General features: G+C 36.2%; 1 pseudogene; it reads right to left on the reverse strand.

Annotated features, from left to right (window-relative positions):
• Positions 1–31,823: 31,823 nt before the first annotated feature.
• Positions 31,824–31,942, reverse strand: LOC135270437 (5S ribosomal RNA; annotated as a pseudogene).
• Between the last annotated feature and the right edge of the window lie 40,147 nt (positions 31,943–72,089).

Genomic DNA, 72,089 nt, shown 5'->3' on the forward strand with positions numbered 1-72,089 from the left:
TACAAACTAATCACTACCCTGTTGCTTGCCTCCTGGGGAAGACTACTCTGTTCCGTATTATTTTTTCTCTTATAACTTCCAACATACTCTGCTATATTTTAATAAAATGTGTTGTTCTTATATTTTAACAAAATTAATTCCAATTTCTAAAGTTACATTTACCAATGAATTAAGATAATAAATAAGGTTAATGACATCACATTTTGAGTATACATTTGTGAAAAACTATGTTTTATATTGTTAATTTGCTTTACTTAATATTGAGTTGACTTAGGCCAGAAAAATGTGCTACTTTATGGTGGAATTGAGTGTGCTGATATTCTGTAGTACGGCTATGCCCTAATTTCTTAAACACCCAGTTAATTCGTCAATATGGATCAATAAGACATATGAGTGACCTCTCTTTCTGAGAGTAAAAATCTGGTGCTTGATTCCTACTCACAAATGCAGTTCTAAGGCTTTACATAGGATAAAGAATTTCTAGTAGAAAATCATTTGGAAAAAATTAAGTGATGGAATAATTATCTTTCCTTCAATATTACCTGTGAGAAGTTAGAAAGCCTCTCACATTTTACAAAAGTTCCATAAAAATTTCTGGACACCTCTTTTCTCCATATATATTTTATATCCAGGTATTTCCTGAGTTCTAGGACACATAGATATCCAAAGTAAATAGTTAGACGCAGGCACAAGCTTCTCATTTCTGCATTTTTCCCCAGCAAAGGAAGATGGAGTATCCCCCTTCAGACTGTGAAATCATGATTCAGGATCTGTTGAGTCCTAACCCTTTGCTTCCCAAAATGAGCTTCTGCACACAGTAAAACATGCTTAAACCAAACCTCCTGAAAGGAAATCAATCTCTCTCTCTCTCTCCCCTGTAAGCCCCTGCAATGCTTCTCTTCCTTTCTCTCTTCTTCCTTCTTCCTCCCACTTTCTCCTTCCTGCCTTCCCTTCTGTCTTCCTCTCCCCTCATTGTCTATTCTTCCTCCCCATCTCTCCCACCTTCCATTGCTCTTTTCCCTTATACACACACTCACACATACTCATTGCTTCTGCTAAAAATAAATTTCTCTAGCAAACATCCAAGTTTAACACCTAAAATGTGAGAAGATTTCTCTGAAGTAACTTGTGGATAGCTGTGCTTTGCTTTACATTTTTTTAACGCGTGTTTTCCTGACATATCTATTGTTTTGGAAATCTATAATTAGCAAAACATAAAGCTACTATTTTTATTTTCTGTCTGCCTTTAGAGTCTCTCAAAGAACAGAAGCCAACATGGCTCTTTTCATTTGCATTCTTGTTTACCAGAGTGGGTGACAATCACAGTTGAAATAAATAGCTGCAGCTTAAAGAAAATGATTCTGTTTCTTAATTGTTACTGGGCTGTGATCAGGAAAAGCCCAGGAATAAAACAGAAGCCAGCTTCAAAAAAATGATGGTTCATTTCCATTTCTTTTAATTTTTCTGAATCTACTCCTTTTAATTTTTCAGAATCAACTATGATGAATTTTGACAGCATTATCTTTAATTACTGAAGCAAATTCAACTGAACCTAAGCTATTCTTAGGCTACAACTGAGATCACTCTGAAATTGAATATATTCTTTCAAAACTTAGCATTATTTTCAGTAAAGAAGGTATTCCAAAAGGATAATTTGAAAAAATAGGTTCTTTGTAAGAGTTATTAATGGGACAAGGATGTTAATTTGAAGTACATAGAGAGGTGATAGAAATTTAGGAAAGAAATGGCCCCAGTTTTGAATTTGGTGATCCTATAGTACAGTGAGTCAGCTAACCACTGAATTTCTCTATCTACCCCACCTACCTGGAATGTTCTTGTACTCGCCACTTAGGACAAGAATATTATGAAGAAAAATAAATTATTTTAAAAAGCAATAAATCGTTCTACTATAAGGACACATGCACACGAATGTTCATAGCAGCACAGTTTACAATAGCAAAGACCTGGAACCAACCCAAATGCCCATCGATGATAGACTGGACAGGAAAAATGTGGCACATATACACCATGGAATATTATGCAGCCATTAAAAACGAGGAGTTCGCATCCTTTGTAGGGACATGGATGAACCTGGAAACCATCATTCTCAGCAAACTGACACAAGAACACAAAATCAAACACCACATGTTCTCACTCATAGGCGGGTGTTGAACAAGGAGAACATATGGACACAGGGAGGGGAGCACTATACATGGGGGTCTGTTGTGGGGGAGTGGGGGGGACAGCGGGGGGGTGGGGAATTGGGGAGGGATAGCATGGGGAGAAATGCCAGATATGGGTGAAGGGGAGGAAGGCAGCAAATCACACTGCCACATATGCACCTATGCAACAACCTTGCATGTTTTTCACATGTACCCCCAAAACCTAAAATGCAATAAATAAATAAAAAATAAAAAAAATAAAAAAATAAAAAAAAAAAAAGCAATTTCCATCTGTCAAAGGTAATATTAATAAATGATTCCTAATCTAATGTGTTCTCTGATTAAAATAATTCTACCTTCTACCTGTCCTAATCCTTTTGGATGGGCTGCTGGGTGGCAGCAAGGAGTAAGAAAATAATCAAGACAAGTCATCACAAATAAAATAAGCCTCCACAAAAGCCACCACCATCCTGTACTGGTTTCTTCGGAAGCCTCCAGGTATGCAACACCCAAGAAATTAACAAACTCATACATTCAATACAATGTATTTTATTTATAACGTATTTTTTAATTTATATACCAATCTTCTTTTATTATTCATGTATAGCCCTTGGACCTCATTCTTTTCTCACAATACAAGGTCCTTTCAAACTCCCCCGCTTTATCCTCCAATGTGTGAGCCAGTTGGAACATTAGTTACTCCACCCTTAATTACAACTTAGATGATTTGGTTGTAAATTGTCTCATAATATCATTCGCATGAGAAGGAAATTCCACATCTGGGGTAAATAGCAAAGTTCCCCAAGTCAAACTCAGGTGAAGTCAATCTCAAATGTCCCTTCCATTTGGTTAAGCGCCCACCATGCTCTTGGATTTCAGTATTATAATGGCAAGTTTACAAGCACTACACAGTCAACAAGTATTTATTGAACGTGCACTAGGATCCGGCACTGTTGCAGATTCTTTGGATACTGTATTGATCAAGAGAGTAAAAAATATGACATCCCGCAAGAAGCTTACATTCTTTTGGAAGGAGACAGATAACAAATGTCAAAAATAATAAATTAGGAAATTATTTAATATAATGAAGTAATAAATGCTCTGAAAGATAAAAAGTACAGATTGGGAAGGTGGATTAAAAAAGGGATAGGAGTGGCAGAGCATTTGCATTTCACAACAAGGTTCTGATCAGGCTTCACTCAAAAAATGCCTTTGGAAGGAAGGTATCCCCTTAGTCTTTACTATTGTTCATAATGCTACACCTCAAAAATTGCCAAATAAACATGTACAGATGCTCTTTGACTTATAATGGAGTTATGTCCCAATAAGTCCATTGTAAATTGGAAATATTGTAAATCAAAAATGCATTTAATATACCAACCTATCAAACAGCAGAGTTTAGCCTAGTCTACCTTAAATGTGCTTAAAACACTTACATTAGCCCACAGTCAGGCAAAATCATCTGGCAACCCAGTACGCTGTAGAGTATAATTTGTTTGCCCTCCTGATCAATCACTGGCAAACTGGGACCTGCAATTCGGCTTGCTACCCGGCATTGCAAAACAGTGCCCTACCGCACATTGTTGGTCCAGAAAAAGATCAAGATTCAAAGCATGGTTTCTACTGAATATGTATCACTCTTGCACAATCATAAAGTTGAAAACTTTAAATCAAACTGTTGTAAGCCATAAGTGAGGATTGTCTGTATATTCTCTATTGGCTAAAAATAATAAATTTCTCGAGAAAATAGATGCTGGAGAGGATGTGGAGAAATAGGAACACTTTTACACTGTTGGTGGGAGTGTAAATTAGTTCAACCACTGTGGAAAACAGTGTGGCGATTCCTCAAGGACCTAGAAATAGAAATTCCATTTGACCCAGCAATCCCATTACTGGGCATATATCCAAAGGATTATAAATCGTTCTACTATAAGGACACATGCACACGAATGTTCATTGCAGCACAGTTTACAATAGCAAAGACCTGGAACCAACCCAAATGCCCATCGATGATAGACTGGACAGGAAAAATGTGGCACATATACACCATGGAATATTATGCAGCCATTAAAAATGAGGAGTTCACGTCCTTTGTAGGGACATGGATGAACCTGGAAACCATCATTCTCAGCAAACTGACACAAGAACACAAAACCAAACACCACATGTTCTCACTCATAGGAGGGTGTTGAACAAGGAGAACACATGGACACAGGGAGGGGAGCACTATACACGGGGGTCTGTTGCGGGGGAGTGGGGGCGACAGCGGGGGGGGGGAGTTGGGGAGGGATAGCATGGGGAGAAATGCCAGATATGGGTGAGGGGGAGGGAGGCAGCAAATCACACTGCCATGAATGCACCTATGCAACAACTTTGCATGTTTTTCACATGTACCCCAAAACCTAAAATGCAATTAAAAAAAAAAAAAAAAAAATTTCTCATTTTAATACAATAGATTGCATTAGTTCTGATCTACTGTGTTAATTCGTTTTCACACTGCTATGAAAAAACTGCCTGAGACTGGGTAATTTATAAAGGAAAGAGTTTTAACTGACTCACAGTTCTGCACAGCTGCATAGAGCTCAGGAAACTTACAATCATGGCAGAAGGGGAAGGGGAGAAATGCACTTTCCTCACAAGGCAGCAGGAAGGAGAATGAATACGGGAGGAGCTACCAAACACTTGTAAAACCATCAGATCTCATGAGAACTCACTCATCACAAGAACAGCATGGAGGAACTGCCCCCATGATTCAATTACCTTCACCTGGTCTCTCCCTTGACGTGTGGGGATTATATGGGAATTATGGAAATTACAACTCAAGATGATATTTGGATGGGGACACAGCCAAACCATATCATTTACCCTTCTACAAAAGCAGACAATTTTAGCACTTAGGTGGTCTACCTCTCAAACAGAAATTACTTACAGAATTATCTGCATGCGTCCTTAAAATACACAAACCATTACCATGTCATATGTGAAACAGAATAACACCTTCTTTGTTTCTTCTAAGAATAAGTTAAATGCAAGAGCTTTAAAGCAGACCTATGCAATAGACCAATAATTCCCAAACTTTAGCCTGCATTAGAATTACCAGGAAGACTTATTAAAATACAGATGGCTGGGTATTTACCCAAGAGTTTCTGATTCAATAGATTCCAGGTAGAGTCTGAGAATTTGCATTTCTATTAAGTTTCCAGGAGATGCTGATCAGAACATGATGAGAACCACTGCTTTGCATTAATATTTGTAAACTTACGACTTTCCAGCTCAATTTTAAAATGCCAAATGAAACTAACATTCTAAGTTCTAATTCCATGTAAATGAAGGTAAAGGATATTATTTAGTGTTTACTAGTTTAGTATTATTTTAATCTTTTCTTTCTACCAAACTATATTTATACTAACTCTACTATATGTCAGATATAATACAATCTACCAAACCAAATGAAACAAAATTTTTCTTTCAGAACCCCATTAAAGACTCTTTTTGCCTGAAGATTGTACCACATTCCTAAACTTTCAGTATATATTTCAAAGATCCTTATGGACACTCAAGAAGGTTAGCTATAAACCCAACAAAAATTCACTCTCCTCCTCACTGTCATCAACCGTAGAAAATCATTTCTTTGTTTCATAAGAAGTTAAAACACCCTAAATAAGTATAAATTGTGAGTTTATGGATAGGAAAGGCATCAATAATTCCTTCTCAAGCATGAACGACCCTAATTTCAAATGTTATCTAAAGAATCCGGTGTTCCATAAAAAAAATCATACCCCTAATTGGTGGACGAATTCAAATGACTAGAAGCAACAAGCTGTTTAGTGTTGCTTTCAGAAACCCAGTGAAATGAAGCAAAGACAGCGAGTTTTGTTTTCAACAAGCTATGAGATTGTCTCAGCTCATTTTTGTGGAACTGAAGCCTTGCCTATAAAGGTGTCTTAGGGAGAAGCGAAGCACCATGCCTATCACCACAGAAATAAGCTTTATGTGCTGTACTTGTCAAGGTCTGCTGGATATATGAGGAATACAGCAACAGTGACAGAGAAAATGTTTTTGCCTCTTTCTAAATGAATATGGCAGATGTTGACTGGGGGTAAATGAAGATTCTTCTTTCTTGGTAAAATGAGCATGTGTACTTTATAAAGCCATGTTCTCCAAGATATGTTTATTAAAATACGTAATTAATCATCCTCTTTAAATCTCACAAAGAGAAAATATTGGGGCCAAGTCCAAAAATCTGTGTCAAAAAACATAGCAATTCTATCTGTTGGTTTAATAAAACTATAAAGTATTCTCCACATTCTAATGTTGTGTAATCTGGATTTACCTAACCACATTCAGATGTTTACGAAGTGATCATATTAAGAGTCATGACTGGATTTCACTGCTATCTGACTGCTTGAATTTTTGAATTCAAGATGCAAAAAATCTTCCCTGGGAATGCTCTTACTTGTGTTTCTATACTGGTCCTACTCTTATCACTTGAATCTGCCATTTTTCTCCTCTTCCACTTTGTCTGCTTCAATGACAGCTTACTTTTTGGCACTTCAACTAAACCCTCTGCTGCTGTTAAGCTGCATGAAATCACTTTAACTCTGTCCATAGTGTCCATGCCAGTAAAGTTTAGGCTTAAATTAAGTCCCTTAGTATACGCAAAATTACTTTTGTAAGTGTAAAGTTTGTTTGTATACAGCTGACACCACAAATGAGGGTTTGCCTGATGCATTTTGCCATTTCATTTAAAAGGCACAAAATGAGAGTTATTATATGCTAGGGAAGAAGAAGCTAACCAGATGCCAATTTAGCACAAGGATTCTGGGAAATTACTGCCCTAACTGTAAGAATTTGCCCTCTTCCCTTTTCATTGGATTCTAATTACCAGTGAATTTTCCTGAGTTTTGCATTTTGTAGCTGTTAGATTTAGCCAGCAGAAAGAGACTAGAGGGCGAAGCAAAGACTGAGGTGAACAAGAGAGAGAGAGAAGAGCCTGTAGCTGACTCCCTTGTGTATTGTATTTGATAATACCCTGAGGATCCAAGTAGAGGATCTGGGAAATCTGCTCCTGAAAAGATGAACTAGCTTTTTCCCACCCTTCCTACATCAGAGGCTGTAACTCTGGACTCTATAGCTAAGAAGACTGGCAAACTAAGGGCTTGTAGAGGGACTGATAACCTGCCACCTCCTACTCCTAATCTCCAAAGGGGCAAAGACTATTAGGTCTGCCTCCCGAGACTCAAATATTCAGCCAAGACATTCCTCACTTAGCAGAGAGAATCAAACATACTTACAAATTTGCAACATTGTACAAATATGCCAGGAACCATTTTAGAGAACATTCAAAAAAGGATTCCAACCAAACAACAAATGAATGTAATTAGAGGCCTAAAAAAACGGGCAGGTAGAGACTTCCAGTTACAGCTTCCACATGGAAAGAGCTGCTCACGCTCATATTTACATTAAGAAAAAAAAACTACACAGACTGGAAGCCAATTACTTTTTTTGGAGCCACAGGAGAAAAATGAAGCGACAGGACAAAATAGCACACTGAAAATTTGAAAGACAAGTGAATACAGAGAATCATTCAAAGTCAGCTTACCAAAAGCAGAAGTTGCTGTAAACTGCTAGGAACACTTAAAAGGGAACATTGATGAAACACTGGAGACAATGTGCACACTAATGTGAGGATAAGAAACTTATAGGGGTTACGCTCTTGCGGGATATTCACTTTCATGGGATTTTCCTCCAGGAACTCCACCAGATTCTCAATGGTGAAGAGACAAGAAAAACACTCCTCCTGTTCCTGACAGGAGGGTAGAAAAATTTACTATTTGTTAATACCCACAGAGTATTTTCCATAAAATACTAAAAAAGAAAAAAGATTTTACCAGACCCTTTTCTGATGTAAGAGAAGAGAAATTACCCAACTCAAATTCTCCAAAATCTCTTTTAGAAAATAGAATCAGAGGAAACACCTCCTAATTCATTCTACAAAGCCAGAACTATCCTATTACCAAAATTAGACAATAGAAGAAAGCCAATCTCTCATGAACATAGACACAAGAACCCTCCACAGTATATTAACAAACTAAATTCAGCAATGTATAATAAGGATTATGTTCCACAACCAAATGGTGATTTATTATGGGTATGGAAGGTTGATTGTACAGTTGAAGATCAGTTAACGTAATCTACCACATTAACAGAGTAAAGAAGAAAAAACATTCGCCAAAACGTAACACCCATTCATGATGAAAATTGTTAAACCAGGAATAGAGAGCACATTCCTCACCTTGATAAGCACATCTACAAAATACGTATAGCTGACATCATACTTAATGGTGAGAAACTGGGTACTTTCCCTTTAAGATACGAAACAAGAAAAGCACGTCTCCTCTTATCACTCCTAGTTGGCATCTTACTAGAAGTCTTAGTATAATAAGAAATGTTCTACATATGGGGAAGAAAGAAATAAAATGATTTCGTTTACAGATGGTATGACTGCCCATACAGAAAATTTCAAAAAAATAGCAAAAGAACTCCTGAAATGAATAAGTGATTATAGAAAGGTAGCAGCATAGAAGGTTAAAAGCAAGTCAGTTGATTCCTGTATGGCAGTAATAAGCAATTGGAACTCAAAATTATAAATACAATGTCATTTATGTTATCACCAAAAAAATAAAACTGGTATAAATCTAACAAACTATGTACCAAATCAATATGAGGGAAACTACGTAACTCTGATTAAATAAATATTAAAAGATAGAAATAAATGGGATCTACAGGAAGACTTAATAGTGTTAAGATGTCACTTCTTCTCAACTTGACCTATATATTCAATACAATCCCACCAAATTCCAGCAAAGTATTTTCTGGTTATCAGCAATCTGATGCTACAGTTTATATAAAAAAGCAAAAGACCCAGAAAAGACCACACAACACTGAAGAAAACTAAAGTTGGGGTATGAATTTTACCCTGACTTTAAGACTCACTATATCAAGAGTGTGGTATTGACAGAAGAATACACGAATAGATCAATGGAACAGAAGGGAAAACCCAGAAACAGACCCACACAAATTAAGTCAACTGATCTTTAACAAAGAAACAAAGGCAATACAACGGAGAAAGGATAATCTTTTCAACAAAGAGTGCTGGAACAACTAAATGTCCATATGCAATAAATGAACCTAGACATGCATCTTACACCTTTCACAAAAATTAACTCAAAATAGTTTATAGAATTAAATGTAAAACACAACACTACAAACCATCTAGAAGAAAACATAGGAGTGAATCTATGGGACCGTGGGTTTGTGATAAGATTATAGATACGACACAAAAAGCATCATTGATGAAAAAAAGAATCAATAATTTGACTTTATTAAACTTAAAAACTTTCACTCTCCAAAATACACTGTTCAGATTATCAAAAGACAAGCCACAAACTTGGAGAAAATATTTTCAAAATATGTATCCAATATAAAACTGGTATCCAAACTATTTTACAAGCACTTAAAATTGAAACATGAGAAAACAAATAACCAAAATGATCTGAACATATACCTTGCCAATTGAGACATACAGCTCATGAAAAGATGCTATATTCATCTGTCATAATTATAAACTAAAACAAGATAGCACTACATACCCATAGCCATGGGAGAAGCCCATGGTGCTTGACCCAGTGGAAATATTTTTAAAAGCAGAAATGACTGTGGAAAAGCTTGAGGACATTTGTTTAGGCAAATATTTTTTGAGTAAGACCTAAAAAGCATGGGCAACAAAAGCAAAAATAGACAAATACGATTACATCATGCTAAAAAGTTTCTGCACAACAATAAACAAAGTGAAAAGACAACACACATAATTGGAGAAGATATTTGCAAACTATCCTACTGACAAGAGATTAACAACCAGAATATATAAGGAGCTCAGACAACTTAAAACCAAGAGAACAAATAATCTGATTATTAAATGGACAAAAAATTCGGCAGACTTTTTTTTAAAAGAAGACATACGTATGGCCAACAGGTACATGGAAAAATGCTCAACATCACTAGTCATCATAGAAATACAAATTAAAACCACAATGAGATGTCAACTCACTCAAGTTAAAATGGCTTTTATCGAAAAGATAGGAAATAACACATGCTGGTGAATATGTAGAGAAAAGAGAACCTTTGTATATCATTAGTGGAAATGTAAAATAGTACAGCCATTATGGAAAGCAGTATGGAAGTTTCTCAAAAAGCTAATAATAGAACTACCTATGATCTAGCAATTCTACTACTGGGCATATGTCAGAAAGAAAAGAAAAGTAATATATCCAAGAGATATCTGCACACCCACGTTTGTTGCAGCACTATTCACAATACCCAATACGTGGAATCAACCTAAGTCCTCATTGACAAATGAATAGATTTTTTAAATGTATTATAAATACACAATGGAATTTTACTTGACCACAGATAGAATGAAATTTCATCATCTGCAGCAACACAGATCAATAGAAGGCCATTATGTTAAGTGAAACAAGCCAAGCACGAAAGATAAATATTGCTTGTTCTCATTCACATGTGGGAGCTAAAAGCAGTGAATCTCATGAAGATAGAGAGTAGATTGGTGGTTACTGGAGGCTGGAAAAGGTGGGATGGGGGAAATAAAGAAAGGTTGACTAACAGGTACAAATATATACTTAGATAAAAGGAGTAAGACCTAGTGTTCAACAGACAGTAGAGTGGCTATAATTTTAATTAACTGTACATTTCAAAACAGGTAGAAGAGAATAATTCAAATGTTCCTAGAGTAAAGAAAAGATGGCCAGGTGCAGTGGCTCATGCCTGTAATCCCAGCACTTCGGGAGGCCGAGGCAGGTAGATCACCTGAGGTCACGTGTTTGAGACCAGCCTGACCAACATGGAGACACCCTGTCTCTACTAAAAATACAAAATTAGCCAGGCATGGTGGCACATGCCTGTAATCCTAGCTACTAGGGAGGCTGAAGCAGGAGAATCTCTTGAACCTGGAGGCGGAGGTTGCAGTGAGTGGAGATCTCACCACTGCACTCCAGCCTGGTCAACAAGATTGAAACTTTGTCTCAAAGAAAAAAGAAAAGAAAAGAGAAATATTTAAGGTGATAGATATCCCAATTGCCCTGATTTGATTATGTGAATGTATCAAATTATCACATGTACTGAAAATATGTACATCTAATATGTATCAACAAAATGAGTATAAAAAAATACAATGGTAAAAGCAGAGAACAAATTTAACCAAGGGACAGCAGATGGCTCCTCTGATAGCAACAGCATGACCCCTGGCTAAATTGTAAAGATCAGTGATATGATGGTTGCAGGAACTCTGCCACAGATCCAGGGAGACCCAAAGACTGTAGACCCCTGTGAGTGAATAACTAACCTAGACAACATTACTCCTAACTTGACCCCTGGTGTTTCCTTATTAGGCACGAGTCTTTTTAGGTCCCACAGAGAAAAGAGGATGGTATAAGGTGAGGAAATGCATGAAAACAGGAAGGATTCCTTAAAGGCCTCCAGGGTGGTAGGGAGTTTTATTACCTTGGAGATGACTGTGATAGAGCAGCCCCCAGTATTTCTATTGCAGTCACTGAGGCAGTCAACCACTTTTAATTTAAAACCCATTGTTTGCAGCATTTTACACAATGGGCTGAGATCCAGCAGTGCCTAAACAAGAACTAGGCCCCCTCTGAGATTACTGACATCAGCAACTCAGAAAATAACTGAGACATAGATTTTTTGTTTGCATGATGAAGGAATAATGTTTGTATCATTGAAAGCAAGTACTTTTAGTACAGCATAGCTCCCATATTAGAGTTACTGTTCTTCAAATAAAAATTTAAAATGTTTTATAGGTTGACTTATAATGCTGGGCAGTCATTTCTCTTCTATTCTTAAGCTGGCTGCCTGGTGGAATTTGGTATACATTCTACCATCCAGGAGATTTTCTCCAAGAACATAAATACAAACTGAAATATCACCACTGTGGCTGCAGTTACTTGAGACAGCTTGCTGTGTTAGCATAATTTTACGAGTACCTGGGTGTCATGGGAAAACTTCAAACAATGTTTTTGTCTAGTAGAAAACAAACATGTGCAAACAATTCTGCTATAACTCACTAGATCCTTGTTTGAAAGCTCCACTTGTAACGGAACCACTATAAAGAACAGGGATGCCCAAAGAAGAAATTTTTTAACACACAGAGGAGTCACTGATAACCCACAAAACTTGTACTATTTTCCAATTTTCCAGTCTCTTCAGCCCAAACCTCTACAGGGCCGGTTGGTCTGTCTGATTTTGATAATTTACAAAGGGCACACTGTTGTATTTTTTTCTGCCTTGATTAATCTACAAGACCTCTATCAGGTAAGTGGAACATGAGTGATTCAAGGACTTTTAAATGATACAAATATTACGTAGAACAGTAAAATATTATCTTGTATGCCAATTTTCATTTGACCATAGTAGATGGAAAAACCAGCTGCATTGCTTAGATCAGTAATACTTGGATGGATACAAACTTGAATGCTCACTTGGCCTCAACTAGTTCTACAGCCATCTTCTATCCGCAGAGATCACTAGAATGACAAAGCAGCAATTCCTAATGCCTTCCTAAAAAAAGGACAGACAGTCTGGCTAATCCCTAAGGGGTAATGAAAGACACTGATTGGTTGGGTGGCAACCCATCCAACCTCATAAAATATGTTAGGGGTTGAGGTATACTTTATAACTGTCTCCTTTTGTATTTCAAACACAGGCAAACCATTCTAGCCTTTCTTAGACTCTTTAGAGTGGTGACTCACAGTACAACTCATTTTTATGTAAGATTTGTCATTCATAAACTCTCCCAGCTTTTCCATAGCAACCTCACCAGTCCACCAAAAAAATGCAGATTTTTTTGTTATTGATTTGTTCATATTCCTTGGCTATTAACCCCAACCACTGTATATTAATCACTTTCAATTTAAAGGATGGCATTTATGTCTGCATTAGGAAATCCTATCACTATACCAAGTGGTAGGTAGATTTTAAAAACAGCTCTGCTGACACAGGTTCTGCCACTGCATGACAAGTTATCTTCAATTATTTTATTTTGTGAAGTACTTTTATTACAGCATAGCTCCCATATTAGAATTATTATTCTTCAAATAAAAATTTTAAATCTTAAAGATAATAGCACTATTCAAAATCATTTTATTCATTCCTTCAGTAAATTTTTGTTGAGAATTTGATATGTATCAATGTTCTCGTTGTTAAAGCAGTGAAAAAAAAACAAAGTCCCTACTCTCCCGGGACTTACATGAGGGAGGAGATGGACAATAAACAAATACGCGTGTAACATGTCAGGTGGTGATGAATAATATGCACAAGGTCAAGGTAAATGAGAGCAGAGGACTGGAAAAGATTTGGGAAGAATGAAAACATCTAGGCTTTTATTTTAGACAAGGTACTGTCTTAGTCATTTTGGACCACTATAACAAAGTAGGGCAGACAGGGAGGCTTGTACATAAAAGAAATTTCTGACAGTTCTGGAGACGGAAAGTTCTAGATTAGGGTGCCAGCATGGTTGTGTTCTGGTTAGGCCCCTCATCCCGGCTGCATGCTACTGACTTCTCGTTGTATCCTAATATGTTGGGATAAAGTCCACAGAGCTCTCTAGGGATTCTTTCATAAGGGCACTACTTCCATTCATGAGAGCTCTACGCTTATATATCACCACCTCCCAAAGACTCCACCTCCTAATACCATTATATGGAGATAAACATCTCAACAAATGAATTCTGGAGGGATATAAACACTTAGTCTATTCTGAGTAATAAAGATCCCAATGATTAGATGACCTTTGAGCAAATATGGGAAGAAGGCAAGAGAACAGGCCATGTGGACAGAGAGAGAGAAAGAAGATGGATCAGAGGTTGCCAGCAGGAGACAACATCTGTAGGTCCTATAGGCAATGGTAACAGTATTGGATTTAATTTTGAGCTAATAAGAAAGTCATTAGAAATTCTGAGCAGAGGAGTAACTTGACTTACAAGATTTTTCAAGAATCACCATGGCTATGGAAGGAGCTTTACTGTATTTGGGGCTGAGATGGAAAGGGAGAAACCAGATGGGAAACTTTAGAAACAATAATCATTCAAATGGAACAGAACTAGTATTTAGGAGGCAATTAATGAGAATGTATTATTTATCTTAACAAAATTTAATTTACAAAGTTTGCAGTGCACAAATATTCTGTGAAGTACATTTGTGATTCACAGAAAAAAAGTCACATAATTGAGTAGTTCCACTAAGTTGCTCTAAATTGAAAAGAAAATAAATTATTTCCAATTTTTCTTAAAATGCTACTATGTCAAGGCCGGGCGCGGTGGCTCAAGCCTGTAATCCCAGCACTTTGGGAGGCCGAGGCGGGTGGATCACGAGGTCAAGAGATCGAGACCATCCTGGTCGACATGGTGAAACCCCATCTCTACTAATACAAAAAATTAGCTGGGCATGGTGGCGCGTGTCTGTAATCCCAGCTACTCAGGAGGCTGAGGCAGGAGAATTGCCTGGACCCAGGAGGCGGAGGTTGCGGTGAGCCGAGATCGCGCCATTGCACTCCAGCCTGGGTATCAAGAGCGAAACTCCGTCTCAAAAAAAAAAAAAAAAAAAAATGCTACTATGTCAAAAGGGCAGATAAGTAACAAAAGCTATAAATCAAATCAAATCACTATTAGAAAGGCCATGCTTATGCAACCTCTCATCTCACAATGCACAAACAGCAGCCAGCTCTAATAGAATTACCTCCTTATCATTTGCCAGATTTAAAAAAAAAAAAAAAAAAAACATTCCTATGATTGTGATTTGACTTATGTTATTCCTTCTGCAATGTCTAACTGTTTCGCTAATTATTGCCCACAACTTCATTCAAATCCCTCTGTAAGACTCATTTTCATCAGTACACTTTCTGTGATTAATGTCACCACATGCTGAGCATACCCCCTACTTTGCAAGTATAAGTACTAACGAAAATGCAATTTATACAACATTATGCATTAGATGAGAGAGAGCAGAGTTGAGCCAAAAAGAAAAAAATTGTAGGCTATGAAATCAGAATTCAGAATCTTTACCTCAATTGTGAGGACTTATGCCAGGTATCCAACTCTTCTAACTTCCTTTTCCTTGTTTATACAGTGGACAATGGGAATAATGCTGCTTACCCCATGTGTCTGTTGTGAAAATCATTTAGATGAGAGTAATTTCTATCATGTATGAGGCATTTATTATGGAATCTGGCTCCAGAGACCATACTTGTAATCATTACCCAATACTGCCTGTTTGATATCATTTATAAAACACCTAGTCCAGTGTTTAATACACAGTTAGACCTTAACACAAATAATAGTTGTCTTTTCAGTTTTGTTCTTCCCTGATATCATTTTCTTCCCAAAAAATGGACATCTTTCTTCTGCAAAAAAGGGAGTCTCAGGCCCACAAAGGGAAGATGAACTTCCTCTGGCCATTTGTTTCTGGTGGGGCTCCCAGGTCATTCCCTGATAGGTGATATCAAGCTTATCTGATGTCAGAGATGCTCTCATTTGATCTGAGGGCTGGCAGGGAGGAGGAGCAAACCAGGGTTGCCTTCTGTTGCCAGTTAGGTGATCTGGAAACACCAGATCTGGACTCCATTTTCCACTGGGTGGGTGGAGGTAGGACACAAGATATCCTGTCTCTCTCTATGCTAGTTCTCAAATCCAGAAGTCTCAAACCAGCTCACCGCCTTCTCAACACCTTTCAGAGTTATCTTTGCATTGACCCTTGCACCATTTCAAGGTTTACAGTTGTGCCTAGGAGGGGAGCAGCAGGGAAAAAAACAGGTCTAATGTCATTCTATCAGGACTGGAAGTTCCACCATTGCTTTAACTACTTAACTACTTTCATATGTTAAGGAAGAATGCAATAATATGATTTCAGAATAAATAAATAATGCAAGAATTTCAAAACAGAGTGAAGCTTTGCTTTGAACTATCAATCTTTTTGAGATTGCAAATTATGCAGAAATAGAGGAGTCTTTCTCATGAGTTTTCTTCCAATCACAAGAAAAATATAACATGAGACTTTCTTGTGGATTTCAACATATCCAATCATATACCTGTTGGCAATCTAGAAGAGAAGAAATAGATGAAAAATTCATAAAGAACTTATGTATATAATATGCTCAGCTCAATTCTAATTTTATACAAAATATTTAAAATATTTACTTTCATGTACAAATTCACATTATATTTTAGTTTATATATGCAGCTAACATAAATCATTGTCTAAATTACACTTTCATGTTATTTGACTTAAATGTTTCAATATAGTAAAATTCTTCAATTTTTTTTCACAAAAAGAGAGAATAGATATCAAATACTGAGCATCCCAATACTCTCAGGGACATACTGTACATGTCTAGTCAGTGGCCCTGGCATTCTCCAGTAATTATTATTGAACATAGATGTCCAAGATATGTTCTAAAATGCACTATTTGGTCAGATACTCACTGTTCTGAATTAATCAGGGCCTAAATGTTAGGTGCTTGGTTGTTGCAGCTTTTGAAGCAGACTTCACACCAACCTTAACTGAAATATACAAACTTAATGGTGACCATCTACTGTTTCAGGCTGAATGAGATTCTATGTCTCTAATACAGTTTACTGAGTGTCAAGCACTTTTTTTATAGACCCCAGTGATAAAGCAATAAAGAAAACAAAGACCTGTCTCTCAATGAGTTTACATTTTATTAAGGGAGAGGCAAATAGTGAACAGATAAACATATCAGTTGTTAGTTATTGAAAAGGATAATACGGTGAGGGGACAGAGTGTGACTAGAGAATGTAATATTTCATAGTTTATATGCTCAGGAAAGACCTGTTTGAGAATTTCTGTGTGAACCAAACAATTATGAGACAGGATAATTCCAAAGAAAATAAATTCAAAGTCATGAAGGGAGAAGGTACAAGGAGGACAGTGTGGCCGGAACAGAGTAGTTTAGGAGGAGACTGCTAGGAGGTGAGGTTGGAGAGTAAGCATTACCCATAATTTCACTTCCTTCTAAAGACACATTATCTGTGTCTAGGCATTTGAATTTTTGGTTATTTGCAGTGGTCCTCAAACTTTTCTGTGGATTATATAACAGCATAACACCCCGTAGATTCAGAGACAGGAGGCCTAAGGTAGAACCCAATGATCTACATTTTTTAAACAATCCATGGATAATGCACAGACTACTTTGATAATAAAGCCCTATACCTGAGCTGTCTACTGCAGTAATGATTAGCCACAGATAGTTAATGCTACAAAGGAACTGAATTTTAATTTTAACTTAACTTAAATTTTTTAAATACTTAGAGTTCAGTTATTGAAAAACTTGTATATTTTGAGTGATTTTGAGTATGTAAATCTATTTGTTCAACTGTAAATTTTATGTAATTGAAATATAGATCAAGTCTTTCCATAAAAATTTATATCCAAATTGAGATGTGTAAGAATACAAACCAAATTTTAAAGATTTAACATTAATAGAAATGAAAAAACCTTATTAATAATTCTTAAATTGGTTACATGTTCAAAATGATAGGGAATTAAATAAAATACATGTTCAAAAGTATATATTATATGTATAAGTAATAATACATTAAAACTAGTTTTACCTATTTCTTTTTATTTTTATTTAGGTACTAAAAATTTATTAATGACATATGTAGCTATCATAGTATTTCAATTGGACAGCACTGCCTTAGACAAAGAATTCAACAATATTTTCATTGTTGCACTGACTTTCCCAAAATAAAATTGTAGAATAGGAGGAATGGTGTGAAATACCAGAATTAACACAGGTTTTCCTCAGATAACTGAATAATATCACATACAGTATCAATTTATAATGGTGTTTTTCTTAGAGAGAGAGAGAGAGAGAGAGAGAGAGAGAGACAGGGTCTTGCTCTGTCACCCAGGCTGGAGTGCAGGGGTGTGATCATGTGATCATAGCTCACTGCAGCCTCGAACTCCTGGGCTCAAGCAATCCTCCCACCCTAGCCTCCCGAGTAGCTAGGATTACAGGCATGTGACATCATGCCTGGCCACTTTTTTTTTTTTTTTTTTTTCCATTTTTGTAGAGACATAGTCTCGCCATCTTGCCCAGGCTAGTCTCAGACTCCTGGGCTCAAACAGTCCTCCCTCCTCAGCCTCCCAATTTGCTAGGATTAAAGGCATGAGCCACTGCACCCTACCCCTAGACCATGGAAACAACTAGATTTCTCATGCTTTCCCTCAGTATTTGTCATTTAGGAGATAAAATAACTACCTTACTATTGTTTTAAACCAATAAGTGGAGGTTAATAGCTTTAAGGGCCATTTCTTAGGGCTGCTGTAACAGAATATCATAGATCGTGTGATTTAAAAAACATTTATTTCTCCAAGTTATGGAGGCTGGTAAGTCTAAGATTAATGTGCTGGCAGATTGAGCATCTGATGAGGACCCACTTACTGGCTTGCAGATGGTTATTTTCTGGTATCCTCACATAGCAGAAAGCAGAGAGAGGGTCAGTTTTCTTCCTTTTCCTATAATGACACTAATTCCATGGGGCCTCTACGTTCATGATCTAATTATCTCCCAAAAGGTACATCTCTCAATACCATTCCATTAGAGTTTCAACATATGAATTTTGAGGAGACACAAATATTCACTATATAGCAGACCATATGTCTGTTAATAACTTGTATTAGACATGCCTCTTGGCTGGGCGCTGTGGCTTGGCTCATGCAGGCAATCCCGACAGTTTAGAAGACCAAGGCAGGAGTTCAAGACCAGACTGGGCAACATAGGGGGATTCCATCTTCACAAAAAAAATGTAAAAATTAGCCAGGTATGGTGGCCTCACACCTGTAGTCCCAGCTACTCTGGAGGCTGAGGCAGGAAAATCACTGAGCCTGGGAAATGCAGGCTGCAGTAAGCCATAACTATACCACTGCACTTCAGCCTTCATGACAGTGAGACGCTGTCTCAAATAAATAAACAAATAAGCCTTTTCATTTTTCTATTTTTTGATATGTTGACATCTGGCCCCTTTCTGATCCTAGAGAGACTGCCCCTCACAGGACTAGCAAATTCCTGGAGATATTAAGTAACTTGCTTAGGAGCACATCATTCTTATGCAAATTACCCAGTTCAGCACCCGTGCTCCCTCAAATCTCCTCTACTGGAATGCTATACTCTGCCCCATTACCCACCTGCCCCAATCATACCATGATCGTAGCAGACAACCAGAGACAGTCCCTACATCCTGGAGCCAAATGAAATTATTCAAACTAGCCATCCTAAACATGCCTAGCCTTCTTACCCTGCCTCATTTCTCTCCATGAAAACTGTAATACAGGGCTTGCCCATGTTTTTCCCTGTTCCCTCAGAATTCTTACCAACCCTACTGTTTCTCCATGTAGCCCTGCATGGTGTGATGTGCCCTTTTCTCCTTGAAAATGTGACTAGCAAGCTATCTTTCCAATGGCAGTTATCTTCCGGTTTGTCGGCCTCATCATACCTTAATAATAATAAAACCTAGATTTTAAAACACAGCCTCTTGCCAAATTTCTACTGTGATTAGAATTGTTCCTGGTTGCAATGGTATAGATGGGCATCTTGGCTTACCTGATTTTTCTTGACATGAGGTAATCTTGCTTTTGAGTTATTTGTACAAGAAAGTACATTGCCTTAGATATTTGTTTATTTCTGAGACAGGGTCTCTATGACCCAGACAGGAGTGCAGTGTCATGATCACAACTCACTGCAGCTTTGATCTTCCAGGCTCAGGTGATCCTCACACGTCAGCCTCCCAAGTAGCTGGAACTACAGGCACATAATTTTTCTATTTTTTTGTAGAGACAGTGTTTTGCCATGTTGCCCAGGCTGGGTTTGCCTCAGATTTTGGTTGGTATTGCAAATTTACTTTTATTCTAGACTGCAAAATTTTGCAAAATTTGGGCCATCTCTTACATGTCTCCATATGCCCCCAAATCCTCAGTAAAATATCCTGCATATGACAGATTCAAATATATATGACTAAGATATTTAGCCAAACAAATGATATAATTATCAATTTCATTGATATTCTTTTTTTTTTAAGTCCTAGATCCCTCATTTACTAAAAAAGAAAACCAAACCGAAACAAACAAAAAATGAATTCAAGATTTGACCCTAGGCAATTCCCTAAATTAACATTAACTCAAACAACCAAAACATTGCTGCTATTGTTATTTTCTGCAACACCTTCCCTCTTTAGAGAAAACTTTATATGGCTAATAGAGTTACATAAAACTACCCAATTGGCATAGCATAATAAAATTGATTTATGCTATGACAGGGAATATTTGAAAATACCATGTTACTGAAAGTCCTAAAGTCGCTAAATTCTTAAACTATAGACTTCCTATTTAATATATCCTGATTCATAACTAATATGTCTTAAAGCTATGATTATTAACCTTTTTAAATATAATAGACTCCTTAGAGAATGATTTCAAAAACTAGACTCTTTTCTCAGAGAAAAAATAATGTATGAATACATATAAACATAACTTTAGAATTATCTGATTTTGATGTATTCACACACATTGTGAAGCCCATTCAAAAACTCTGGACGGGCCACTATTTCCAGGTGATAGGCTTGGCTGTATCCCCACTCAAATCTCATCTTGAATTGTAGCTCCCATAATTCTGTGTTGTAAGAGGGACCTGGTGGGAGGTAACTGAATCATGAAGGTGGGTCTTTTACATGCTATTCGTGTGATAGTGAATAAGTCTCACAAGATCTGATGAATTTATAAATGGGAGTTCCCATGCACATGCTCTCTTTGCCTGCCACCATGTAAGACATGACTTTGCTCCTCCTTCACCTTCTGTCATAATTGTGAGGCCTCCCCAGCCATGTGGAACTGTGAACAAATTAAACCTCTTTCCTTTATAAATTACCCAATCTCTGGTATGTCTTTATTAGCAGCATAAGAATAGACTAATACACCAGGTTAAAAACCTTTAAGAAAGGACAATAATTAATTAGATTCTTATTAATACATTGGGGGGGGCTACAACATAGTATTTAATTAAGATAATTGACCAGACAACTATTAAAGCACCTAAAGATAGGCTTCTGAAAGTTTTCCCCCACATTTTACCTTGTGAGGCAGATTAGAAATTCACATATTTTTGTACCATAAGAACTGCATGGTATACACTACAATACCAAGGTAATAACTATACATGTTACAAATGCATGCAAAAGTATAGATGTTTTCATAACAGACACAGGTACACATGTACATATACACAAACACACACAGATACACACAACTTGATCTAGAACACTATACGTGTAGATTTTCCTATAGAATCTTCGACCATTTGTAGCCTTCAAAAACCTTTAAATAGCAAATAAAATGGCAAAGTAGAAATAAATTTTTAGCATGGATTATTTCTAGGTACCAAATATTTTGTGTCCAAAAATGATAACTGCATGCCCAAAGTGAAACAATATAAATTTTATCATTTTTTCAAATAGAGTTCCTCAATTTAGACTTAGCTTAAAGTTGACCTGATAAACTAATAAAACAAATATCTAAACTTGAAGAAAATAAAATATATGTATAGATGCATCTTGACTCATGATGAGGTTACATCCTTATAAATCCATCATAGATTAAAAACATTGTAAGTCCAAAGAGCATTAAATACGCTTAACTAGCAAATGTTGTAGCCTACACTAGCCTACCTTAAACGTGCTCAGAACACTCACAGTGGCCTACAATTGGGCAAAATTACCTAACACAAAGTCTATTTTATAATAAAATATTGAACATCTCATGTAATTTATTGAATATGTACTGAAAGTTAAACACAAAATGGTTGTGTGAGTACTTGAAGTATATACTTTCTGCTGAATGCGTAGTGCTTTCACACCATCATAAAGTTGAAAAAATTGTGAGTTGAACCATCCTAAGTCAGGAACCATCTGTGTTTCACACTATATGTACTATGTATATATTTTACTTTCTTAGCTATGCATATGATATATAACACACACACACAGAGATGCACACATAACAGTTTACTTAAATAGGAGTTTATTCAAAATGCAACAAAAATAACACTCTGAAGACTTTTATATAGAACAAAGATTTGCTTACATTGAGATGCCTTGTAGGAAACTGCAGGCTACAAATTCATAAAACCTAATTCTGAGACCACAATCAGAAATATCACCCTATTAACTTGAGATGAAGCATCAGTGTATAATAAGTTGAACTAGCCATATGAAACAGTGATATACCTTTCTAGCCAATACATACAACAAAACTCTTCTAAAAATGAATGCTAAGGAAAAAAATCAAAGATGTAAATGATAGATATTTTAAAAGAAACACTCACAGCATTATCTATAATGCTATAAATTAAAAATTTGGGAAGAATCTAAATGTCCATCAGTAAGATATAGTCAATTGTGATATCTCCATATGATAATATGCATCAATTAAAAAACAATTCTAAAATAGTATTTATTGCCATAGCAAATTGTAATACAATTAAAATTTAGCATTAAAAAATGGTATAGTCATACTACCATTTTCATAAGAAGAAAAATACGTAAGAAAATATTTTCAATTGTTAATGTTTGACTTATTTTTTAGTTTTTCGTTTTTCTGTGCTTCTGTATCTATCTTAGGCTTTCACTGTAATGGAGAAAAAAGTTGATAAATGGTATTTTTAAAAGATGCATTACACATGAAGAAATTATTTATTTTTTTCTAATGTAAATAAGGTACATTTCTTAAGGATAAAAAATAAATTAGTCTTTTAAGTGGCATGCATTATCTAAAATTTAACTATTAAGGTAAAAATGATAAAATATCTTATTTGTGAAGATGTTTTCATAACTGAAAGATAGCAGTTTTATAAAGCTGGACAAAAAAGAGAGCCAGAGATGATCATATTATCAGAGACTCTCCAGGGCTATGCAAAAGGCCACTGACTGAGAGACCTTTGTGTTTCAGGCAATAGGAAAGTATACAGTGAGGGAGGAAGGTCATCAGCCTCCACATCAGCCAGTCCAGATTAAATGTCCTGCAAAACTACACAAATCCCTTTGCTCGCCAAGCATACTTCTGAGTAATCATTCAATTGCAGTAGTATCTTCATAAAAGAAAGCATGGGCCTATGAGATAAGAGAGCACTAATGTCCCTTGGAAAGCACTGGTGTTCCATGGTGTCCACATCTGACCCAGTTACAAATGTGAAAGCTGACATACATTTATAAATCATTTTCTTGTAAGGTATTGGTTTCTGTTTGTTTTGGGGTTTTTTTTTCCCCCTTTTTGGTACCATGAAACTATTCTCTGTGTTCTGATTATCCATAAGTAAACAGGAAAGAAAGGGTTTCTAAAGCAGAGGAATTAACCACCTGGGTTATTATTACCCAGTTATACATATGCCAATAGCTTTAACTTGGAAAGTTAGCCTCCTGGACTTTACCAGTGCCTCTAGACATTTCAATTGAAACAAAGACCAGAGCTTAACTTACAAACCTCTGATATCTATCTTAATATTTTTCCAAGGCCTAAATGATCCTGCTTGCCACTGGATTTGACTAGCAACAAGAAGTATAAACATGGTATAGATCCTGCTGGAATAATTCTTCACAAATTCATGGTTAAATAAAAATGTAGAAAGGGTATTTCTTAAGGCTCCATGGTTGAGTGTCTGGGTATGATGGTATATGGAAGAGTAGATATTAAGCTATGCACAGAGGCCCTTCCCTATTGCATGTCATTATGAACCTCCTTATACCTGTTGATAAAACAAACCAAGGCTATATTAATGCTTAGGTTGAAACGATGTCTTTGTATTGTGCTACTGTAACAGAATACCACAAGACTGGGTGATTTGTAATGAACAGAATCTTATTGGCTTATGGTTCTGGGGGCTAGTTAATCCAAAATCAAGTGACCAGCATCTGGCTATGGCCTTTTTGCTGTGTTATCAAATGGAGGAGGGCAAAGAGAGGACAAGAGAGAACAAGAGATTGAACTTGCAGCCTCATACCCTTTTATAATCAGCATTTGTTCATCAGTGAGGGTGAAGCCCTCATGTCCTAAACACCTCCCATGAGGCCCCACTTCCCAACACTGTTGCATTAAGAATTACATTTCAATGCATGCTTTATGGGGGACACTTTAAACCATAGGAGATAGTATGTATGTTTGGGACTAAATTCATACTAAAGAGGTCTTAGATGTTTTGATTTCTAGGATTTCCACATCTTCTCTTAATAATTAAAGACATTAATCCGACCACCTGATCTTTGACAAACCCAAAAAAAACAAGCAATGGGGAAAGGATTCCCTGTTCAATAAGTGGTGTTGGGAAAACTGGCTAGCCATATGCAGAAAGCAGAAACTGGACCCCTTCCTGACACCTTACACTAAAATTGACTCCAGATGGATTAAAGACTTAAACATAAGACGTAACACCATAAAAACACTAGAAGGAAACCTAGGCAAAACCATTCAGGACATAGGTGTAGGCAAGGACTTTATGACCAAAACACCAAAAGCATTGGCAACAAAAGCCAAAATAGACAAATGGGACCTAATCAAACTCCACAGCTTCTGCACGGCAAAAGAAACAGTCAATAGAGTGAATCGGCAACCAACAGAATGGGAAAAAATTTTTGCAGCCTACCCGTCTGACAAAGGGCTGATATCCAGAATTTACAATGAACTAAAAAAGATTTACAAGAAAAAAACAAACAAGCCCATTCAAAAATGGGCAAAGGATATGAACAGATACTTTACAAAAGAAGACATACATGAGGCCAACAAACATATGAAAAAATGCTCATCATCACTGGTCATTAGAGAAATGCAAATCAAAACTACATTGAGATACCATCTCACACCAGTTAGAATGGCGATCATTAAAAAAACTGGAGAAAACAGATGCTGGAGAGGATGTGGAGAAATAGGAACACTTTTACACTGTTGGTGGGAGTGTAAATTAGTTCAACCACTGTGGAAGACAGTGTGGCGATTCCTCAAGGACCTAGAAATAGTAATTCCATTTGACCCAGCAATCCCATTACTGGGCATATATCCAAAGGATTATAAATCGTTCTACTATAAGGACACATGCACACGAATGTTCATTGCAGCACAGTTTACAATAGCAAAGTCCTGGAAACAACCGAAATGCCCATCGATGATAGACTGGACAGGAAAAATGTGGCACATATACACCATGGAATATTATGCAGTCATAAAAAACGAGGAGTTCACGACCTTTGTAGGGACATGGATGAACCTGGAAACCATCATTCTCAGCAAACTGACACAAGAACACAAAATTAAACACCACATGTTCTCACTCATAGGCGGATGTTGAACAAGGAGAACACATGGACAAGGGGAGCACTATACACGGGGATCTGTTGGGGGGGGAGGGGGGATAGCGGGGGGGTGGGGAGTTGGGGAGGAATAGCATGGGGAGAAATGCCAGATATAGGTGAAGGGGAGGGAGGCAGCAAATCATACTGCCACGTATGCACCTATGCAACAACCCTGCATGTTTTTCACATGTACCCCAAAACCTAAAATGCAATAAAAAAAAAAAAAAAAAGACATTAATCCCACGCTGCCACTTCCAACGTTGGAGAAAGGAGACCATTAAGAAGCTACCCTTGTCTTGATGGACAGCAGCTGAGACAGAATAAAATGGTACCTTACTAAAGGATGTTATATAGTCAGGAGTAAGTTCTTCACAAATCCTGTCTTCACTTGATCAGATGATACTCTTACTCAGCATTCATATCTTCCCAGTAAAATAAAACCACGAAACTGAAAATCAACAGTTTCTCCCATTCCATATCACTGATATTATTATATCTTTTAATACTCATTCATATTTTAAATCTCTCAATTATTAAATCTTTATTAAATATTTGCTATGCAGAAGCTTTTTAGCTTTTTGTAGTCCTGCTTGTTTATATTTGTGCTTTTGGTGTCATATCAAAAAAATCATTTCCTAGACCTATGTCCAGAAGATTTTCTCATGTTTTCTCTAGCAATGTTATACTTTAAGGTCTTATATTTAAGTCTTTAATCTACTTACAGTTGATTTTTTCCATATAGTATGAATTAAGTAATTTTATTCTTCTGTATGTGGATATACAGTTTTCCAGAATCATTTTTTTTAAAGGACTCTCCCTTCCCCATTATGTTTTTTTTGGCATGTCTGTCAAAAATCAATTGTCTATAATGTGTTTTTGGACTTTCTATCCTATTTATTACTTGACATGTCTGTTCTTATACTAGCTAGTACCATGCTGCTTTGATTACAAAGCTTTATTAATATATTTTTAAATCAGGTAGTATGATGGTTCTGACTTTGTTCTGTTTCCTCAAGATGGGTTTGGTATTTGGGAGGTTTTCGGTGATTATAGTCAGACGAGCAAAAAGGAAAGAGAATAAAGAAAGCCTACAAGAACTATGGGTACCATCAAAAGACCTAACACTTGTATAACAGATACCTCAGAAGAAAAAGAAAAGTAGTCAGCAAGCACATTAAAGAAAATGATGACTGCACATCTCACAAATCCGGGGAAAGACATCAACATTCAGGTACAGAAAGCTCAGAAGCCTCTGATCAAAATCGTCTGAGAAAGGAGTTCACCAAGACACATCATAAAGCATAAAAAATCAAAAACAAAGAGAATTCTGAAAGTGGCAAAAAAAAATAAACATATCATAAAAAAGGAAGCCCCAATATGACTATCAGCAGACATCTCAGCAGAAACTCTGCACGCCAGGAAACAGTGGGATAATATATTCAAAGTGCTGAAAGAAAAAAAAGGCCAATCAAGTATAGTTCACACAGCAAGCCTGTCCTTTAGAAATGTAGACAAAAATACAACTTTACAAGACAAAGAAAAGCCAAGGGAATTCATAACCGCTACATATGCCTTACAGGAATTGCTGAAAGGAATTTTTTAAGCTGATAAAAACAGACTGCTAATAAATATACATAAAACATCAGAAAGTACAAAACTCAATGGTATAATTATAGATGATCATATTCAGAATACTCTAATACTATAATGATGGTGTGCAAAGCAATTTTGTCTCCAATATGAGGCCTAACAGACCAAACTATTAAAAACAGCTACAGCTATAATAAATTGTTAAAGGACATAAACTATAATAAATAAGGGACATAAACTATACAAAGATGTAAATGTTGACATCAAAATTATAAAATATGAGGTGTAGAGAAGTAAAAGTGTACAGTTTTTGTACGTGGTTAAAGTTAAATACTTATCATTTTAGAACAATCTGCTATATGTGTAAAATATTGTATGTAACCACTACCAATAGTAGTTGCACAAAACACAAGAAGACAGGATTCAAAGTGTACCACCCCAGAAAACCATCAAATCACAAAAGACAGCAATAGAGGGGAAAAAAAGGAACAAAGGATTTGCAACACAACCACCAGGTGATTCAGTTAAGCTACACATACTAGAAGCTCAACAAACAGTAGCTTAACCCAATGGGATAGATTTTGGTCACATAACATGAAGTATGGAGGTAGACAGTCCAAGATCAGTGTAACAGCTCAAAAAAGTCATTAAGGACCTAAGTCCTATATAGCTTCCTGATCCACAATTCTTATTCTGTAGTGTTTACTATCATGCTCACAAAATGACTGCATGCCCATTGAGTCTTTTTCATCAGTGAAACTGTAACTTTTTCCCAGGAGCCCACTCATTAGACTATATTTACATCACAGAACTATGTTTCGTATCTATAATTAGCTGCAAAAATTCTTGAGAAATCATGTTTTCTAGCTGGATGTTTTGTTGACTATAGGGTTCTGGCAGTAAGTTTGGGTAAGCAACTAGCATATTTTCCTTAAACTGGAATAATTTTTTTCTCTTGTATGACAATAAGAAAACAAAGAAGCAGCTCATTTAAGAATGTGCTTCCATTTTTTTCCTTTCATTATGATAACTTTAATCACTGTTGATAATCTTAATTAGGTCAAATAATGCAATTTACAATATTTAATCTCTTTTAATTTACAAAAATGACAATTTTATGTGGTTCTACCTAAAATATATATGAGATTTGGGTGAAGACACAAAGCCAACCCAAATATATATATATAAGTTTAGAAACATGGACTTAGTAATTAGTGTGCACATAAACTACAAAAAATACATTTTAGTTGTTTAATCAAAGAAAAACGAATTTTAACTGCACTCAGAAGGTTGAACTCTTATTTCAACCCCTTTGGCAATCGGAGTTACAATGTGTAATGCTATATTCTATATCTTTTGGGGGAAATAGGCTGGGAAAAGCTATAAATCCATGGAAATCATACTGTTCAGAAGACAACTCAAAACACATGCTGACTTTTGGTAAGTCAGTACATATATCTTCACATATGAAACTTTATTCTCAATGGTACAGACACTACAGTTCAGAATTTGGCTTGTTCTAATAGGCATGATTTGAAAGAGTGCATTTCCAAAAGCATTCCTTGTTGTCATCAAATTGCCATGTGAAATGATGATTCCAATTTGTTTGAAAGTTATACAAAAAAGAATTTATGGAACTCTTCTGTCGCTGGGTCTGTATATGGAGCCCATTTTACAAATCAACACTTCAGACTTTTGGCAAAGTCAGATTTTTGCTGTCATTATGCAGTGATAACAGTCAATGGGTATTTCTGCATTATATCGAATTATTTATGTGGTATTTGGTACTAATTATTTGTAAAGTATAGTCCTTTATAACTCCCCACATAGAGATGGAGGAAATAACACTTTTACAAAAGTGTTTGATTGAAAATTGTTTTAAAGTGGAAAGAAAATAGTCATACTCCTCTTAAGTGAAATGATTGGTAACGCCATAAAACATTTATTTTAAGAACTGTTTATTTTCTTTCTTACACATCTATGCTCAGCATTTGGACTAAGAGTACTTTCAAGGCTATAATTTGGATCAACTCAAGAAGTCACAAGTTGAGTAAATGGGTCACCAGTGAAATCACTTAGAAAATACCTAAGATTTCAAGACTTTCTAAAGAACGTTTAGATTTTCAGTGGTAGATAATTGTGGTCTCTGAATATAAGAAATAGTATAGTGGCTATTTTTAACTTTGAAAATGAGGATTTAAAAAATAAATTTTAAATGGATCAAATGTAAAATAATATAAAAGTAAAGAAAATGTGAGTGAACATTTATTGCAAGGTGAGTGACTTTATAAATATAAAATGAAAATGAAAATCAAAAAGAAAATAAACATAGTATCTTAAAGTTGTAATTATCAGAATTCTGTATGGAAGAAACAAAAACAAAATAGACAAAAAGTTGAAAAAAAATTGTGCAAATATGACAAAGTATTAATATTATTAAATTTTTCATCTCAAACAAGATCATCTTAATATTAACAAAAGAAAACATTGTAATAGAAAAAATAGGTCAGGTAAATTAAGTGAAAGTTCTCAGGAGAATAAGAAATTACAAAAAAATTGTAAATTATTAATTTCACTATTAATTGCAGACATTGGAATTAAAATTAGATAATGTATTATTTAGCTATTGTTACTGTAATAAATTACCACAAATTAAGCAGCTTGAAACAATATAAATTCACTATTGCACAGAGGTAGTGGTTGAAATTAGGACATGTCTCATTGGCTTTAAACGAAGTATTGGCAAGGCTGCAATCCTATTTGCAGGCTCATGGGTTACATCTATTTCCTTGCCTTTTCCAGCTTCTAGAGTCCACCCACATTTCTTGACCCTAGGCCTTCTTCCAATAGATCATTTTGATGCTTTAAGATGTGACTGTCACATTGGATTTTGGATTTGCATGGGTCCTGTGGCCCCTTTGTTTTGGCCAATTTCTCCCTTTTGGAATGGCTGTATTTACCCAATACCTGTACCTCCACTGCATCTACGAAGTAACTAACTTGCTCTTGATTTTACAGGCTCATAGGCAGAAGGGACTTGCCTTGTCTTGGATTACACTTCGGACTGTGGACTTTTGAGTTAACGCTGAAATGAGACTTTTGGGGACGGTTGGGAAGGCGTGATTGGTTTTGAAATGTGAAGATAGGAGATTTGAGAGGGGCCGGGGCAGAATGATATGGTTTGGCTCTGGGTCCCCACCCAAATATCATCTCATAGTTCCCATAATTCCCACATGTTGTGGGAGGAACCTAGCGGGAGAGAACTGAATCATGGGGGCGGGTCTATCCCATGCTGCTCTCATGGTAGTGAATGGGTCTCACGAGATCTGATGGTTTTGAAAACCAGGAGTTTCTCTGCACAAGTTCTCTCTTTGCCTGCGGCCATCCACATAAGAAGTGACTTGCTTCTCCTTGCCTTCCACCATGATTGTGAGGCCTCCCCAGCCATGTGGAACTGTAAGTCTATTAAACCTCTTTATGTGTGTGTGTGTGTGTGTGTGTGTGTATGTATACACACACACACATTCCTTTATTTCTTTATATACATATAAATATATAGAAAGAGGTTTAATAGACTTACAGTTTATATATATTATATATATATACACACACATATATACACATATATATACATATATACATAAATTGCCCAGTCTTGGATATGTCTTTATCAGCAGCATGAAAACAGACTAATACACACATGTCCCCTGAATTTAAAATAAAAGTTTAAAAAAACAGCAATCTTGATTCTGACCCTGCTTCCATCATTACATTCCTTTCTCCAGCTGTGAGCTTATCTTCCTCCCTCTTCCACTTGTAAGGACATTTGTAATTACAGTGAGCCCACCTAGATAACACTGGATATTCTTATATTTATAGGTCAGCTGATTAGCAACCTTTATAGGTCAGCTGATTAGCAACATGTAATACATTGACAAGTTCCAGGAATTATGGCAAGGATATCTCTGAGAAGCCATTATCCTGCCTTTACACATGCCATATTTTGCCAACAAAATTTGGTGGCATCCTAAAAATTGTATTTAACATGGGAAGTGTAATGAGGTGATCACTGATTTAGACTAAAGAACATTAATAAAACAAGAGTAGACAACTAGGCTTACAACTCAAATAACTTTAATCACTCAATAAAATAACATAAACATCCAGTCTATGTTTGACTATCTCCAGTGATGAGAACATCCAAAGACAGCTTATTCTATCTCCAGACACCAACTCTAGATTCTATCTCCACATCTGAATACAACAGATTCCTTTCTTATTATCAGTCACAATCTGCCTGCCCGCCTGCCTCATAACCTCCACCCATACTTCTACTGCTTTTTGTGCATGAAACTCCTACCAAACTTTGTAAATTTCCTCTTCCACGCCATAGGTATTCCAAAGTATTCGAATAGGCATTTCTTATACAGAAGGTTTATTCTTCTAGTAAAATATGTTTTATTCTTTCAACCATTCTACATTCATCACAACTTGAGACATTTTACCTTTCAAGCAAATATGGAGAGAAAAAAAGTAACAAAGTTAACATTTATGCAGTTAATTTTCTTTGTTTTTTAGCCTACAGCACCTGGTATTCCCAGCCGATCTCCCATCCAAGTACTAACCAGGCCTGACGCTGCTTAGCTTCCGAGATCAGACGAGATCCGGCGCGTTCAGGGTGGTATGGCCGTAGACTACGTAGTTAATTTTCAAGTGAAGGATATAACAACAATTTTTCCAGAATTCCTTTGACATCAGAATCTTCTTTTCATGGAACATCTAATGTGACAAAATATATCTAAGGAAAAGTGATTCTAACCATTCTTCCATTCAGCCATGATTTATTTACAGATCATTCTGTACATTAAGTTATAGCTAAGAATTTGGGGCATTTCAAAGCTAAGCTTATGCTTTGTAGCACATATCAACATGATGCTAGATTACTCTCCCATTTATTATTATGCCACTTGGGTTCAATCATGAATTAATTTTTAGTCTAGTTTCAAAAATGTCTCATTTATTCTTTCAACATGTACATACTGAACATGCACTCTGTATCAGGCACAGATGGCACAAAGGCACAGCAGTGAAGGCCAAAATCACTATTCTCAGTGAGTTTACAGTTTACTGGTCAAAGTCAGTATTGGTTAAGAGTGATTATGAGCTTTGTAAGAATGAGTAACAGAGAGGACCATTCTACTTTTGAAGTTTAAAAATACCTTTCGGGTGGAATGTAAAAACTGAGTATTGATGGATAGACAGTATATTAGCCTGCCTCCTTCTATAACAAAATACCATAGACTGAGTGGGTTAGACAACAGAAATTGATTTTCTCAAAGTCCTGGAGGCTGAAAAGTCCACAATCAAGGTTCTGGCAAGGTTCATTTTCTGGTAAGGGCTCTCTTCCTGGCTTTCAGAAGGCCACTTCTCCCTGTGTCTTCATGTGGTCTTTTCTTGGTGTGTATGCAGAGAGAGAGAAATCAAAGATTCTATTACATTAGGATCCCACCCTTACGACCTCATCAAACCTTAATTACCTAAGGGCCTTGCCTCCAAATACAGTCACATTAGAGTTAGGGTTTCAACAATTCATGTTTTGGGGGGACATGTTTCAATCCATAGTAGGTAAGAATACAGCCAAGTGAAGTTAGGATATGGAGTGGCATGGTAAGAAAGAGATGCATGATGAGTCTGCAAAGACAGACAAGGATAAGGCTGTGGAGAGTCACAAACTATGTGACTTTAAAGGTATTCTAACTGCAATAAGAAACTATTGAAGAGAAACTTTCTCAAATAATTTATTCATAGAATAAAAGGAGAGTAGTCTAAAATTAATTATAAAATAATCATATGTAAGGTATTTACTGCTATATAATAAACTTCCCCAAAACTTAGTGGCTGGAAACGACATTTGTTATGTTACAGTTTCTTTGGGTCAGATATCTGAGTGTGTCCTAATTGAGTCTTCTGGTTCAGAATCTTTCCCAACACTAAAATGAAGGGTCTAGTAACAACAGTTACCTCAAAACTCACCCAGAGAACAGTAAACTCAAGCTTTGTTGTAAGCTTGTGCTGCTAGGCCTACCCTGGGCTCAGTCATGCCCAAAATTTGTATGCTTTTAGGAAGGATTTCATTCCTCATGAGCTTTTTAGACTAAAAGACTCAATTTCTCACTGGCTGTTGGCCATAGGTCTCTCTCAGTTACTTGCCACATGGGCCTTTCCACAGAGCAGCTCATGGCATTCAGCTGGGTTCACCAGAGTGTGCAAGCAAGACAGAGCCTTAGCAAGACATAAGCCTTAGCAAGATATAAGAGTCTTTTGTAATCTTATGTCAGAGATGGCACCCTTACACCTGTGATGTTTACCATTGATTATAAGCAAATTCAGACTAGATTCAGCCTGTGCTCAAAAGAAGAACACTTCAAAGTCTCAATACTAGAAAGCAGGTATCATTGGTATCCATCTTGGAGGCCTCCTGCCATAGACTCTAAATTGGCTTTCATTTATTAGCAATTAAAATCATTATTTTAATGATTGTCTCAAAAACTCAGTTGCAAATTCAATATTCTTCCTCTTTTCAAAAACCACAACTAAAATTGTCCATCTTCAACCGTCAATCCAATGAGCAATTCCAGTTGCAAAATGTTCTATTAAATGGGAATCATTAAAATGTTCATGCTATACTTAACCTTAAATTTTACACTGTCTTGCATAAAATTGCATACATTGTATTTCAAATGATGCTTAGGTTATTTTAACTTTCTACTTACTGAAATCCATGAAACTTTTGGGACATTTTCCTAAACTACTTCTCTTAGTGTTACTTGCTTTCTTCATCATGTGATCGTAGAAATTAATGATTCACTATTTATAGTAACTTTCACATATAGCAAAGCTTTTTAAAATCTGTATTGAAGGATGCAGGTTATGTTATGTGAGTTTCAGAGTGACTTCCAGGCAGCATTTGAAAACCACCCTCTTAGGTACTTCAGGTTGAATTTTAATTGCCAACTTCTCTGATCTTCAAAGGTAGCTCCCTTAACTTTCAGTAGCAGCTTTCTTGACATCTACTCGATAATCTCTTCCAATAGTCCTGTAAACCCAAACCAGAATATACAGAGTGGCTTCAGTTTTCTTGACTGGACCTAACGAAAACAACGTATGTGTGCTCTCCCAGAGGATCAATTGCAAGCAAATTTGAAGTATGTCTTGATCAACTCATTTCCTCTTTTCTTTGCACCAGAAGTGTTCTGATCTTGAAATAATGAGAATAGCAATGCTGTATCACTTTAAACACTCTTAAAATTCTATCACATTTATTTATGATTTATTATTTTCATTTTACAAATAGAAGAATTAAAGTACCACACAGGTACATGAATGAACAAGATTTCATGGCTAGAAAGTAGCTGGACAACAACTTGAACTCAGGTCTACTTATGCCAATGCCAAGATTCCCCCCGCCCATACCATAGTGAATACTATAAAAGCATACATATACATGGTGTGCTCAGTGATGTTTTCAAATAATGACAATTATAGATCCAAAGTCAAGATTAAAACCAGACTCCTTGCCATGGACATATAAAGCCCTCCAAACTCTGGCTCCTCCCTGTATCTCTAGCCTTACTTCTTACCATTCCCCTACCTGTCTCTTAAGTTCTAACCACACAGAACTGCTTTAAAGTCACATTTCCACACATTTGCTCCCTAGGCTACCTCTACCTAGAACCCCTTACTTCGTGCTTTCCATTCCACCTTCCTTCCATCATCATCTCATCAAAGAGCATCTACTGATTGTTCACGACTCAATCTAGAAAATCACTGGCACCATGATGACTTTCTCCTTCCCCTTTTCCCAATTCTACTCCATTTGTATTCATATAATATCGTATACTTATATATGCTTTTAGATCACCTATAATGTTTAAATTGCATTTAATTGAGTATTTGGACTATACATACTATAACTTACAATGAACAGAGTGCTTCCACATATGACGTCAATTAATTCTCAAAGGATGCTTACATCACCTTCATAAGTAGAGACTACATCATAATTCATCTTACTATTTTGTCTCCAGCATTATGACTGAAATAAACTACTTTTTAAATAAATATTTATTGATTACATAAGGAGCAAATTAACTAGATATAGCTACCTAGTGCATCTGGGGAAACAACGTCATTGAAAAACCCAACAAAATCACTAACATTATTTTCACCTGGTAACTTTACTCATCACACTGAGTAAAGCAATTGTCCCACTTCCCTTCACCAGCACAGCACTTCATAAGTCTAAGGGGAAACAAAAAGTAGATGCAGATGTAGGGAGGAGGGTCTATTTATTTAATTAAAGAATGATGCTAAAGCAAGTCTAATTTTTCTGCCAGAATTGACAACAACTTTGGATATTTAGGAGCACTGTTGTATAACATAAAGAACGTTAAACCCTGAGGCTCAAAACTTCGATTTTTCCTGCTTTGCCACTAATCAGCTAAGTGAAAGTGAAAAACTCATTTAACCCCTCTGGGTTCAATTTTCTCTCATATAAAATGAAGAAATAAGACCAGAGTATTTCTGAAATTATTTGCAGTGCTTAAAGATCTCATACATTTTTACATCTTCATCTTTTGATTAACATGATTATATAAAATCACTTTCATCTACCTCTTAATGAAAATCGCCAGCAAGATACGGGATCTATAATGTTCCCGGGGCCCAGTAGCTTAAAGAATATTATTTTTCTATTCAACTTTCCAGGAACAGGTCACATTTGAATACAAAGCTATTATGTGTAATTGAAAGTTATTTCTTTAGCTCAGGTTTTCAAAAAATAATCTTTGGAAAATTGCATTTGGTAAGAGTGACTTCTACTTTTATCCTTTATTCTTTATTTTATGAGGAACTTTCTCAGGCAAGCATAGGCACACATGGTCATGGGGATTATTTGCAAGTATCATAAAGTTGCTGAGTGCCTAGAATGTACAAAGCCTTAATCCTAAGTCTTACAGGGAACCAAAGTAGGATAACTCTTGCTGCTCTCATGAAACAAGTAATCTCTTTCATTGAGCTTTTTTATTCTAATTGACATATTACCTATCCAAACCATAATCCATGTAAATTAAGAAGATCGAAATGATTGAGGCCAGGTCATATCTTGTCCAAAAAATACACATATACATATAATTTCCATCCGGCATTTTAACTGTCTGATTATGTATTCTGTATTATACCTCTCCCTCAGTAGAATGTATACAGTATACAGTAACAGATGGTATTTGAAGTCATGAACGAAGATAAGATTGTCTGGGAATGTATATATGTAGAGAAAGAGAAAGGGGAAAAAGAGAGAACAAGAGAAGCCATTCTAGAATGCTGAGATTCATGAAATAACCTCAGTGAAGGAAGCCTGTGAAGGTGCCTTAGAAAAAATATTCAGAAAGGTAGGAAGAAAAGTAGGACAGAGTGGTGACATGGAAGTTACGGAAGAAAAAAAAATTAAAAAAAAAAATTAAGAGTGGCTAGTGTCAAAGAAAGGAAAATAAAGAAAATACTTAAAATAGACTATTTGATTAAAAGTTATCAGTGCCTCTAGGAAGGACTGCCTCAAAACGGAAGAAGAATCAAACCTCAAATTAAAGTGGGTTGAGGTTTGGAAGGATAATTGAAAAAATAGAAACAAGAAGTATGGAACACTATAACTTTGTTTCAAATAGCTAGAAGAAAGATATTCAATATTCCCAACACAAAGAAATGATACATGTTTGAAATGATGGATTTGCTAATTACCCTGATCTAATTACCCTGATCACTTACACACAATATGTATCAAAACATTACTATGTACCCCATGAATATGTACAATTATTATTTGTCAATTTTAAAAGAGAAAACAGTGCTTAACACATAAATAAGTATTAAATAAATTACTAAGTAGAAAAATAAACAAATGCACAATAAGCTGTAGCATTTTTGGAAGGGCTTCTCAGTCAGGGAAACCAATATAGAGATAAATGAGAGCCTTGCCTCCTATCCCACTCTAAAGAGAAGAGCTAGGATTCAGAACAAAAAGAGCACTGGTTGAGATTAAGCGTTTTGACATTTAGAGAGGCATGCTTCAAGCTTTCTTCGGAAGTACAAGAACCATAGACAAGAGGGAGTCCAAAGGCCATATCAGAAAATGTCTTTTAAAGAACTGATTTCTTCCTCAAGAAATCCAGTAATGTTTTCCAGGTGATTAGCTTCAGGTCATTTTAGGAGGCCCAACAATTCAATTATAAACAAAGTATCTTGAAATGATGCTTCATATTATGTATTTTTAAAAATGTACTTTTTGAAGATACTGAGTTTAATTCATTTTAGGAAAATGTTTGCTTTGGGATGATGCAATAAATGCCACTGTTGAGTTTGTTCCTTGAAATGCACAGGTGAAAAAAAGAGTTTAAGTATCTAAATTATTTGAATTGTTTGTGAGAAGTTTACATTTAATATCCACACATACCTTGGAGATCCCGTGTTTGGTTCCAGACAATTTCAGTATTGCAAATATTGCAACAAAACGAGTCACATGACTTTGGCCTCTCAGTGCATATAAAATTTATGTCTATATTGCAGCTTACTAGTTTTTTGAGTGCTTCTTATCCTTTGTGTATTCCGGAGTAGCACTTTGAATTTCCTTCAAGAACTTTTCACTTGCGTTCACAATGTGGCTGTTTGGCAAAAGGGGCCTACCTTTCAGCCTATTTTAGTTTTTTATATGCCTTCTTCACTAAGATTAATCATATTTAATTTTTTATTGAAAGTAAAAAACATGCAACTTTTTATTTCACTTGAACATTTAGAGGCCATTGTAGGGTTATTCACTGGCCTAATTTCAATATTGTTGTGTGTTACAGAATAGGGAGGCCCGAGGAGAAGGAGATGAGAGAATGACTGGTTAATGGAGCAGTCATAACACATGCATTCATTTGTTAAGTTTGCTGTCTTATATAGGCATGGTTTATGAAGCCTCAAGTAATTATGGTAATAACATTAATAACCGTTGATCACAGATCACCATAACTGATGTAATTAATATTAGGAAAATTGAAATATTGCAAGAATTACACAATGTAAACAGAGACACAAAGTGAACACCTGCTTTTGGAAAAATGTCACCAGTAGATCTGCGGGACACAGGGTTGCTGCAAACCTTCAAGTTGTAAAAAATGCAGTATCTGTGAAGTTCAACAAAATGAAGCACAGTAAAATGTACACAAAATTGAGTAGCTCCCCGTGACGCCTAGGATAAAGCCTCAGTGCTATGTGAAAAGGCATCAGTTGCTATAATAAAAGCTTCAGCTACAATAAGTGCTCTGAAGGAAATGGTCTTCATCTTCTTGCCACAGGAGTGTGTCACTGAAGAGCTACAGTCTGAGGGGCCACTGTCACCCAAGATAAAAGCAAATAACCAATTAACTGGTTTCTTGGAGCATCAGACCACTTGGATTGTCACTCTCTCTTCTTTCCCTGTTGCACAGATGTCAGTCAGGTGGCAGAAATGTGTTGTGGGTTATGTTAAAACCCTGCCTTATCCCCTGAGGGTCTAGGTCTTCCATGTTGGGGGTGCCAACAATAGAGTTGCCCCAAGGTCTGTCTTTTCAAATATGCATCATTTTATTCAATGCCACAACACAGAGAAACAGGTTTGTGAGAGTTCATACACAGAAGATTTATGCCTCCATTTTTCTTTACTTTTGAAAAAAACTCTAAAACACCAGTTTATCAAGATGACAATAGATTAAACATCATGCAGATATTGATAATAGTCACCCCCTTTACTAAATGCTCCAAGTGCCAGGAGAGTTACATTCATTCATTCAATAGTCTACACTACATAATTAACAGGACAACACAGGACGTATTACATTATTTAGGGCATATTAGTATGAATATGAATAAAGAAGTGGAAGCTCAGAGAGACTAAGTTCCCTGAGTATAAGTTTAGGTAAGTATCAATACAATGTTGACATGGTTTGGCTGTGTCCCCACCTAATTCTCATTTTGAATTGTAGTTCCCATAATCCCCTCATGTTGTGGAAGGGACCCAGTGGGTGGTAATTGAATCATGAGAATGGTTACCCTCATGCTGTTCTCATGATAGTGAGTTCTCACGGTATCTGATGGTTTTATCAGGGTCTTCCTTCTTTGCTCAGCACTTCTCCTTCCTGCTACCATGTGAAGAAGGATGTGTTTGTTTCCCCTTCTACCATGATTCTAAGTTTCCTGAGTCCTCCCCAGCCATTCTGAACAGTGAATTAAACCTTTTCTTTATAAATTACCCAGTCTCCAGTATGTCTTTATTAGCAACACAAGAATAGACTAATAGAAATGTTCACACGCAAGTCTAACTGACTCCAAGCCTGAGATCTTCCCACACAACACACCATCAGAGTTCTCATTAACACTTCATCAGGCAGGAGCAAATTAGTGTCTCTAGATTAAGTGGAATACTAAGAAAAAAAAATGAAAGTCAGGTAGTTTAGTCTGGAATACTCCACAGAACTCACAAAAATGTGCTGCCATATGAAGTTTCCTTTAATTAACATTTTAGATGGCTGTTTTAAAAGGAAAAATAAGAGAACATGACAGGAAAAGTATAAATAAAAGAAATAAAAATAGACAAGATGGCGGAAATAGACCATATATTACAGAGTTTAGGTTACAATAAAATAACATAGGAAATTCACATGGAAAAGGGATAGTCAATATTTAATAGGTGCTACTGAGATAGTAAATTGTCTTGGAAAGAGAGGAAGAGAGGGAGAGGGAATTAGATTCCTACCTCATATTAACTGAATAAATAGTAAAAATAAGTTTGTAAGTTTCATAGGGAGGAAAATATAGAACATAATCTGTTCTAGGGTGGAGAAAAATTTTGTAAGTCACCAAGAAATCACAAAGTAAATGATTAGAAGATAAAACTGCATAAAACCTGTATGTTAAAAAAATCAGAAAAAATAAATATGAAGAATTACAATCATATAAAGTATTGGATTTACTATTTTAAAGTATACAGTTTAAAACAATACACATATGTAAAATAATACAAAGGATATGAAAATTTTATAAAGAAAACTGAGGATTGTCAAAAGCACTTGAAAAATATTAGTCTCATTAGGAGTCAGCTAAAAGCTACTTTTAAGAATACAGTACTATGTTTTACCTATAATAATTGCAAAGATTCACAAATATGCATAAAACTAGCGTAGGGGACTGTGCAGTGAAATGGAGTTTCCTCCAAAGGAGGGTTCTCCAGAACTAGTAGGATATATGTATATATGAAAGGGAATTTATTACGGAGAATTATCTCACATAATCACAAGGTGAAGTCCCATGATAGACCATCTGCAAGCTGAGGAAGAAAGAAGCCAGAGGTGGCTCAGTCCGAGTCCTAAAGCCTCAAAAACAGGGAAGCCAACAGTGCAGTCTTCTGTCTGTGGCCAAAGGCCCCAGAGCCCCTGGCAAACCACTGGTGTAAGTCCAAGAGTCCAAAGGCTGGAGAACCTGGAGTCTGAGGTCCAAGGCCAGAAGGAATGGAAGGAAGCATCCAGCATGGGAGAAAGAAGGAACCCAGAAGGCTCAATGTGCTGCTTTATCCCATTTTCTTTCACCTGGTTTGTTCTAGCTGCAGTGGCAGCCAATCGGATAGTGGCTACCCACACTAAAGCCGGGTCTTCCTCTCCCAGTCCACCAACTCAAATGTCAATCTCCTCTGGTAACACACTCACAGACACACTGAGAAACAATACCAGCTATCTAGACAGCCTTCAATCCAATCAAGTTGACATCTAATATTAACCAAAACAGTGACAGTATATTTTCAATGAAAAAAATGGAACTATGTATCAAAAACCTGAAAATTATTGTACATATTGACCCATAAATTTCACTTTTAGGAATTCATACTAAGGGAAAAATGGTAGAGGTGCACAAGCATGTGTTAAAATGTTTCATCATAAAGATATTTATAATAAAGTATATAAAGACCTGGATATTAACAATGGTATTGTTCTACAAATTCTGGTGTGTCTATACAACTGATATATTGTACATGCATGAATACTATAATTCTGTGTTTTTGAAAATAATACTCTAAACATTTATCAGCTAAGAACGTCCTAAAATCAAGCAGAAAATCCTTCAAGTTTTTTGGCAGTAAGGTTTGCAGAAAGGTTCTTTTGAGGAGGGGGGAGCAATACATACAAAAATATTAGAACTAAGCAAAAGGAAGCTTTTACTAGCTCTTAGTCCAATTGTGATATAAGGCAGTGAACCCCAACCTTTTTGGCACCATTGACCAGTTTTTGCAGTGGGGGCGGTGGAGAGGGTGCATTAGTGCATTAGATTCTCATAAGGAGTGCACAACCCAGATCCCTCAATGTGCAGTTCACAGTAGGGTCCTGGCTCCTATGGGAATCTCATGCCTCTGTGGATCTGACAGGAGGTGGAGCTCAGGTGGTAATGCTTACTTGGCTGCCTCTCACCTCCTGATGTGTGGCCTGGTTCCCAACGGGCCATAAATTATGGGTCCATCCATGGCCAGGGGATTGGGAACCCCTGCCTTAAAGGATGGGGCCTTCATACAAGACATAAGCTTATAGAATGTAGGAAAAAAAAAACAGAAATAACTTAAATGTAGCCTCCCAAGACCCAGTAGCAAAGAAAAGGATGCCTAGCTGAAGAGAAGAGATAAGGGTTACAGTTTGTCATCATTAGAGAAAGCATGTGGTACATACAGACAACTGAGACTGGATAGTGGATTTATCCCTACAGTTTGCTGGTCCTAGAGGAAGCTGATTCCATTTGTCTCTGGCAACAGCAGTAGTACCACTTGCGTTAACCACTCTCAACCAAGTGCCAAGACGCTGCAAGGACAGCATATGTCCCCTTGCCCTCACTTTCCAGAAGAGACAGCCAAGGACCTTCGCCTTTGACTGGCTGGTTAAAGTCCTGTCTCTGGCTGACTGTGGCCATCCAAAAAGAGGCAAGAAGCTGAATCATACTGAGCATAACTACACAGTCTGGCTGCCCAATGTTTCAATTAAACTACATGATATTGCCAATATGGGACCATTTTGACCTGCAAAAATGGAAATTTCATATGGTTGAAACTAGATATCAAAGTTAGCCATAAACTCAGACTCTGTACTCCCTCAGTAAAAATAAGACAACTATTTCAATAAAGAATATAGTCAATTTTGAATCCAATTTAGATGTTAAGTAAAGCAACTCCTTTATAAAAAAAAAAATCGATCAGCCAAGCTCTCATTACAGGCTTGAACAACTTTAGAGAAATATCTGATGACCAAAAAGAAAAAAAAACAAGAACTTTCTCTTCAGGTACAAGTGTCTAGGGACTTGTGTTCCAGGGACCTCTACCAAACACAGGGGAACATTTAGAGAAGTTACTAAGCTAAGACCACCTCTCCCCTCGGGAGTGTTTATACTGGCAATACCAGCATTTGTCCTCTGGCTTTCCTTTCTCTACACCTCCATTGTTAACAAAGCCTACTTCAATTGAGACAGTTATTTTTTAGTTATTTTGATTCACTTGAAGAGTTACTATATTGTCCTTTTGCTCTGGAAAACCGTCCTTTGCTTTTAAGACTATTTGTATATCTGTACTCTGATGTACTGATTTTGCAGTTGAACAGCGAAGATGATCTTATTTTCAGATTCTCAGAGGATTTATCAGTGTAGTCCCCTTGTCAAGTAATAATAAAAATAACATACTATTTAATGAGTTCTGATAGTGCAGGGCCCGCTGTAAATCCTTCCCATGTGTTAGCTCATTTAATCTCATCGGTATTCCCACTGGGAGAGGCAGGACTCAAAACCAAGAAGTGTGGTTTTAGACTTCCCTGACCACCAGTTGTTAACTTTTCGTAACCATTATTAAACTAGCCTATAAAAGAAGAAAAAAAAGTCTATACATTTGGTTTGTTGTAATACATACATTTAGATTTACATAAGCAGGTGATATGGTTTGACTGTGTCCCCACCCAAATCTCATCTTGAATTGTAACTCCCACAATTCCCATGTGTCACAGGAGGAACCTGTGATTGAATTATGGGGGATGTGTCTTCCCTGCACTGTTCTCATAATAGTGAATGAGTCTCATGAGATCTGATGGTTTTAAAAAGGGGAGTTTCCATGCACAAGCACTCTTCTCTTCTCTGCTGCCATGCAAAATGTGTCTTTCACTTTCCACCACGATTGTGAGGTCTCCCCAGCCATGTGGAAGCCCAATAAAGCCCTTTCTTTTGTAAATTGCCCAGTCTCAAGTACGTCTTTATCGGTAGCATGAAAACAAACTAATACAGCAAGAAAAATTATTTTTAATGATTGTTTTATTCCTTCTTTATTATCTGTTTCTCTCTACTCCAAGTGACGAAAGCAGTCAAAATCTCTACCTTCGAAGAAAGTAAACTCTGGGGTCAGAGATAGTAAACTCTGGGGTCAGAGACTTTGACTGCTTTGGTCACTGCTGCATCTTTGGTGTCTGGAACTGGCATAGAAAACATTGATTAAACACAATGACCATTTTTTAGTCCCTTCATATTCTCTATTTCATTTCTGTTCAGGAAAAAACAAAGGTAGGGCTACGATTTGTACAATAAATTACATGGTCAAGACCAACCTATATATAAATATGCATTGAATAAATACATGATATGAAAAAGTCTTTGACCTTTTAGTTTTTTATATAATTACATGATGTGCACTATCTACCCAAATACCATCAATTCCAATGGAAGCTATGAAAAAGAAACCAAAAAACTACCTGAAGACAAATATCCAAGGACTAAACCCCAAATAAATCAGAAAAGGTTCACAAAAACTAAGCCAGCAAGATGCAGTCCAAGAAGCCTCTCCCTGCCCCCACTTCCCATGTTTCAGATATTGAGGGAGACCTTTGATGCTGCCTGAAGAATACTATTTATTCCCTGGAAGTCAGTATATCACTAAACAAACACCACAGGTAGATTACGGCAGCTGCACGCTACAAGATCAGTTATGGATGGTAGGGTCTCACAAAATAAGAAAGGAAATTTGTTAAAAAAAAGAAAATATACATCAAATAACAGGCAAAGAGAAAAGAGTATTTAAAATTCCCTGGACAGTAAAATAAAGAATCTAAATGGCTGCCAACATAAATAACATGAGGAAGAAGATGCAGTTACATTCATTTGCAGATAAGTTAATAGTTTAATTCAGCAGGATGAAGTTCCCCACTAAAATTAAAATAGACATGAACTCTCTAAGTTACAAGTCAGGTAACAGAGCCCTATTGCCCCTGTTATTAAAATTAGAAAAGCACCATACAAATGAAAGAAACCTCTGGAAAATGTTTAGAAAGAAATCTGGAAAGATTTAAGAGATTAGTAAGATCAGAGGTGATGGTCTGGACCTTGTAAATAATTTTGGGGGGTTGCATATAATTTAATAAGCCTCATGCTGGGATTTTTCTAAGTGATACAGTGATACAGATGCAGTGATAATTTCATTCACTAACTTCACTGGTTAGAAAAACTAAACTAAATGTTTCATGTGGCTAATATCACGTAATTGGAAATCGCAGGACTGGTAGAGCTCATACTTTTGTTCTGGTGGCTTTGGGTATTGGCTACAAAAATTGAAGAAAACTGGAAGAGCCTGATGCCTTGATATCTCTTTCTGCATCAACAGAGTTTCAGTTAACCAGAAAAGGTTTAGAAGCAAGCGTGCAAGTGTCAGCAAACTTCAACCTGCTGGTGAAATCAATCCTGCCACTTGCTTTTGTAAATAAGGTTTGGCTGAAATACAGCCACATTCATTTGCTCCCATATTATCTGTGCTGCTTTCACACTATAAGCACAGAGTTGAGTGGTTGAAATATAGACTGCATGGCCTGCAAAACCATTTACTACCTGGTCATTTTCAGAAAAAGTTTGCTGATCCCCTGGAAAGAAAAGAAGACAGGAGATTATAAATGTCTATCATCACATACTTAAGACATTCTTGTTCAAAGTCTGAGTCACTTTTGGATGATATGATAAATATTTTGAGAGATATTTTTAATTTTCCAGAACCCCAGACCCAGGCACCATCCTTGCTCATGTATGCTAAGTGGTGTCTAATGATCTGAAACAGTCACTCCACCTAATAACCACTGGAGAAAATCTATCTCATTTCAGAATAAAGTTTCATAAGCACAGTGATCAGTCTGTTGAAGTATTCCATCAAACTGCTGAATTTTATAGGACTCTCATAAAACTTTAATGTTCTTCCAGTGCTGTAATCAGATGAACAAAGCCATATTTTAACACAAAACACTTCTGATTATATGACATATTAAGATTTTAAAAACATATGTTCAATCTACAATCTGAAAGCAACAGGATGGTACAGAGTTGATGGTTGTAGTTAATCTGTCATGAACTACATTATTCTTTTTAAATCTGAATAAAATTTCACTGGCAAAGATGGTTTATGCTCAACCATTAATGTGAACAGGCACTATAAGTCAACTATAATGTATTAAACAAATCACAGCTGTAAACTATTTATTAAGTAATCTATTTCATGCTATGTTTATCTCTGTTACTCATCAAAACATCTTCACCACTTAAAATGGTATTTCATTTTCTTTTATTTGGATAACAGTATGTACAGATTTATAGTTTCACAATTTTTCATTTCTGCCATGGAAAAAGAAAGATTTTTAATATTGCTAGATTGTTTATGATAAATAAAACATTTAATGTATGAAAAATTTTGCATTCTTTATAATGAGACAAATGTCAATTTCAAATAGCTGTCTCAAAGAACAATAGAGAAACGACAAAAGAAATTACTTTCCCTCATTCAAACATTCTAGTGTAACAACTGAATGACAAGAACAAGGCCTTGTGTTTGTACACCATGTAACACATGCAGGTTTTCTATAAAACATTAAAACAACATTCTGAAAGGGATATTGAATACTGTTACTTTTCTCAGTTTCCCAGAACTGACTTATATAAATGGAAAGACTGTATTCAATAATTATCCTTAACAAAACCTAGAAGGCTCTTGTTGACAAGGTTGACAAGGTTAAAGAAATTACAAAGGATTCATCAGCAATGACTCAACATTCTGGAGTAAGACCTTATACATTTTTTCTATAAAACTAACAAGCCACACTTCTTTATATATAGTGTGGTGAAAAGAGGGAAAATTTAAATGATAAAAATTCTTTTAACCCATTGTGACTCAAATAATGGTCTTGACTCTGCTTAAGTTCAGATTCCTGGGGCCTCTTACTGTGCCTCCTCTTCCAAGTATCCTATGGAGATTATCTATTTCTATAGTTTCTACTTAAAGCTTTTGACCTCAATTCTGCCTAACTTAGGTTGTCAATGGCTGTTGCTTTATCTTCAGTTCTTATTACTAGCTCTTTTTTATTCTATGCATGTTTTCTTCCATTATAGGGAAATAAATGTTTTTCTAATTGGGGTCTTGGGTCTTCCTGATTTCTTCTACTAAAGAGTGATATTGATATACTGTGCAATGCAAATAAGCATTTTTGAGCTGCTAAGATCATAGAGGGGAGGGTCTGCTGATTAATTATCTTGACTCAAGAATGTGAGGGCTACATCTGTACCCCAATGGTTTACATGATAAAGAATTTTATTAGAGGTTTTTTGTTTTTTTAAATTAAACCCTCTCTGGTAGGAAGAGTGAAGGACTCCAAAGAAATGAAATAAATTTTATTTCTCTAAAACAGCATTTTAAAGGAACTAGAAATACACTGTCTTAAAGGAACTCTAAAGAAAAGTATTTTTAGAAAACAGTAGAAATCCACTTTTCTCTGTGTGTCCTTTTTATACAATACATTCCTAGTTTCTGTTGTGGCAAGTCTAGCTGTGCCAATACTTAATTTTGAATGACTTCTTTCATCAAGTAGCTTATTATAATCTTTCAATGTTTTAGATTTTGGTGTAGTAAAACCAGCACCTCTATTAGTCAGGAATTCAACATGATTAAGTGAGGAGATTTTAATGAAGAGTCTATAGTGGGTTGAATGTTCCACCCACCCAAATATTCTCACCTGAAACCTCAGAATATAATCTTATTTAGAATAAGGGTTTTTGCAAATGTAATCAAAGTGAGAATCTCAAGATTAGATCAACCATGGTTGGTTCCGAATTCAACAAATAGGTGTCCTTATAAGGAACAGAAAAGAATAATACATACACAGAAGGGAAGGCTATGTAAAGATAAAGACAGGTGTCAGAATGATGTATCCATAAGCCAAGTAACCAGGACTTCTGACATTCATCGGAATCTTAAGGAGAGGCATGGAACAGATTGTTCCTCCTATTCTCCAGAATAAACTAACCCTGCCAACCAACACCTTTATTTTGGACTTCTGGGCTCCAAGTCGGTGAAAGAATTCCTGTTGTTTTAAGCTACCAAATTTGTAGTAATTCGTTTTGGTAGTCCTAGGAAACTAATACAGATAGTATTTATCAGGGTGTAATACAGGTAAGAAAAACTATCAAGAGATGGACAAGCACTCACTTTAGTGAAAGAAGAGCAGAGATCGTTACCATCCCTATGTCTGAAAAATCAAAGGAAGGAGAAGTTACCACAACCAGAGAAAAGCTGCAGCTACAGAAGAGGGCTATCTCCAGAAGCTATGGCCTTAAACAGATGAAAGCAGCCACTGGCAGCCTATGACACAGCAGGAAGAAAATGAGAGAAATAACCCTGGCCTCTTCCTTCTGCACCCTGACATACCAATAGCTCTCATTGGTCAAGTCAAGGAATATAAGAGAGCAAGGGAAAAGCTGTCCCCAAGGGCACAGGGCAGGATGGAGAAAGTAAAAGTGGAGTTTTTGAAGGGCTAATGAAGAATAAATAATGACATATAATATGAGCAAATATTTTTCTTTTTTTTTTTTTTTTTTTTTTGAGATGGAGTTTTGCTCTTGTCAGCCAGGCTGGAGTCCAGTGGTGCTATCTCAGCTTACTGCAACCTCTGCCTCCTGGGTTCAAGCAATTCTCCTGCCTCAGCTTCCTGAGTAGCTAGGACTACAGGTGCATGCCACCACGCCCAGCTAGTTTATGTATTTTTAGTGGAGACGGGGTTTCACCATGTTGGCCTGGAAGGTCTTGATCTCTTGACCTCATGATCCACCCACCTTGGCCTCCCAAAGTGCTGGGATTACAGGCATGAGCCACCATGCCTGGCCAATATGAGCAACCATTTCTATCCAATGTTTGTTTATAAGAATGAGAAGGAACAGTTATAAAATAGAATAGCTTTTAAAATTGCCAAATGTTTTAATTCATGAGAAATAATGGCTTCTATAGATTTTTATCAAGGCCTATACATTGATGAAAATTAACTACAATATAAGGCATTCATATTATCAGAAGAAACAACGTTTCCTCCATAAACAATAAAACAGATTTTCACGCAGGATAGACTTTGGTTTTCAAATGTAAAACTAACGTTACATTACAAATAAGAAATTAAGTTTTGTTAAAGTACTTACAGTGTCGAAATGTTTAGTGTTGCTTAGAAGTCTGGATAGTTGTGCATTCTCAAGTTGTGTTAACAAACTAATCTTTTTCACTTTACTGAAAACCCTTTTCTTACTAGGAATTTATTTCATTTCAGAAGTTGTGGATAAAATATTCTCTTTTATAATCAAGCTATGTTGACATTTCTCATACTCACCTGTTTAGCTAGTACGTTACTTACAATCGTTAAATACTCCAGCAGAGTATTGATATTACCTGGTTCATTAAGTCAGTCCAAACTTCACAGTGCTCATTTTGTCCTCAGGTTAATGGCTGGGATTGAGTCAAACTTTAAAATATGTCTGCCAGAATGATGTCACTGTATTTTGAAACTTCATTTTAGCATTTTTAGTAAAATATAACTATTGTTTCTACAATCATCTGGTATGATGACTTGAAACAACAGAAGTCCAAATAATGTGAGCTATGAATAACTGGGCAAGAAACTACAAAGATTTTTCCCCAGATAGCTTCTCAGCTGCAGGTCTCTGCTGATGCAGAGCTCAGGTGAAGAAAGAGAATGTTTTACATAGGGAGCTTTGTCAGCCACAATCAGGAATTACCATCCCTAGGCCACTATCAAGAAGGAAGAACTAAAAAGAGAAAAAGAACGAAGATCAATGATTCCAGCAGAGAACATATTGCAGAGACTGACTTCCTGCCACACTAGATCTTGGACAGTCTATTCCAAAAAGAAAAAAAGAGATTTCATCAACCCAGCAAGAAGAGAATGCAGATCAGTGAGGACTCCTCCTTTTGGCTCATTTATCTTAGCTGAAAGATGTTTCCAGTGAGAAAGAAAAATCTATATGAAAGTCTTAAAGTGAGAAGAGTAAATTAACTTTGGAAATAATTAGTTAACCTATAAATATTAGGCTTCCTTAAAACTTAGAAAGGAATAAATATCCATTAATATATTTCTGAGAGTGACACAAAGTAAATCGTAATGAAGGCAGAGAGAAGACCTGGATTTATGCTCATTCCTGCTCCAGCTACATACCACTCCAGGGTTTCCGAGAAGCAAGAACCTGCTTCTGCTCCTGGACCATTACCTGCACAATGGTTATGAACATATGATCCTCAAGCCAAAAACTATAGACATAAATAATTAATTCTCAATTTCAACTCACAACAGAAGTTGAGCAGCAGGTGCACATTCAATAAGAAAACATTTCATAGTCTATATTTTCTGTCCCTCAGAGAAAAGGTGACAATATACCAGAGGCTTATGAATCAATACTGTGTGCAATAGGGCAAAATGCAGAGAAAATGGTGTTAAAAAAATAAAAAGCAATCCAGGAGACCACCATTAATACAAAGACTTTAGGATTCAACAGGAGCAGCCTTCACGGATACTTGGCAGAATAGTTGACTTTAAATATGCTGCACTTCCAAGTCAAAGTGTCCTGAGGCAGAAAGACAATTATAAATCAGAAGGCTCAGGAGAGAGCCAAGAGCTATTCTGGGGGTCTGCTGGTACGTAGCATTAGGAAACAGACTTAAGGCACTATTCCATGTCCAGTGGTAATCGAATGCCCATTTTATTTTCCTGCTTTCTAAAAAACAGTTGAACTAATCTCCAATTTGTTAGTTACTAAGTAGTCTTTCTGACTCCTGCTATTCTGGCTTTTTTTTTTTTTTTTTTTTTTTTTTTACCATTTTCATTGCAGTAAAAATTGAGAGCAAATACTCAAAATATTGACTAATACATAAATCATAAAGTTACTGTTATAAAAATATGTAAAACACAGTTTAAAGTTGGATAGATAAGATTTGGGAACACTCCTGTAAAATCAGTAGCCAATGATCACACCAACGTTAAAACCAAATTAATGTGAAAATTCTAGTTGTTCACTAACTTTTTTTAATGGTTCTGTTCCAGAAGTTTTGTTCAACTTGGTTTTATATAATTCAAAAAATTATATGTATTAACCAAGGCCTTCAAATAAACATGGATTTTCTGAATGCCAAACAAGTAATTCAGTTTTCAGTGTCTTGCTAAATTAACTTAAAACAAGAGTATAAACTAATATTGTTCTTACAACTTAGCATTTTCTTTTTTAAAAAAAATGATTTTTTAAACAATCAAGTTTAAGTTAAATGCACCTGTGCTATACTAAAATTCCATTTTTTTTAATTTCAGGATTTAATTCTTTACTTTTCACATCAGAACAAGTAGCCTCACCATTCACTTATATAACATAATAATTGGCATGAGATTCAAACCTATTGTACCAACCATGATTAATTATAAACTTTGATTAGTATTACTGCATTTTTCACTACAATATCAAAAAAGTGTCGTTATACCTGAATTAGCATTAGACCAGGCAATTAACAATTGCATATTTGATCCTACATTCGTGTCATATAAAAACAGATGACATCAGTAGACTGATAAGTTATGGATGTGTAATATAATACCTAAAGCAAACACTGAAAGATTGTACAAAAGAGACACACAGAAAATATTAAAGATAAGTAGAAAATGAAATTTTTAAAAATGTTTTAAGTATCCCACAGGAAGACAGAAAAATGATAGAGAACAAAAACAAAGGGAATAAACAGAAAAAAATTATAAATTTAAGCCAAAAATATCAAAAATTAAATTAAATGTAAATTGTCAAAATATACCAATTAAAATACAGAAAATATGAGGGTAGTTTTTTTTATATGACTCAATAATGTGCTGCCTACAAGAGAGTCATCTTATATATAATAATATAGGCACATTAAAATTTAAAAATAGAAAAAATATATCGCAATAAAAAAGTTTAAAAGACATATGAACATTTTTTTCCAGTGGGCAGTGTTAAATTATGATGTCTAGGTATCTACACTTATTTGGTAAAACTAGAAAGAATTTCAAGGAAGTGATTGCTTTAAATGTCAAGATAGTAGTTGAGACTGAAATGGGGCACATGGTGGCAGAGGGGCTATCTGTGGTGGTGGCTCTATTCCTTTCTGCTATCAATTTCTACTTCTTCCCTGAACGCTGATTTTAAGAGTGTTCACTTTATAATACTTTATTTAGTTTTCATTTTCATGTGATTTTCTGTATTTATGTTTTGTTTTAAAATAAAAAGATCCGATTTTTAAATAAAAAAGAAATATGGGATAAAGAAAGTGATCTTATAATTAAAAGAAAATGCAAAAGTCAAGATTTTAGAAGTATAAGAATCACAGTGACTCAAGGACTTACGGTACTTGAGTGACGTATTTTTTCACCATGAACCCTATGATTAATAATCTTCAACTGTTTTCTATTATAAGATATTATGACTCATATTTACATTTCTAGAAAGAGAGGTTCTGATTATCTTATTTTAGGTAGAATGACATTTCTTTTTCCAGCAGGCTAGAGGACACTTTGATTGGCAGTTACAGTAAGATTGTACAAAATGAGGTATGGATAATTTCCTAGAGTAACCATGTTGCTCTCACAAGAAAGAAAATAGAAATGAACTCCATAGTATCTTATAAATGGCAGAAATTAAGTGTGAATAAATATTACCCAACCCTGCATTTTGTAATCTAAGTTGTTGAAATCTGTTGATAGCAAAATTCTTTGTGTCATCTTAATACTATTAAGGACTGTTAAAATGCCAAAAGGTATTTTATATTTATCTTCTAAACTCTTGCATTTTAAACTGGAAAACAACTAACCCTAGAACTATAGCAGTGTATCAGAGGAAACAACAGTAGACAAGTGGTTGCATTTTTCTAGATTTCTCCCACCGGAAGAATAAAGATATAATTGGGATTTATTTGGAACTTAACTCCATTCTAAATCTTACGGAATGGGCAAGGTTGAGGAATAGATAAAAGTCTTTGAGTACAAAGTATTATCAACAATATTACTTTAATGTAAATCCCCACACAAAATGTTAAACAAAAACCTATCTGATATCCCTGGAATAAAACGACTAGTTATAATATTTCTATTAAAATATAGACATGAATATGTCTTCCAAACTAACCAGTTAGTATACTTTCTCAACTCTTGTTTATTTTTAAATAAGAAGAGAAATGAAACTGGATCTTAGGAATTTTAATATCCAATATGTATTCACTATGAAACTCATTGTCGAAAGTTGTTCAAAATTCTCTTTCAAAAACCACTTGGCAAATAAAACTCTTAACTGCTCTTCTCACAAAAGAAACTAAATTTCTGTTCTTTCCTGCCCTTTGAAAAGAGATAATTGAATGAGAGATTCATAATGGAATTCTTTTGCAGTGTGCCTGAGTATTTGGCATCAGGCCAAATTGAAAGAGCTCTGAGGACTTTGAAACTGAAAAATTAACCTTAAGTTGAAAACAGGTGACTTTTGAAATGTTTAAAAGTACCCGAGGTGCTTAATATCATTGTATTCTCAATAAGTCAATTTTCCAAACAGTAAAGAAACTTTAGAATTCTAGAGTAGCCCTAAATTCATGTTTCACAAAGAGAAAAAGGGCAAGCTAAAAATCCTTTTCATGGTTAAAGCACCTGATATGTCAGGACATCAAAGATCTATCTAACAGCCCTAAGGGAGAAGTGGTTAAGTTGAAAATGCAAGCTCCATTTAATAAAACCAAAGGAAATAAAAAAGACAAGACAAGACATTCTGAAGAAAGAGAAGCTGTGGCCTGCCAGTCACTCAACAGAAACTACTGACTACTTAGCCAGCAAAAAATGGAGACTGATTTAGAGGAAATGTGATCCTGTTTGCTTGACTGTCTGAAGAGGTGACGAATCACCTAGAAAAATAACAATTTACTGCATTTGATTTGGAATAAAACTTATCAGTCAGTGTTATAAAGAGTATTGGCGTAGTCATAGTACATTGACTAATCAACAAGTAATAATACAGGCTACAGGACAGTATGTCCCTCTATGGATGGATTGAGTTTTAAAAGACAACAATGGAAATATCTGTACATCTGTCAAGTCATGTTTGCACGCAAAGAAGAGATATTTCAAATTGACTCTAAAAATAGACTTGTAAAGAGATATGGATCTATCAGAATCCTAGAAAAATCTGAACAATTCAGGCATTTGATCGACCCAAGGTCAGCCTATGGATTGATTTATTTGGAGCCAAGTATCTACCCATAGTCCAAAAAGCTTTGGCCAGTGGTAGACAGATTCAGGTGGTAGAAATAGTACAAAGGCAGGAAGAAAGCAAAATTTGGAGTGGATGAAGAGTGGATTGATCAGAAACGGAATGAAAAAGTCTGCTATGATCTGCTTATCTAGTACATTAAATCCTCTATGCTTGTCTTTCAAATATACTGCTCCAAATACTCAATAATTTTCTCCCCTAATATGATCTAATGACTACATTTATAAGTGGAAAGATAGTCTTCCCTCTGAATAGAATAGAACCTAACAGATCACAGTGAATGGAACTTGTTAGTATTGTTTCCGGAAACTTGCTTCTGCTTACACATACACACACCCCATACATGTGTGTGCTAAAGCTGATGTAAAATGTGCTTTTATACATCAATTTCTGCAATTTCTTTTCATCAGTTTTGGTGCACTAACTGCAGGCAGAAGGAAACTGCAATATGGTTACAAAATATATTTCATTTTGCTCCTTAAGCCAGATATTTGTGGACCTGAGTTTATCTGTGTCATGCTGTAATTTATCCAGTGCTCCAAAAGGAACCATTCAACATTGCCATTGTTGTATTTTCCGTTCCTTTAACCACTCCATAATAATAAAAACTCAAGCACCAAATGCCTGACCCTCCAGTTGGTGCATGATCCTGATAAACCATCAGATCATAGTTTATCCATAAAGAGTGTTAGCTTTGCATTTTCAGATAAGAAGGGATGTTTCCTTACCCTTTATCCCAATAAAATCCAGTAATAAATCCAAACATTGTATCTTCTCTATGTCCCTTACTCCCCATGATTATTCTCTGCCTTACTCTCTCTTCACAGAAATATATGAGTTTCTTAGCAGCCTTGAGCAAACAGAACAACCAACTCTAGTAAGAATGGAGCCTGAAAGGCTGCAGAAAAATACCATCAGGATTTTGTGCACTTTCTCTTAGGAGACAGATTTAATGTTTAATATTCAATGTTTAACAAATTCTAAATTTTGAGTAGTGGTTAAAAAAGATTATCAGAAATTAGTATTAGTCATTTCAGTGCCAAATAAAGTTAAGCAAGAGCATAAAATGCAAAACTGAAATCAGTAAACATTTCCCTCAGGAAATGTCAACCACAAATTTCCCTATGTCTCAGCAAGCAGGGATTAACAGATAGTATCAGAAACACAAAGGATAAAGTATTTATAGTCATGGCATGCCTCTATCAGCACTTAACAATAATATAAAGACATTCTCTGTGTGCATATTAGTAATTCCCACTAGACTATAAGTTCCTTTGGGCCTTATTCATCTTTGTTTAATAGAACACCAAGTATGTAGTAGGCGCTCTATACTGTCATTTATTCTATATGCTAAATAGCATATTCACTTTTAGGTAATCTATTTGCTGTACCTATAAGTCTTTGAACTAAAGAATTCTTTCAGATACCATTATACCTACATGCCTGAAACAGGTGGACCACTATTGACAGTTTAGTTAAGATTGTGATGCCCATAGAAGACAAACCAGAAAAGAAAACCCCTATAGAATGCCTATGGAACACATCTTAAACTCCTTAGATTGACTCACGCAAGTATAATAGCACCACTAATCATGTTTCATCTTCCAAAGTTCATGAGTCTATGATCTCCAAAGCAGCACATCACAGTTAAGAGGCAGAAAAAGAAAAAGTTAGGTTTGAGTTCCAATTCCTTCACTTTTCAGCTAACAACTTAACCCTCTTCGGTTTCTTCATTTATCATAAATCAGGTGTAATTAAAGTTTATATCATATAATAGAATAAAATAATGTTTTATGAATGTAGGACAATATCTGACACATAGTAAACAATAAAAGTTTATGGTTTCTATCAATATTATTACCATCACTATTAAATGAAAAGAAAGAGGAAACGGTGAAGAAAAATACCCATGTTATATTTTAAAGTAGAAAATACATTTTCTTTTTTATTAGAAAAGTTTGTAGTAATCAACATACACCATTATGAAATAAATTACTGCTATGAGAAAAACTGTTGCTACAAGTACTTCCTTTTCAGATTCAGAAGCAACTCATTTTCTGATTATACAGGGATATTTTCTTTAAAACAGAACATACAATTAGGTATTTTCTAAGTAAGCTTTTTATTAAGTCTAAAAACAGTTTCTGAAAAGTGAAAGTTGTGAAACATTTGTATCCAAATTACCACAGTGATCAGAGGGATGGTATAATAGTTTTAGAAATTGTACATAGGGCCAGGAGCAGTGGCTCATGCCTGTAATCCCAGCACTTTTGGAGGCCGAGGCGGGCAGATCACGAGGTCAAGAGATCGAGACCATCCTGGCCAACATAGTGAAACCTCGTCTCTACTAAAATATAAAAATTAGCTGGGTGTGGTGGTGCACATCTGTACTCCCAGCTACTCAGGAGGCTGAGGCAGAAGAATTGCTGGAACCTGGGAGGCGGAGGTTGCAGTGAGCCGAGATTGCACCACTGTACTCTAGCCTGGTGCCTGGTCACAGAGAGAGACTCTACCTCAAAAAAAAAAAAATAGGAAGAAAGAAAGAAAGAAATCGTATGTAGGATTTGGAGCTCTCCAATAGACCACCAAACTATGAGAAATTCCACAGATATAAGATTCTTCCACGTACTCACAATCTTGAAACAAATAAACCTCAATTTATTTTTGAATTCAAGGGATAAACAAACATATTTTATGGTAGGCAATAAAAGGAAACAAACAGCTCCAGAAAAAAAAAGCTAAATATGAGCAAAGGTTATGAATAGATACTTCACAAAATTATGCAAATGGTCAATAAGCACATGACAAGATATGAAACTCACCTGATATGGTTTGGATTTGTATTTCTGCCCAGATCTCGTGGGAAACTGTAATCCCCAATGTTGGAGGAGGGGCCTAGTGAGAAGTGATTGGATCCTCATGGGGGCAGACTTCCCCTTTGCCGTTTTTGTGGTAGTGAGTGAATTCTCACAAGACCTGGTTGTTTAAAATTGTGGAGCATTTCCCGTTTACCCTCTGCCTCCTGTTCCGGCCATGTAAGATGTGCCTTCTTCCTCATCACCTTCTGCCATGATTGTAAGTTTCCTGAGGCCTCCCAAGTCATGCTTTCTGTACAGTGTGCCAAACTGTGAGCCAAATAAACCTCTTTCCTTTATAAATTACACAGTTCTCAGGTAGTTATTTATAGCAATGCAAGAACAGACACAAGCCCAATTGTCCCATATAAGTGATGTTTATGGTTTCTTTTGAATAAATGTAGAAATTGACTCCGTCAGTCTTAAAACTTGAGAAAGTTAAATTTATCTTATCTGAATTTCTTTCTCAGGAAATAAACCATCAGACTTCCTAGATACTATCAAAGAACTGAAACTTACCACATCATCACATCTGGACAATGAGATGCCAGACCCTTCACCAAACATGATTGCCTAACTGACTTCCAATTCCTGCTTCCCCTCCTCCTTCCTGTTGACCATCTCCTCTTCCTTACCCCTAAGGAAGAATTAGGTGAGAGGACTTGGTTTTCCCATATATTATATTTATTCCCTGCTGAATAAATTTCTAATTTTAGTCAGAGAGATAGATTTGAGATTGAATTCCATTCTGTATGACTGCAACACCCAAATAAAGCCTTCCTTCCTGGCAATATTCATTGTCTTAGTGACTGGCTTTCTGTTGGGCAGGCAGCAAGACCTAGACCTAACTCTTGCTGTTTTGTAACAGATGATATCATTAATAATTAGGTGAATGCAAATGAAAACTGCAATAAAATATTACTACACACATACTACAATAGCTAAAATTAAAGAGACTGACAATACCAAATGTTGATGCTCATACATACTGGTAGGAATGTAAAATAATTCAAGCACTTGGGAAACGGTCTAGAAAATTTTTACAAAAGTGGACATACACCTACTCTATGAACTTGTAATTCCAATGCTGGGTATCTACCCAATAAAAACGTTTCTTTAAAGGTTACAAAAAAGAACCTTATACAGGAATGCTCATAATAACTGCATTCATGATATCAAAAACTAGAAACAGCCCAGATATCCACGAATATGCAAAAGAATAAACAAATTGTTAAATTTTTATACAAGGGAATGCTAATGATAAAATGGAATACTAATGATAAAAATAAACAATTTTCTAGTACACATAAAACATAGATGAACTTCATAACATTGTGCTATGTAAATGAAGCCTTACTCAAAAGAGTACACACTGTATGATTTCATTTATACCACATTCTATAGCAAGCAAAATTATTCTATGGTGAAAAAAAATCAAAGCAATTACTAGTGTGCCAGGAGGTAGGGTGGAGTATTAGTATATTTTCACACTGCTGATAAAGATATACCCAAGATTGGGCAATTAACCAAAAAAAAAGATTTTTGGACTTACAGTTCCACATGGCTGGGGAGGCCCCAGAATCATGGCAGAGGGTAAAAGGCACATCTCATATAGTGGTAGACAAGAGAAGAGAGTTTGTGCAGGGAAACTCCCATTCTTAAAACCATCAGATCTTATGAGAGTTATTCAGTATCATGAGAACAGCATGGGAAAGACCTAACCCCATGATTCAACTACCTCCCACCAGGTCCCTCCCACCACACATGAATTATGGGAGCTACAAGATGAGATTTGGGTGGGGATAGAGGGCCAAACAATATCATTCCACCACTGGCTTCTCACAAATCTCATGTCTTCACATTTCAAACTCAATCACGCTTTCCCAACAGTCCCCCAAATGTCCTAACTAATTTCAGCATAAACTCAAAAGTACAGTTCAAGTGTCATCTGAGACAAGGCAAGTCCCTTCCACCTATGAGCCTGTAAAATCAAAAGCAAGTTAGTTACTTCCTAAATACAATGGGGATACAGAAATTGGGTAAATATAGCCATTCCAAATTGGAAAATTGGCTGAAACAAAGGGGCTACAGGCCCCATGCAAGTCTGAAATCAAGCAGGGCAGTCAAATCTTAAAGCTATAAATGGATCTCCTTTGACTCCATGTCTTATATCCAGGTCACACTGATGCAAGAAGTGGATTCCCATGGTCTTGGACAGCTCCGCCCCTGTGGCTTTGCAGGGTACAGCCTCACTCCTGGCTACTTTCATAGGCTGGCATTGAGTGTCTGTGGATTTTCCAGGCACATGGTGCAAGCTGTCAGTGAATCTACCATTCTGGGTTCTGGAGGAGACTGGCCTTCTTCTCACAGCTCCACTTAGGAAATGCCCCAGTCGGGACTCTATGTGGGGACTCTGACCCCATATTTCCCTTCTGAATTGCCCTAGAAGAGGTTCTATATGAGGACCCCACCACTCCAACAAACTTCTGCCTGGGCATCCAGGCATTTCCATACATCTTCTGAAACCCAGGCAGAGGTTCCCAAACTCCAATTGTTGGCTTCTGTGCACTCACTGGCTCAACACCATGTGGAAGCTGCTAAGGCTTGGGGCTTGCATCCTCTGAAGCAACAGCTCAAGCTATACCTTGACCCCTTTTAGCCATCGCTGAAGTAACTGGGATGCAGGGTACCAAGTCCCTAGCCTGCACACAGCAGCAGGTCCTGGGCCTGGCCCATAAAACCATTTTTTCCCTCTAAATCTCTGAGCCTGTGATGGGAGGGGCTGCCATTAAGATCTATGATATGCCCTGGAGACATTTTCCCCATTGCATTGGTGATTAACATTCCACTCCTTGTTACTTATGCAAATTTCTGCAGCCAGCTTGAATTTCTTCTCAGAAAATAGGATTTTCTTTTCTATTGTATTATCAGGCTGCAAATTTTCTGAACTTTTATGCTGTTTCCCTTTTAAAACTAAATGCCTTTAACACCAACCAAGTCACCTCTTGAATGTTTTGCTGCTTAGAAATTTCTTCTACCAGATACCCTAAATCATCTTTCTCAAGTTCAAAGTTCCACAAATCTCTAAGGCACAGGCAAAATGTCACCAGTCTCATAGCTAAAACATAACAAGAGTCACCTTTGTTCCAGTTCTCAAAAAGTTGCACATCTCCATCTGAGACCACATCAGCCTGGATTTCATTGTCCATATTATTATCAGCATTTTGGTCTAAACCATTCAACAAGTCTCTAGGGAGTTCCAAACTTTCCCACATTTTCCCATCTTCTTCTGAGCCCTCCAAACTCTTCCAACCTCTGCCTGTTACCCAGTTCCAAAGTCGCTTCCATATTTTAGGGTATATTCTCAGCAGTGTCCCACTCTACTGATGCCGATTTACTGCATTAGTTTGTTTTTGCACTGCTGATAAAGACATATTCAAGACTGCACAATTTACAAAAGAAAGAGATTTATTGGACTCACAGTTCCATGAGGCTGGGGAGGCCTCACAATCATGGTGGAGGGTGAAAGGTACATCTCACTTGGCAGCAGACAAGAGAAGAGAGCTTGTGCAGGGAAAATCCCATTTGTAAAACCACCAGATCTTATGAAACTTACTCACTATCATGAGAACAGTACAAAAATACCTGCCCCATGATTCAATTATCTCCCACTGGGTCCCTCCCACAACACATGGGAATTATGGGAGCTACATGAGGTTTGGTTGGACACACAGTCAAACCATATCAGGTGGAATTGACTGGAAAGGGGATAAGGAATCTGTCTGGGACACGATTATATAATGTTATATAATGTTCTATATCTTGTTAGGGGTTTGGCTTACACAAGCATATATATTTGTCACAACTTTGTTGATACGCAATTAAAGCTTTTGTATCATATTTTATGTAACTTTGCATTAAAAGACAGATTATAAACAAATAATAGGACAAGGAAAATGTGGCACATATACACCATGGAATACTATGCAGCCATAAGAAACGATGAGTTTGTGTCCTTTGTAGGGACGTGGATGAATCTGGAAACCATCATTCTCAGCAAACTGACACAAGAACAGAAAATCAAAGACCACATGTTCTCACTCATAGGCAGGTGTTGAACAATGAGAACACATGGACACAGGGAGGGGAGCATCACACTATGGGGTCTGTTGCAGGGAGCCAAGGGAGGGACAGCAGGGTGGGGGTGGGGAAGTCAGGGAGGGATAACATGGGGAGAAATGCCAGATGTAGGTGATGGGGTGATGGAGGCAGCAAACCACACTGCCATGTGTGTCCTTATGCAACAATCCTACATGATCTGCACATGTACCCCAGAACATAAAGTACAATAAAAAAAAGAAAAAAAAAACAGCAAATAATGAACTCTATTTCATTACATGCATGCTGAAGTATTTAGAAAAAAACTAATAATGTTGCAATTTCCTTTTAAACATAATAAAATAAAATGGATTGGTGGAAGTGTACAGTGACAGGTGGATAAATATGCAATAAAGCAACTATTAGCAAAGTATTGATAAAAGAATCTTTGTGGTGAGTGTACAAGTCTTCCCAATAACATTTTTTAAGCTTGCTAAATGACTGCCATTTTTCATGGTATAATATTGGCAAAAAAAAGATACTGCTTAAAGTTTAAATTTCATTATTTTTTCTAGTAAAAATCAAATGTCAAATTGCTTGTTGTTGGCAGCAATTCACCATAAATGCACCCTCACTATAACTTTACAGTAATACATATCTTGAAAGAAAAATAAAATCTATTTTATTCACAAATTACACCTGTTCACTAATATATCACACTTGCTATGGTCAATGAAAGTGATATGTAGGCCAACAGAAGAGGAAAAAAGACACCTTTTTTCCAATGTTGAAAAGCTTTCAAATATCGTCTCAACTTTCCCTTTGCCACTACACGCTGGACTTTGTCTAACATAATCACAAACAGTCTACAGGCAGATTCAAAATACTTTAAAATTATTATCATAGTTTAAAACTAAATTATAACAATTACAAAAACATGATTCTTAAAATTTTGTCTTATAGAATCATAAAGATGTTTTCCTCTACAGTATAAGGACCTACATAACAACTTCACGATTATATAAATTAGTAAATATTGACAAAACTATTTTTTTAATGTGGCAAAACTTTGTCTTGATGTTGCATTGGCATTATAATTGTGAATTTACATGCTCATAAACTACTGTGGTGGTGTTGCAAGGCATTTCCTTAGTTCAGCTAAAGACAGGGTTGTCTGTCCCATGGCCACAAAAATTCAGGCTCACGGACAATTTGAATGGTGGGTGAGACAGGGTTTTATTGGGTGAAAAGGAAGAAAATGGGTAACAGGGATTCTCACTAGGCCAGTGTTCCTGCTAGAGTGCTTCCCACCCACCATTCAAATCCCAAGTTTCATACAGGAATAGGAGGTTCCAGGCTCCTCCCTGCTGCAAACATAGCGAACTTTCTGAGGCTCCACCTCAGTGGACAGGCTGGCTGGAGTTTCTCTGGGGATCCCCTCCCACCTGGCTGTCTAATTCCTTCCCCTACGGAAGTAGTCTAACTGCTGTTAGATTAGGATAAGGATGAAGACCTGTCTTAAGTGCTTCCTGCTGACAGGGGGCAGTTTTGAGGAAATGGCAGTCAGAGCTTCCCCAGAGGCCTATTTAAGGATTCCTAGAAGAAGGAGCCATTGTCAGAGGCTCCAGTCGCATGACTGTTTGGAGTGTGATGGCCTGAAGGCAAGAACAGATAAACCAGGTTATTAGAAAACCTGTATCAAAACAAAACAAGGGGAAGTGTAAAGACAGCTCAAAAATTCTAAGGCCTTTTACCAGTTTACATAGAGAGAGGGAGGCCAAAAGACGGACTGGTTTTATAAAAAAAAAAAAAAAAAAAAAAAAACCTTTACCCTTTTTCTGCCATGTTGGGCTTCTGGATTCCCTTGCCCTGAGCTCAATCCTAAGCCAACCAGTTTAAGGTTTAGAAAATTAACTCTTTCCAGTTTGGAGGATGCATTTGAGGGGAGTGCCTCATAGTATGGAGACATAATTACCTATTAGTGAAGAGAGAATTAAGGAGGAGAAAGGAAAAAAGAAGGCATTCCCAGAGGTTCAGGATGCATTAGAAAGGGGTACAGACTGAAGATGAACGGCTGCCCATCTAGAAAGAGGGGAGCAGACATCACTGGTTCCTTTCTCTTTGTAGCAGATACCCAGAGTACATGAAGGAGAGAGAGAAGAGCATCCTCTTTCCATTCTTGCACTGCCATGGGTATTAAAAGCGGCTTGCACCCATGAAGCATGGGACGCTAGAGAATAGGAATTATCTGCTCTCACCTATGTCTCTTTCCCATTTACTGTCAGCAGCTTTGGAGTTCTTTAGACCTCATTTACGCCATGGATATTAATGTGGCCTTTATCAATGAAACAGGAAGCTTGAGGTTGGCTTAATCAGCAAGAATCAGCCATGCTCACCTGCCCTGTGCCTTGTAACCTCTGTTGTCATTTGCCTCTGGATCCCTCAGCCAAGTTTTCCTTCCTAGAGCTTTGATCCTGAAGCTTGGAATTGATTTGGGACAAAAATGTATCTCAGGTGTTGCATGGACTCCTTATCATAAGTTGAATGCTAAGGTAAAACTGTGGAACTGGGTCCTCTTCCAACAAGGGAGAGGAAAGAATGACTTGTGACATACTCAAATAAGTGGTGGCTATAGCTATGCTTGCTAAGATTTGGGTGCATGGTGCTTGGCTTTGGTTAGCTCCATTGGCCTTACTTTCCCAAAAGGAAACCTCTGAGTGATGGGCATCCTATTCATTCCCATCACCTAGAAGAAATTGCAGGATAAATGCTCAGAACTAAAATATTGATCAGAATTTCTACATTATCCATCCCTCTTATTGTTTCTGAGCTGCAGCCAGGGATTGCTGGTTGCTTCACAGAAGCAAGCAGAGTTAGTCTAAAATGTAGGCAAAAAACTTAAAAACAACTAATGACTTTAGAATTTAATGACAAATATACCACAAGTTTTGAAACATGATTTCTCTCTCTGGTACTCATGTTTGTTTAAAAAAAAAAAAGTCATTATAGGACTGAACGGTTTGCACACTAGACTTTAGTCTTATACTTAGCCTGATTATTTGCATAAACTGCAGCAAGAATAATTATTTCCACATAGGCCATTTGGATTGATTGACTTTGATAGAAGTTTGTTCCTCAAGGAATCTCAGATAAGCCCTTTTAAAGCCAAGCCCAGCCATGGGTTTATTCTCAAATACCTGTGAGTTCGGTGATCCCCTCCACTTAAGGTCCCAAGATAAATTTGGAGCTCCTGGAACTGTTAGAAAGTGACATTCTTTACTGACCACTGGTCAAGAACCCTGTACAAGAACTGCATAGTCAAGGACATGAGGCCAGTTTCTCCCATGGGGCTTTTATCAACTCTGCCAGCTGATATTGACTACTTAAAGGGAAGCACACGCTTCCAGTCAAAGCCTTAGTAAAATAACCACTTTCTCCAATTGTGTCTTGTTGCAAAAGAAAATGGGTTCTTACTGCACTGATGCAAACAACTGTATTGCCATAAGAATATTCACAGATAGTTTCCAAATTCTAGAGGAACCAGGAAGAGAGAAACAAACATGCCCTAAATCTTGATCACAGGAGTATATCTACTTAATTATTAAAAGCCATAAATAGTTCAAAGTTTCTTTGACTCCAAAAAACAAAACATGGATCAGCAATATTCCAAGCAAGATTAAAAAGATTTGCTTCAGTTTCCTGACTTCCATTTAGTTAACTCTTATTTTGCTTGATATTCATGAGCATTTCAGCTCTTCATGAGTCCTGTACATTTTCCTTTATTCCAATGTTACAATCTCTAAAATTATCAGAAGGCTGTATTTGAGAGCACCTGTTAAAGTTCGACAGCTTATTATGAACCATCTTTTGAAAAGGATAAAAACCAAACAATTGTCTCTGAATAGCAAAATGTCCAGGTTAGTTACAGTTGGAAACACAACTGACAAAGAAGTTTGTTTATCTCCATGGTTTACAATAACATAAAAACCTTAATTACGATTGGTAGCATATACTTAGACATTAGAACTTTAGAAATCCCATACAATTTTGGATCGTACATTAGCATTATTCACCGAGATATAACCTGAAGAAGACTGAGCATCATTTTGACAATTTCATGTACAAAATATGTCAAATAATCCTGTTTACCTCTCTTTTCTGGGCATTCCGGGGACATCTGGACTATCCCAGGTGTCAGGAAAGACAATTTTGAAACTGAAGTTTGATTTTGAAAAGGCTGTTATATTTTCAAGGTTTAAAACACTTGATATTATGAAATAGAATTCTAGGTTACAGTAAGTTATTTATTTTGTCAAAAATTATGGCTCAAAAATTTAAAGAAGCAAAAACCTTCCATAACCCCTTACAAATTTTACCAAAGAGCAGACTAGTGCCTTAGGAAACTCTTGCTATGCTTTTATTTCAATGCTCAATTTACAGAAAGACCATATAATACCCTTTTTTTGAATTTAGTATGTTCACACAGAGAACCTCTTCTGCAAGATTAATTTCCACAATTCTTCCACCACTTCTTTGAACCTTTAGTTTTTTCTTAATTAGTAACAATCCTTTAACCCTAGGCAAAAGTTTACATTTCCATGCCTTCTTATAACCTTTATTAAAAAACACATTTTACCATTCTTACACACCTTGTATGTAAATATATTTCTAGTAGTTTCAATTAACTCCTAGCAATTTTAAACTTTAAGGTAAAACTTGGTAAGTTGCTTTAATTGAGTGCTAACTGCAGTCAAGGTTTGCCTTATTAGTTAAGGGATGATTAGTTCCCTATGTCCCCAGGCCTTACCAATTATGAAGTCGCAAGTCGAATAGCTCAAACCCAAAAAGCAGTTTGTAACCTCAAAACACTTGGCAAACCTTGCACCTGACCTGCATTTCACCAATAGTCTTTAGGGGTGTTTTTATTTCTTAAAGATTAAAGTCACGTGAACTGAAATGTTCCAAAGCTTCTAACTTCCCTTTAAAAAGTATTAGATCCAGTGTTTGTCCTTCTTTAGGCCAAATTAATTAGAGTTCTTTTAACAGACAATATACACAGTACACACACAGACTTCCAGAAGAAAACCCAGTCCCTACGTGGGGCCCTTTAAGAGACAGTGCTAGGAAAACATGCAGGTATCAAACCAGAAAGAAACTTACTCCCTAAGGCAGGATTCCTTAACAAAGTCTTGCCAAGTGGTTACAGGCCACGTTCTCAGGGTGTAAAACAAAATGGAGGCTTGCAGCACAAACCATACAGACAAGACGAGCTCCACAAACCCTTTTTCACAATTAAAGCTTTAAAGAAAATATAAACAGTAACAGGTGTGCGGCCTTGTGTAGTAAAACATCTTCTAAAAGAAAAAAAAAATCTTGCTTAAAACCTAACTGCTGATGGGGTGGAAAAGAGGAAAGGAACAGTTTAAAAATTTCTGGGGAAGAACCTCATACTCTTATGCAAGTGTTTTCTCCGCCAGAGAGACTAGTTCAATTACTGTCCAATGGAGTAAAACCCCTTGGCTGGGGAAGGGGAAGACTCCCGCAGAAGCAGGTGGCTGGAACTGCCAGCCTGCTGTGCCAGGTTCTTGGGCCATGCATCCCAGCCCAGCATGGAGGAGAGAGCCGCGGGGAGCTGCTGCTTGCCGGTCCATCCCCCCAAAAGGAAGGAAAAGGCCATGAGGATGAAAAGGCTCAGAAGAGAGAAGGATAAAGAATTGTTGGTTTGCATCTCACTCACCATTTCCCGAGCCCCCACGCTGCATGCCAAAAGTGTTGCAGGAGTTTTCCTCAGTTCGGTTAAAGATGCGGTTCTTTGTCCCATGGCCACGAAAATTCTGACTTGTAGACAATTTGAATGATGAGACAGGGCTTTATTGGGTGAAAAGGAAGAAAAGGTGGAAACAGACATGCTTGCTAGGCCAGAGTCCCTCTGAAAGCACTTCCCACTTGAGTTCAAATCCCAGATTCAAACAGGAAGAGGAGGTGCCAGGCTCCTCCCTGCTACAAAGGTCATGAACTTCCCCAGGCTCCACCCCAGTGGGCAGGCTGGTTGGTGTCTCTCCAGGGATCCTCTCTCACCTGGCTGTCTCAGTGGGACCAGAATTTTATTTTATTATTGGTTAGTTTCAGTTCCAGATTACAAAATCGATAACTGAAATTGAAAGGACCTGCCTCCCACATCAACAAAATACCACACAGAATTATACTTTACAATGAAGAATATCAGATTATCATACACAGTGAAAATTATTTATGGATAAGTTCACAATTTACATCAGAAAGATTTAATGTGATGAATCATTTCAGGAGGGATATCTTTTCAGCTTTTTCCTTCTTACTCAGCTATTCAAAGGGAACAGCTGAAAAATTTATGTAATAATTTGACATCTTTTTTCAATAACATGTGATTTAGAGTTCTGAGTAGCTCCTCCTTGCCCAGATATTTCAAAGGTTGAGGCTTAAATATGAGCCGTGTATTAATCAACTTTGCTGAAGTAACAAGCAACAACCCCCAAATCCCAGTGGCTTATAAAATTATTTTTCACTCACATTGCCCATTAATTATGGTTGTGGTTCTGGTAGATGGGACTTCCAATTCCTGAATCAAAGCAGTAGAGTAGCCCCTCTTTTAGATAAGACATCAGGAAGACTGAGAGAGCTGGCCAAAACGTGTGCTGCCTTTTAAAACTTCTGCTTCAGAGGCTCTGGAATATCATATCTGCTCATACGCAACATAAGGAGGGAACTAAAGGACCCAAATGCAAAAGTCTTGAGGCCAATAGATAATCAAAGGAATAGACAGCCAGTAGTTTTTAAAGAAATACACATTTTCTGGAGAAATCTAATATAGAAAAAGAACTGTCATAAAATAAATTTCTGTTTTTCTGATTTTCCTGTTACAACTCTGCTAGGATGCCAGTACTATAAGAGAAAATAAGATATTCTTGCCCCATAACATAGAATAGAAGACAAAACATCAATAAGAGGAGTAGAAACAAAAAAAAAAAAAAAATGAAAGTAAATAAAAGGAGACCCTGTTACAAGGCAGAAGATAAGTATACAAGAAAAGCAAGCTGCAAGAGATAGTACATGATGGAAGAAATGTCATTTTCTCATGCCTTGGCAATTTCCACCAAACTAAACTCTTTGAAGAATAGGCCAAAACTTTGAAGAAAATTAGCTCAATTAATGGTGAGAAGAATGGTGGAGACTGTTACAAGCAAAATCAAAATTTTAGATTTAAAAAAATCAGAGAAAAGCAGTCAAAGAAAAAAATGAGTTCTTGAAATACACCTCACATAAAAATCACTGACTTCCAAAACTGCTCTCAGAAATCTATAAGAAGATATCAGCTATTCTGTTAACTGAAATAATTCAGTTATCTATTTTAAAATGTGTGTGTGTTAAGTACTATTGTTTTTCTTTTTCTTTCTTTCTTTTTTTTTTTAATGTAGAGATGAGGTCTTGCTATGTTGCCCAAGCTGGTTTTGAACTCCTGATCTCAAGGAATCCTCTGGCCTTGACTTCCTAAAGTGCCAGGATTACAAGTGTGGGCCAGGGCATCCAGGCTGCTCTTTCAAATAAAGATTTTGATGCCAAAAAAAACTTCTACTCTGTATTTGAAGCTGAATTTTCAGCTTATCAATAAAAGAATTAAAATATAATAAAATGACTAATAAAAATGGGAAAGAAACAGAGATTGAAAGAATGAAATGTTATGAGAGTAAATGAGCTTCCTTCATTATCAATTTGAGTAAGTCTGCAAATACTGCTTAAATTGATAATCAAGAAATAAAGCGTAACTATATTATTGAGTGTTACATATGTAACCCCCCAAAGAACTTAAAATATCAAAAGTTGCCACTTTTCAGGAAGAGACTGAAGGTGAAAGCAAGGAATCTAAAAATACTTTAACTTTTTATTAAATATGGCAACATTCTTATTTTATGGCATTTTGGCCAGTTTACATTTTTATTTCTACATACATGTATTACTTTTCAAATAAGAAAGCATTAAATGGAGGCATGAAATTTTATAATGATATTTAAACAGAAGGAATACATATGTCACAAATTGGAGCAAAAATATTTCTCGGTACCTTACACAGTGTCCCTTACAACAAGATGCCAAAATACAATCTGAGTTTAAGCCCAGTTAATTAAAAAAAACCCTAATATCCAAATGCTTTCTCTAGTCAGAAATTAAAACTCTGTACTTCTGTAAATTTTCCTTTTCTTTGCTGACAGGAAAGTTAAAGCAAAGATCGGTGCCCCAGTTCTATCACCTCATGTTGAGTGTCTGTTCACCTCATTCCCTCTGCTATGTTAAGATGATATCTCTTGTTCTATTTCTTTCTTTTTTTTTTAAAGGAAGAAAGAAAGAAAAAAAAAATGAAGGAGAGAAAGAAAAAGGAAGAGAAAGAGGGAGAGAGAATGGAAGTATTGCTTTATTGCCCAGGCTAGAATGCAGTCTAGAAATGGGTATTGAAAACCTCTTTTATGCCAATAATTGTGCTTAACAATGGAGACAGGAAGGAATAAGGGAAGAAAATAACAAACAAGCAGCCAACCAATATTTCATTTAAACCTATGAAATGCTATGCAATTACTGAGAAGTGATTTACTTCCAATTATGTAGTCACTTTTGGAATAGGTGTGATGTGGTACTGATAAGAATATATGTTTTGTGTATTTGATCTATAAATGTTTATTAAGTTTACTTGTTCCGGGTCTGAGTTCAAGTCCTGGATATCTTTGTTAATTTTCTATCTCGTTGATCAGTCTAATAGTGACAATGTGATGTTACAGTCTCCCACTATTATTGTGTGGGAGTCTAAGTCTCTTTATAAGTCATTAAGAACTTGCCTTATGTATCTGGGTGCTCCTGTATTAGGTGCATATATATTTAGGATCATTAGCTCTTCTTGTTGCATTGATCCTTTTGCCATTATGTAATGTCCTTCTTTGTCTCTTTTGATCTTTGTTGCTTTAAAGTCTATTTTATCAGAGGCAAGAATTGCAACTCCTGCTTTTTATTTATTTATTTATTTTTGCTCTTTGGTTGGTTGGTAAATCTTCCTCCATCCCTTTGTTTTGAGTCTTTGTGTATTGTTCTTGTTCTATTTCTAACCATCTTATTTTGTATTATGCCTAATCTCATAAGCCACTTCAACGGTTTTTGAAAAACAGGAAGGATGTAAATTCTAAACAAAAAAGAACAAAATATTATGAAATTTTAGAAACTTTTATGAAACTCTCTAATGAACTAAATATAGCTGCAATAGTCAAATATTTGTAAAATACAGGAATTTCATATTAAAAACACAAAATGAAAAGAAGTAGCAGTGCTCATGTGCAATAATATAATCATTATAAATAAATTATAAATTATAAATATTCAATAGATATATAATAATAGATTATCAATAAATAAAAGGCAAATCAAGGTAATGTTTTCAAATACTTTTTCAAAGTCACTATAGAAAAGGCCTACACATTATTTTAAAAAACAAATTAGGTTAAAATTTACAAATTATCTCACTTTTTATATATATGCGTGTGTGTGTGCGTGTGCGTATATATATACACATACGCACACACACATATATAGATGCACACACTTATTTTCTTGATTTGCCAACGCCAATTTTTAAATTGAGTTAACTATACTTGGGTTTATCTCTTTGTTGTGCACACCATTAATAGCCTCAGTACTGAAATGTTAGTTCTTTATTATTCCCTAAGGCAACAAGATGCTGTAATTATTTTGTGAATCATTTCATCTTTAATTAATTTGTGTTGTCTCTTACATTAAAATTTAGTAGTGATAAGGTTGAATTGGAGTTTCTGTTTACAGGTTTTGTAAGCAGAGCTTTCACTCACAATTTTCTGATTAATTAAATGAAATATTATTAGGTAATGATTCATATGCTGGAAAAAACAAAGTTCTATCCAAATATAACTGCTACTCTTTAAAAGTATATTGCAATTTATTATTATTGCCATTATTCAGAAATGACAAGCTTTGATTCCATTCACTATGTTATCTTTAAAAATAGACCAGCTGAGCTTAAGAAAAATTCATCATTATTCAACACTTCTCTTTGGCTAGAACAATTGTAATCATATTCAGACAAGCTCAGAAAGCACTTCCACTGCAGGAAATTGAAACTTTAGTTTGTGTTTAAACTCAAAAATTAAATCACCTTTGTAGTAATCATCCCAGTCTTTTTCCTAATTAGTCACACAAACAATTGAAAATCAACCAGTCTATGCAATTATATAATTTCATAATTTATCAAAATGACAAAATAATCAGAACTAAATCAACTATACCTAAGTTCATTTTTACCTAATGTAGATTCATACTATTGTAAGTAATAATCTATTAAAAATAATGCAACCAAGGATATTTATAAATGTATATATTATTTACATTATCCTCACATGTAAAACTTAGTTCAGGTATAGGTAGTGTGTAGTGGCTCACACCTGTAATCCCAGCACTTTGAGGGGTTCGAGGCAGGTGTATTATCTGAGGTCAGGAGTTCAAGACCAGCCTGACCAACAAGGTGAAACCTCATCTCTACTAAAAATACAAAAATTAGCCAGGCGTGGTGGTAGGCGCATGTAAGCCCAGCTACTCAGTAGGCTGAGGCAGGAGATTCTCTTGAACCCGGGAGGCAGAAGTTGCTGTGAGCCAAGATTGCACCACTGCATTCCAATCTGGTCAACAGAGCCAAGAATCCATCTCAAAAAAAAAAAAAAAAAAACCAGATTACTAGAAATTAAAGAATATATAAGTAAATCCAACAATAAAATTTATTCTTTTAGGCCATTCCAGTGTTTTCCTATCAAAAGTATATAGTACAATCTATTTAAAAATCCAATGAATAACTATTTTTAATTAGCAGGATGATTAATAATTGTTTTGAGCCTCTCTGCAACAGCTAGCAAATAAGTCACCAATTGCTGCAGAAGTTCGTGGTAGGAACTCAAAATCTGCAACTTACCAGTTACTCATTGGCATCCTAGCTGGCCTCTCCTAGCTGGGGCTACCAACCCACTACCTTCTAGTTCAGCTCTAACACAGTATCTTCAACCAATTCTGATCTTAAGCAGAATAAGGCCTAGCCTAACAATTTGAAATTTACTATAAGATTCCTGGTGCCATTATTTTGCAAC

This window comes from Aotus nancymaae, unplaced genomic scaffold (genome assembly GCF_030222135.1).
Source record: "Aotus nancymaae isolate 86718 unplaced genomic scaffold, 86718_ANA_hifiasm-v0.15.2.pri h1tg000062l, whole genome shotgun sequence".
NCBI lineage: Eukaryota > Metazoa > Chordata > Mammalia > Primates > Aotidae > Aotus > Aotus nancymaae.